Source organism: Dipteris shenzhenensis, chromosome 15, assembly GCF_047967505.1.
Source record: "Dipteris shenzhenensis isolate YYH24624 ecotype China chromosome 15, Dip_SZ_1.0, whole genome shotgun sequence".
Classification (NCBI taxonomy): Eukaryota; Viridiplantae; Streptophyta; class Polypodiopsida; order Gleicheniales; family Dipteridaceae; genus Dipteris; species Dipteris shenzhenensis.
The window spans coordinates 48964200-49036288 of record NC_141610.1 but is presented as its reverse complement, the minus strand read 5'-3'; positions in this window follow the sequence as shown (position 1 = coordinate 49036288).

Genomic DNA, 72089 nt, shown 5'->3' with positions numbered 1-72089 from the left:
TAATCTCTGTTCAGCCAATGACGGAGAAGATGACGACATCTTAAAGATTTCATCAACACCTCAAAAGATTTCAATAAGCCAAACCATGACACGTGGCATATCCTATCTCCATGCCACATTAGTAGCCTCGTTAGTCTGCCACATTAGCATCAAGCTGGTCATATGCCACGTCATCTTATCTGCAATGTGGCAGATAAGTCTCTCAATTCTTAGCACGTGGCACGAATGCCACATCATCTCAGTAGCCCACATCAGTAGTCCATGTCACCTCTGCCACATCACCACTAACACATCATCAGGGACACGTCACCGCTACCACATCATAAGGGACACATCGCTTGCCATGTCATCAGGGACATGTCACCTACCATGTCATCAGTGACACATCACCTATGCCATGTCATCAATGCCACATCACCAGTGCCATGTCACTAGTGCCACATCATCTACCACATCACCAGTGCCACATCATCATTGCCATGTCATCTGTTGACATCATCATCTGTGCCACTTGAGTAGTGCCACCTCAGCTATCCAATTAGCACTAATCTCTTTAGGCACACGCAATGCTCCATAGTCACTGCATGTGACCACTTTTGCCACCTCAACACATTGCTTCACTAGCACACCTCTTGCTAGGCACAATGCCACATCACACTACATGTGACCCACAGTGACACATCATCATTGAGCACCATTTGCACTCCTTTTGCCCCTCCACCTAGATCAAGTCGTATGTCTTGATCCAGGAAGAATTTGAGAGCGCTCCAAAAAGAAAAGTCGCTCTTTTTTTCATGCTGTATGCGCTTGTCACATCATGCACATATTTTGGCACAAGTCACACTCATATTTGAGCCTCGCCATCAAAACCATTTCCTTCATGCACATTTGCCTCTACATCGATGCATCTGACCCAACACTTAAAAAGAACAAAAGAAAAGGAATTATTTGATGTTCTTTCATCGATCGACAGTTGGTATAGATCTAGAGTAGAGTAGACTAGATCACCATAAAGGGGATGCTTTGAATTTCCCCAAGTTGCCAATCTAAGCCATGCCCGAAATTCCCGACTAGTACCTACTCGGAGTTAGTCCATACGCTCACATATGGTTTCACATCATTACATTACCCGAAACCTTACGTTTATCAGTTCAGTGAGTAGACTTCAAAGAGTAAAGAGGCATTGCAGATTGTTTCAGTGGGCAGATAGCACTTGATTTCACACACACATGCCACCATTGTAAAGCCTATTCGGCTATCTCACAGCATCGTGCACATCATTTTAGCCTTGTAAAGCTTCTTGGCTATTCCCTGCATCATTCCCACAAGCCTTGTGATACAGATCAGATTTTATAGATTGTAGTTCTATCTTCACCAATGGTTCAGAGATTTCACTTGGCATAGTCAGTGTATTTGTAGTTGATTCATATAGAGATTTTCACGACACTTTTGAGTACATTTCTTGCACCATGTTGACTAGCAACCTCAATCTAGAGGCATCTGCTAAGTTAGACAACTCCAATTATGGTACATGGAAATATGGAATGGAGACCATTCTTGTACTTCAGGACAAATGGGAGTATTTCGATGGGTCTACACCAAGACCATTAGACAATCCAGCCACCAGTAGCTCTACTCCATCTATTGCCACATCACTAGCAACGGGATCTACAATGGCATCTATAGCTACACAAACAATTTCCACACCAGTAGCAGATCTTGCCATTGCCCGAGCTCAGGCAGAATGGGATATGAAAGACAAGTACGCCTATCATTTGATCAAGCAAAATGTGCAAGAGGTCATGCTAGGACAGCTCAACACAGTCAAGACATCGAAAGAAGCATGGGATATGTTCGCAACTCTCTACGATTCTAAGAACACATCCAGGATTCTCACCCTGAGAAACCAAATCGTAAGCCACTCTGTGCTCTCGAGCATTGGCGCATCATCTGATAAGCTTCCACTCGTCTCTTCCATCTGCACACTAACATGAGTTGCAAGGAAATCCATTAAGATCCAAAAAATAGCCACCCATCTCTACTTAGAATAAGTGTCCTGAACTGTCGCTATAGAGCGATGCTTTTAGGATATAACCGCTGCTATATAGCGACTGACCAATGTCGCTATAGAGCGATGCTGAGGGTTCAAACCCAAAAGTCTGTGCAACAACGTCTTTCACATCTCTATTGTAAAAAAAGAAAAAATTTCTCCTCCCACCTTATATTCGATGGCGTCACCTTCCTCCTCTCTATTCCCTACACTCCTCACCCCTACCCAGCCCCTCTCCTAACACTTGTGCTCCCTCTCCACCCTTCTCCCTCTTTGCTTGTGTGAAAGGAAGTTTTTCAAGAAGGTGTGTCTGTTTAAGCAATGTAGGTTCATTTTTTGTGAGATTTCGTTCTGTGAGTGTTAAAGCATGTTTCTCTTTGTATTGCTAAGCCTATGTGCTGATTTTCATGCTTGATTTTTAGAGGTTAAGATAAAAACCGAAATTTAGTGAAAGAAAGAAGACTAACCTCTTCTCTTTTTGGTATTTCTTTTCCTTCTCTTTCTCCTTGTTTGTAGGCTTATGCTTGTCTCCTCAATCCAATTCCTTTGAAAAGTTGCTTCTCCAAACTCCTCCTTCCTCTAACTAGTTATCTGAAAAAATGGTTTGTTTCCTCTCTTTTATAGGGCTAGTCCACAAAACACCGTGGGACTTTTTCACGTAAGAAAGTGCTTCCTCTTTTTTCCTTTTGTTATTTCTGTTATTTGCATTGGCCTGTAGTTATTCTTATGCATGAGCATATGAGCATGCATATGCATGCTCATATGCTCATGCATAAGCATAAGCATAGGCTTTCTCTCTTTTTCTTTTATGCATATGCTTTTCCTTCTCTGATGCTTATGCTCTTTTCCCCTCTTTCAATCTCTTTTCCGCTCTTCCTTCTCTTCTTTTCTCCTCTCTTTTTTCCTCTCTTTTTTTGTTCTTTTTATAAGCATATGCATTTGCCTATGCCTATGCTTATGCATGAGCATATGCTCATATGCTCATGCATAAGCATAAGCATATGCTTTCTCTCTTTTTCTCTTATGCATATGCTTTTGCTTCTCTTATGCTTATGCTCTTTTGCCCTCTTCTTTTTCGCCTCTTTCAATCTCTTTTCCCCTCTTCCTTCTCTTCTTTTTCCCTCTCTTTTTTCCCCTCTTTTCTTATTTTCATATCTCTTTTTTCCTTCTCTTCTCCCCTCTTTTTCCCCCTTTCTTTTTCTCTTCTTTTCATAAGCATATGCATTTGCCTATGCTTATGCTTATGCTTAAATGCATGAGCATATGCTCATATGCTCATGTATAAGCATATGCATATGCTTTCTCTCTTTTTCTCTTATGAATATGCTTTTCCTTCTTTTATGCTTATGCTCTTTTCCCCTCTTCTTTTTCCCCCCTTTCAATCTCTTTTCCCCTCTTCCTTATCTTATTTTTCCCTCTCTTTTCTTTATTTTCATATCTCTTTTTTCCTTCTCTTTTCCCCTCTCTCTTTTTCTTTTTTCCTATGCTCATGCATAAGCATAAGCATATGCTTTCTCTCGACTTTCCCTCATATGCATTTGCCTATGCTTATGCTTATTTCCTTCTCCTTAGTTGTATTCGTTCTCTTTTCACATGCTCCTTAGTCGTATTTGGTTCTTTTTTTTTTCAAACAGATTCTAAATGGAACAACCATGCCCTCACCCAGAGTGTCCTCCCTAAACCCCAACCCGGTTCCCCATGTCGCAGGGATTATAGACATAGCTTCTATGCTAGCTCATGTAAAACAAAAGATTGCGTAAGAGAGAGATTGCGGTGAAGTACAACATGGGGGTGCGTGTGCTTGAGCGGGGTCCAAGATGAAGGTTAGTGGAGCAGGGGCAACTGAGGAATGCACAACACAACCTACAAGATCTCCATAGGTTATGGAGAGACCACCATGACCGGTGGAGCCTCAAATATGATTGTGTAAAGGACATAATAGATTGTGTGGAGGCCTTCGTGGATTGCGAGTACATAATCACTGAAGAGCATGACCACATACTAGAAGAAGTGGAGGATGAGGTCCCCAGTCACCCGCCTAGCAGCGCAGAGGAGGAAAGTACCTCGGACAGTAATGCAGGGTAGTAGACCTCCTCCACCATTTTGGCATTTTTAGAGAATGCCTCTTTTGGAGATAAATTTTGCTTAAGCATACTTTTGGAGACATATATTTTTTATATACATATGTTTGGAGACATACTTTTGGCAATATTTTTTAATATATGAAAAACTTCTTGGATTCCACTTGTCTTTCATCATTTCAAAACTGGCTTTTCATAATTGTCTTAAGTAAATCATTGTCTTTTCATATTTATCCCTTATGCATTGACATGAGTTCATAATTTTTACAAGTGATTAATTGCCTTTTCATAATTTCTTGAGTTTGAATTTCATAATTGTCTTAAGTAATTAATTGTCTATCTGCTTCTTACCCGCTCTTATTTTTTGTTTTTTGTTTTTTGTCTTCATGTTTGTGTCTACGTTTGTCCAATCCCCCCAAATTAGACATGGGATCATGTCGCATGTCCGATGAGTACGAAAAACCTCGTCGAAGGAGACATCATGATCTCTACTCTCCAGATGACTTTGATTCCACTCAAGTGACACCTCAGGGGCCTACCCCTATGACTACCCCTGGCCTGACTCCTCTCAGACCTAGCACTGTGACTACCCCTCGAGAAACTCCTTTGCTAGCATCCCATGGCGAGTCCCGACGAGTTTGTCGCATAGATGACCAATGCGGAGGCAGCAGGATTCTTCTCTCTACTATCCTAGAGGACCTCAACAAATCCCTCTCCTACACCGATGGCTAGACCTATTGTCCAGCCATCCCCTCTAGCCCTCCCCTCCAGCCCCTTCAACTAAGGGGTCATCACCTGGGTGTACCCATCATAAGGGAAGGAAGAGTAGGAAGGGTGGCTTATGCTGTGCTAACTTGGGACATATAGGAGATGTTTTTTTTTTGTAATTACAAAATAATGTTTACAAGCACACAGGCAAGATAAAACTCTCAAACCTTGTTTGTTACAAAATTTTTCTTGTGAAAGGGGTGATACAACATCACTCAAATGAGCCGAGAGATAGAAGCATATACATGCCCAAGTATATACAACCTTGTTTGTTACAAAATTTCCCTTTCGAAAAGAGTGATACAAAATCGCTCAAAAGCATATACATGGCAAAGTATATACAAACTACTACTAATACTACTACTACTACTATTGCTGCTCATCCGAATCGTCATCGTGGTCATCATTCTCGTGGTTACCCTCGCCTGATCCCTGGCCCTCATGAGCTACATCTGATCCTTGGCCCTCGTCAAAGCCACCGCTCACCTCTGCTGATGGGACATTTGATCCTGTACCCTAAGAGTGAAACCATATTAATTGGAAATTAGATTGGAACTTAAGGAATAAAACAATTTAAAAAGTGAAATTACAAGTAGGAGTAGGCTTATACCATGCGAGTAGCCACCTTAGCCCAATCGAGTATTGCTCCAATGCCTCCATCTCAATAAAAGACAGCTTTGATCCTATGCAAAATGTGTGTCTCGCCTCTTTGTCTATGGGAAGGCGACCCATTTCAGCTTGTTGTGGGCCCAATTTACGAGAGTTAGATGAAGTACATGCAATATGTAATAAAACAAATAGAACAATAAATTAAATGAGAAGAAGTAGACTTACCACCCATGCCTCGAATGCTAAACATCCACCAGTACCAAAGTGCAAAGCACCTACATCGGTGTCCTCACAGCCCTCCTCTAACTATCAAACTTTTGGGGATGCTCCCTATACTCCTTCTTCAAAAACTTCTAGTTAGCTTTGTCTGCCCAGCTGGGTTTAGCCTTCCCCTTTGTGATGGAAGTTCGCAAGGTTGACCTACGATGCTTCAAGGCAGCACGCATGTGCTCTCGCATGTAATCCTCATTGAACTCCCAATTTGGGGGGCTAGGGTATTGTCTTTTCGATTCCTCGATGACTGCCTTCTTCTTTTCATCATCTTGGTACCGCCAGTCAGTAGCTATGCCACTCTTAAAGTGGTGGCTCATCAATCGCCTCATGGTGGCTAGCACCTCTGAGCCCTTTTTAGTTTCTATTATCTCTCCACCCCTACAAATTTCATAGTACAAGTCCTGGTGTAGAAAAGGAGGAGTCACAGGAGTGGCAGAGCTAGAGTGAGGGGTGGTACTATGAGTGCTTACGGAGCGAGTAGCTGAGCGAGTAGGAGAGGGCAAGGGACCTGACTCATACTGGATCTCATGACCAAGTGGAGCCCTATAGGGGTGTGAGTGTGATGACTCGTCTACATCTCCTGAATCACCACACAGCAACCTCAAACCTTCCTACTCTTCCTTCCCTTACAATGGGTACACCCAAGTGATGACCCCTCGGTCGAAGGGGCTAGAGGGGACAGCTGTCGCATAGGTCCAGCCGTCGGTGTAGGAGAGGGAATAGTTGAGGTCCTTTGGGATAGCTGAGAGAAGAATATCATTGCCTCTGCATTGCTCATCTGTGCGACAAACTCATCAGGACTCTCATGGATTGCTAGCAAAGGAGTTCCCAGAGGGGTAGTCGAAGTACTAGGCCCAAGAGGAGTCGGGCAACGGGTAGTCACAAGGGTAGGCCCCTAAGGAGTCAACTAAGTGGAATCAAAGTGCTATGGAGAGTATAAATCATGATGTCTCCTATGAGGGTTTGAGTAGTCATTGGACACACGATGTGATCCCATGTCTAATTTGGGAAGATTGGACAAATGGAGACACAAACACGAAAATAAAAACAAACACAAGAGCAGGTAAGAAGCGAAAAGACAATTATTTACTTAAGACAATTATGAAATTCAAACTCAAGAAATTATGAAAAGACAATGAATTACCTAAGAAAATTATGAAAGGACATGAATGCAGAAAGGACAAGTATTTACTTTAAGACAATTATGAAAATCCAGTTTTGAAAGGAAAAATATTTATGGAAGAAAAGTGGAATCCGAGAAGGTTTTCATATATATAAAATATCGCAAAAAATACTATTGTTAAACAAGACTTGTCATATATAAAAAGAGAGCGCAAAATCTATCTCCAAAAGAGACATTCTCCAAAAATGCCAAAATATGCTTATGCATGAGCATATGAGCATATGCTCATGCATAAGCATAAGCAGAAGCATCTACTTTAGCATATGCTTATGAAAAGAGAGAAAAGAGGATGAAAGAGAGGGGAAGAAGAGAAGAAAGAAGAAGACAATGAAGAAGAAGAGAAGGAAGAGGGGAAAAGAAGAGGAAAAGAGCCAGGGGAAAAGAGAGAAAGCATATGCTTATGCTAATGCATGAGCATACAAGCATATGCTCATGCAGAAGCATAAGCATATGGGCATATTCTCATGCATAAGCATAAGCATATGAAAATTTATATGCTTATGAAAAGAGAGAAAAGAGGATAGAAGAGAGGGAAAAAGAAGAGAAGGAAGCGATTGAAAGAGAGAAGAGAGAAGAAAAAAGAGAGGGGAAAAGAAGAGAAGGAAGAGGAGGAAAGAGAGGAAGAGAGAGGAAAAAAGAGAGAAGAGAGGATGAAAGACTAGAAGGAAAAGAGAGGAAGAGAGAAAGCATATGCTTATGCTTATGCATGAGCATATGAGCATATGCTCATGCATAAGCATAAGCATATGAGCATATGATCATGCATAAGCATAAGCACATGAGCATATGCTTATGAGCTCATGCATAAGCATAAGCATATGCTTATGGTCGGGGGGTTCATCTCCCAAAATATTAGTATACCATGTGCATTCAAAAGGAGGGGTATTTTAATTCCACTTTTGGAAAAATTTTAACAAGTTTACAATAACAGGAGGGGGTTTTTTATTCAATTTTAGAAAAACAACCGTTAATTTGTAAGTAAAGAGGGGTTGTTTATTTGGGGAAGAAAATGTAGTTGAGGGGTTTTTTTAATACCCCTTCAATGCACGTGATACCTAGGATTTCTTAGTGGTGCACCCTTCGAGTGCTTATGAACTCATGCATAAGCATACACAAAAGAGAGAAAAAGAGAGGGGAGGAAGAAGAGGAAATAATAGAGGGATGGAAAGAGGGGGGAAAGAGGGAGGAAAAGAGAGAAAGAGGGGAAGAAGAGGGAATAAGTACAAATCAGTTCAACTTTAATATAATGTTTGTGCTATATTTGATGACTAAATCCTATTTCTCCCAGGGCCTGCCGATCGGAACTCTCTTTTTGATCTTGATTGGAGTCTTTTTCTTCTTTATTGGCTTGATGTCGACTGTCTGTTTATCAATGCTTGCCTCTGTTGCTTGTCTGGGAGGGGTATCCTTTTCTTCAGCTGTCTCCACCTGTTCCTCTTCTTGGACTGTGTGGCCTGATGCAATCATGGGTGGCTCTCGAAACCTTATGAGCTTGTGTTTTCCATAGCCCTCCAGACATTTGGGCTCCTTAACACCACATGCTAATGCATAAGAAGTGTAAGACGAAAAGTAAGCGGCCCTAGAGGCCTGCTTATTCACATAATCTCCAAATATATCTATGGCAGACAACCTCTCTATCAAAATGATCTTTTCCTTTTGCCATGAAAGAACATGTCCACCTAAAGCCCTAGACAAACATTTTAAGAAGTAAACAATGGCTTCTCCATTGTTGCTCAACTGCCTATGGTAAATCAAGATCTTGGCACTGCCTAGATCATGAATATAATGAGCTAGGCCTGACATTTTGCGAAACCCAACCGGCCTACTTCCACTTGATCTCTGGAGGAATGTGTCATCCTCAATTTGTAGCTGCCACATATCAAAAGATTGGAGTGAGACAATACACAACCTACAAAAACAAAGTTAAGCAGAAGACAAAGTATTTGATTTGAAGTACCTTCTCATTTTCATCAGCAACAAGCAGTTCATCTTTCCAAAGATTTATCCCTCTCCCCTCTTGTCCAGCCTCTTCTTTAGGCTTTTCTGTGTATAGTGCTGAGAGATTCATAGCTTCCTGTGTGAGCTGGAAGGCAGCTTCATCTGGCTCTTGGAACTTTTCAGCCTCTTTGAAACAAAATGTAAGGGCCTCTACAGGATCAAAAATTGTTTCCAAAGCCAGTAGTGAATGGTCATCCTCTATGCCAACCTCCTTGTCAAGCCTTGAAGCCTGGGCAATAAGGGAAATGGCATAGTCCTCCCTCAAATTGAACATACACTCTATATCATGGAGGAAAACATAATATTTTCCAGCAATCAAGACACCTGGAAGCATGGGCACTGCATAGTTGCTGCTCTGAACATCAAAATCTTCAACTGGCTCTGCTCCCCTCAGAGTTTTTGTCCTCAGTTGAACAAGTTCTTCTTCTTGCTCTACCATTTCTATGACCAAAGAAACATCCTCCTTTTCCTCTGCTTCAGATGTGTCTTCTTCTTCAATCTCCTGCCCTTGTTGATCCAAAGACTCTGGACTGAAGACAATGTACATAAGGAATGCCATGGTTTCCTCAAGCACTCTGCACTTTCTGGTGTCCAAGTTACAGTTGAATTTATATTGATCAGGCAGGCTGTCAAATCTTCTGTTCACATGGTACCTCAGCCTATCAATGGAGACAATATGATTTATATGCACAAAAACCTTTTCTCCTTCCACAATTCTTCCTGCCTTTGTCAGTTCTTTGAAGGTATCCCAATAGTCTGAAAGAAAATCTTTGTGATGCTCCAGTACAGAGCTCATTGTGAACTCCATGTTGAAAATACTGTGGTATATATGGAAGTTACTCTAAGCCTTGCATTTGTGAAGAAACTCAAATAGGAGAAAATCTGGAGACTTGTCCTCTTCTGGTTCCATTTGTTTTGTGATGGAAGAATCAACACTCTGCTCCAGTCTCTTCTTTTTGCGCCTGTTCAAAAACTTATATACTATGAATTCTATATCTGACATATGCAATCAGCGAATGCATTGGATATCACCAGATAATTCCTTCATGAGCTCTCATGACTCACCTGGTGATTGCTGTGGTCTAATAATAGCAGCAGAAAAGTCCAACTTCCTCTTGAAAGGTGGGGCTTGGGAGCCAGTTGTTCCAAAGCAAAAACATTTCTCATCATCAAGGAAGAATTCCACAGGGCTAAAGATAGCAAAACAATGAGATAGAAGTGAGAACCAAATCAGACACAGGAATTTGCAACAAATGCGATGGGGGACCATTTGGAAAATATAAAGCACTCTCCTCGCATTTTGTTGCAAATTCTCCAGTTCTGTTCATATGCATGTCAAATCAAACACTAGGTTCATCTCATTGATTCCTAGACAGTATGATCTCATATGCAAGAGAAATGCTAGAGCTGAGTGAAGCTTTTCATGAGGAATGCGTCAACAACAGGAATTTGCAGAAAAATGCGATATGGGCTATTTAGAGATTTATAAACCACTCTCCTCGCATTTTGTTGCAAATTTCTAGTTTCTATTCATATCCATCTCCAATCAAATTCCTGGGTGATTTACCACATTCTTGGACAGTATCAATTGAAAATGTAATAAGAAGGGTGGAGCTGAGTGAAGACATTTGGACATCAAAATCCAATGGATGGAAGAAATATATGTAAAAAAGCATTGAAAACAATCTAGAATTCTAACCTTTTTTTTCCTTTTCCATGCTGTTGGAGTTGCACTGGTAAATCTTCTGCTCTTTCACTAGCTTGAACTCTGCACTCTAGATAACCTGGAGATCTGGTAGTGGTAGTAGTCTTCAGGTAGGTTGCAGTCTGGATGGAGTGTGCTGGGTAGGAAAGGATCAGAGAGAAGGAAATGGAAGATGCGAGGGTCGTGGCAGGGATGAAAGATTGGGAGGCAGGGGAGGGAAGAGTGGTTGTGGAATTGATTATGAAATCATGAATGGCAGAAGTTCCAAGGCATAAAGTGTACCTTTCACAAGTGCCAAATTTCAAACTCTAAGAGATCTGGGTCCCATTCACACGTGTGAAAAACGACTACATTCCACACGTGTGGGATCACACGTGTGGGATTTAGAAGATGCCTTATTTGTATTTGCACTTATTTGTGGTATCCTATTTCAGACCTCTTGCCCTCCAGTCTCTGCTCTCTTGCGTCCCTACCTCCATACTCTGCAACATCAGCATCCTGTCTAGCAGCACAGGTTCATCCTCAGCACAGGTTACTCATCAGCAGCACAGCACATCCACAGATAGATTTCAGGTCAGTAACAATGGGTTCTCCCCTTAGTCTCTGCAATCTTCTTGCCTACCATAGAAACAATCCATCCTGCATGGAAATGCATAGACTCAATCCATATTTTATTTAGTTGTCAAGACAGAGAAATCACTGTAGGAATGCAGATCTTCAAGTGTGATATTTGCATGTGAGGGTAAAACTGTACTTATGGGTTCTTCCTTCAGTCTGTGCACACTTCTTGCCTTCCATAGACTCATCCATCCTGCATGGTTATGCAAACACCTTCAAATGACTGAAGGCATATTCCAGCATGCTGCCTCATGAATTTGCAGGAAAACATGAGGAGAAGGCCTTAGGAATTTCAAATAGCTGAAATCGCGTTTTGTTGCAAATATTGAAATGCTGCTTCATCCACCCCTGTCATTCTGGTTTTGTGACTTCCATAGCTATCCATGGCTGTACTCTTCTTGCATAAACTCCATTCATACTGTATTTAGTTGTAGAGACAGAGAAATCACTATAGGAATGCACCAGCATGTCATTTCAGGAATTTGCAGGAAAACGCAATTTGGACCTGTTAGGAATTTCAAACTCCTCGTATCACGTTTTATTGCAAATTTTTCTATGTTGCTTCATCCACCCCTGTGATTGCCTTTTTTTTGTCAAAACATGTTCTCCATGTTTGTAATCTCTTTCCAATCCTTTGTATGCAGTTTTTCAGAGTGATGGCAAGAACCAAGTCAACTGCAAGGAAAGTTGGCAAAGGGCCAGGGCTTGCAGCAACAGCAGCTGGGGCATGTACCAAGAAATTTAGTGTGCCTCCAAAGGGAAGAGATGCACATGGCAGGAAGGGTAAGCCAATGAGCCTGCTCAAGCAAAAGGCCAAGAGATTGAATCATGGTGCAGGTGTGCTAAGGGAGATCAGGACACTGTTGATTGTGCAGCTGCTCTAAGGCATCCAAAAGTGAGGCTAGTCGATGTGGCGATGGTTGGAGAAAGAATCCAATAGGTTGTGACATACGAGGGTCTCAACAACCCAATAGAACTAATAGCAATGTATAAGGTATACTACAATAGATCTATGTTGAATAATGTGGGGTTGAAGAACTCTACCGCATAGTGGGTGTGGACAGAGTGATCCAGTAGCTGAAATTCTGGGACCGAAAGTGCATGTATGATACACTGCTCTGCTAAAGAAGAGGCTCGTACAAATGACAAGGTATGGCAACCTGTCAAACTTGTATGCTCAACTGTCGTGAGCTAAAGGGCATCCGTTGTGAGCATGGCTAAACATCCATCGGCATGGGATGTAGCATCTTTTGTAGGCTCGAGGTGGAACTAACAGTGTAAAGGCCTAGAAGCCTGAAATATAACTGAGAATGCATAAGATATCCCTGAAGCATATGCGGTGCCGAATGCTGATGTAGGGACTAATTTGTAGTCGTGGATCCAACCATTGATCTACATCAAGTATGGACTGTGTATGACAGCCATAAGTGCATGATGAAACACTGAGGTTTCCTAGGTTGTGCTATGGCTGAACCTAATGATGTCCACTACACTGGGATAGGTTCAGTCACCGAACTGATGCGTAGGTATCCTTGGGCTAAGGAATGATCTGCTGATCAAAAGAGTTGGTGATCATTGGATCCAAGGGTGCAATGAGGCATGAGTGAGCCGATGCTGGAATGTCCTGTAGATTGATCTGCTAATTTGAACTGAAGGTGGAAATTGTGTCCATGATATGCTCTATCCCAGAGTTGAAAGCATCAGAGATGGATGCTGGAATGGAATCACTTGAGGTGTTGAATAGGAGCTAAATGCACCGTGGCATGTATCTCTACACAGGACAAAAGATGTGACCGCCTCGTATTGAAGAATTACCTGCTGCTGAATATCTGGATGATCAAATGGTGAATCCTACTGAGTATCTGTATCTATGGCAAAATATGAAGTCGATCCATGCATGAATGATGAATGTGATGGCTGTACATCAATAGAATCAAACTGTGCTAATGTAGATGAGACATCCTCATGCTGAGGACTTATTGTCAAATATGCCTCGTGCTGAGGGCTTACTGCTGAATGTGCCTCATGCTGAGGGATTACTGAGGAATGTGGATGATCATAAACTACGGGCTATCCATGCTAACATCTGAAGCATATGCATTTGATCTATCAAGGACAATGAGGCTTGAGTCAGCATCATACATTAGTGCATCGTATGCACTCCAATTTCGATCACATGCACCCGATGATGCACAAACAGAGAGCACATGTGTTGCAACATGTTGCAACTCCAATGTCTCTCCACCATATTCCTTCCACCAAGTAGGTGCAGTGATCGTCCTAATAGCATCAAGATTCTAGGGATCTCCAAAAGAACCTTCACGGTTCATATACCTCACTCGTTGTTGGTAGGCCAATTTACCTTGATCTCTCGAAAGCAAGTTCATACAAGCCTCTCAAAAGTTACTTATGACTTCTGGATTTTGCGATTGAGGATATCCTGTGGCAATAAATGATCGAAGAAGGTTCTCTTTTCACTCACGGATCTTGTCCAAAGTCATAACTGGTATATCATCAATTGTGTGATGAGAATAGCTCCATGATGGAGGCGGCCTGGTGCTCTATGCACTTGAGACTTACCCGTGTACTAGTGAGAGTGTCTACCCATGAAAAAACTATAAAAGAGCTTCTACTAGGGGGCTTACGCTAAACAGTCAACAAAACCAAGTCATGTGAGAATAACTGTGTGCCAAGGATCAAGCTTGTAACATAAAGATGACAACTCTATGTCGAGAGTAGTGAAGAGGCTTTACAAGGCTGATGTATGTGTGGGGAACCAATGCCAAAAAATAGTCAACAAATGTGACTGTACATGGGTGGCACATGTGGGTTCAAGAAGAATGCAACAATCCTGAATCCGAGAGAGGAGAACTCTGCCAAGTGTCTCACTGGTGTGGTGAATTGCCGAATTCCAAGAGTATTGAATGGGTGTCAGATATGTGAATGTGTATACCAATGATAGGTCCGATGGGAACTAATTGGATAATGCAACAATGGTTGACTTCGCTTGGTGGAGTTGGATCTCCTCTATGGCTAAGCTAGTCTATAGCTAGACTATGTGTCAAATCAAAAAATGTAGCAAATGAATTTTATTTGGATTCATTTTAAGTGCTGGATACGCTACAAAGGATCAGGTGGTGGTTCTGATGATGAGGTTTTGCTGATGCTAGCCACTAGAAAAGCAAGATTGGCAGATCTCAGGTGCTCAACACGTAGAGCGTGAGCTGGCGATTATTTTTCTTTTTACAGCTTTGCAAAATTCCTCCTAGATCAAAAGACACAGCTCTAGGAAGGATTGGACAAATTTAAAAACATCAAATGTAGCAACTGAATTTTATCTTGATTCATTTTAACTGCTGGGTGTACTGCAAAGGATTAGGAGGTGGTTCCAATGATGAGGATTCAATGATGGTGTCCTGTGGAAATGTTAGATGATAGATATGAGGTGCTCAATGCATAGAGCATGAGTTGGTGAGCAATCTTATTTTTTGGCATGCTATAAAATTGCCTCTGGATTGAAAGACGCGGCCCTCGAAAGGATAGGTAGATTTTGATCACAAGAGAGGATGGTGGCCTGTGGTGATGACATGGCACTGTGTGTCACATGCAGAAATGTAAAAGTGTGCCTCTGTGGAGAAGTGTGCGTAGGAGGCACTCCACTAACATGGATGCTGAGTGGGTAGAATGCTGATGTGGTAAGTGATTGGGCTCCTGATTGGGCACTAATAACATGGCACATGTGACCCTTGATGATGATGTGGCACAACCCGAGGTTAGATGATGCAGCTAGTCCATGGTTAACCAAACCTGAGCGATGTGGCAAGATAGACTAGCTGATGTGACAGGGTGTTCCAGTCTATTGACGTGGCAGGGTAGAAGCTCATGATAAGCCTATGTGGCTGTATGACACGTGTCATATTTGGTGTGTGGTAACCCTCGAGGGGGAGATAAGGTACGATAGCGGAACAAGGGGTGAGGCATCTTCTTCATTGCAATAACTCTTCTTGTAGATTCCTTTCTCCTCTTCGATTTGGTTCGAAAAGCTCGTCATTCCGAACTATGGAGAGTGAGATATGGTCATTTTCGTGAGAGGTTCATTCCATGAGTTTTTGAGCTCGAGAATTATCTGTAAGGTTTAGTGAGCAAGTTCTTGGTCTCGAACTTTTCTCTGCAATGTCTTTTATCTCAGTGTTTTTGAGTTTAGCCACTAGTGAGAGGACTTTGTCGTTTCATGTCTTGAGAGTGGTGAGGCTCCTTCAGAGGTTCATTCTTGAATTTTTCCTATAGTTTTCGGTGGACATTGGCCGCTTTGAGCAGCCCTCCATCTTAGCCACAAGGCTACCTGCATGACTGAAAGGCACAACAACACCTTGGCTGCAAGCAAATGACTACGCTGCAACAAAGGCTTCCTAAAGCATCTCAAGAACATCTCCTATAGTAGCTCGACGGCGAACAGACAGAGGCGCGACAACAAGCAAAGGCTGCCAAATCGTCTCCAACTGTGCTCACGACTCTGCAAACGAAGCTTCTCCAACTGCCTCAACCGAAGCTCCATGTAGCGCCTATCCAACATCCACGTACTGTGCAAGACACCTGGGCAGCTCCAACTAACACGGCCTCCATACGCCAATGCCAACTGCAGCAGCAACAATGGCGAACCTACAACCATGAGCAACAGCAACGGGAGATTCAACGTCTGAGATGACCCAAACGATTGCTGCCCTTTCTCAATGGCACAGCGACAAAGGACTCGACTCCTTAGGGCCCTCTATGGACCCGTCGTCTCCATGCCCCTTCGTCAAAACCATAGATCCCAAGTGGTTGCTGCACCTCCAACGATACTCCAGCTAGGGCCCTTTCTTAACGCTCCTCAACACGGCCGAATAGCCTCACACGGCCAACCTGCCAGCGCTCTAGGCTACTAGACCAGAACAACGATGCCACATGTAAGCAAGCTCCATCGATGGGCAGCCTCACCCAACAGACCACGTGGGATACCTAAAGCAATGCACAAGGCCTTCATCAACATCGGACTCCAAAGTGCGGCTCAAACGCCTCATGGGCGACCCACGGGACAAACAGACGGACGATGAGGGAAATCCGCATGCAAAACAAAATCTTCTTAGATTCCATCGAAATCTAGAAGATTCCGATGTGTGGCTATCTGCCATGACACGTGGTGTGGCTATCTTCCATGACACATGTTGAGGACCCACCCCAAGGGATAGGGTTACCGACTGCTCAAGCTACAACATCATCAAGGTGGCCCTAGTGCCACATCACCACAAGCACGTGTGCCATGTCATCACTACTGACATCAGATCTGGCCTTATCATCAAAGCTGCCACCTCACTTACAGCCCAGTCATTAGTGCACAGTCACACGTGCCATGCCACTGGCCACCTTAGCCTGCCACCTCAGCACACAGTGCTTCACATGCACACTTTGTATTCTACATGTGACACTTGTGTCTAGTCTCATCATGCCAAAGCATAGTGCTACATAGGCACATTGCATGTGACCACCTCAACCACCATCATCATTTTTCCCCTTCTTGGGATCAAAATTTGGCCAATCCTTCTGGGAGGCGTATCTTTTGATCCAGGAGAAATTTCACATAGCTGTAAAAAGAAAAAATGATCGCTAGCTTGTGCTCTATGCCTAAGCACCTCAGATTTTCCATCTAACTTTTCCACAAGCCAAAATCATCAAACCTCATCATCAGAACCACCTCCGGATCCACCTCCGGATCCTTTGTAGCATACCCACAACACTTAAAATGAATCCAGATAAAATTCATTTGCTGCATTTTTTTATTGGACGCGTAGTCTAGCTATAGACTAGCTTAGCCATAGAGGAGATCCAACTCCACCAAGCCAAGTCAACCATTGCCACATTACCCGATTGGTTCCCTCTGCCGTGAGTCCCATTGGATTTATCATCGGTGTACACCTTCACATATCTGGCACCTGTTCAGTACTCTTGGCATTCGGCAGCTCACCACACCAGCATGATACTTGGTAGAGTTCTCCTCTATTAGATTCACGATTGTTGCATTCTTCTTGCACGCACGTATGCCACCCATGTACAGTCACATTTGTTGACTCTTTTTTGGCATTTGTTCCACACAGATACTCAGCCTTGTAAAGCCTCTTGGCTATTCCCAACACACGGTTGTCATCTTTATGTTGCAAGCTTCATCCTTGGCACACACATGTTCTCACATGACTTGGTTTTGACCGTTTAGCATAAGCCCCCCAGTGGTAGCTCTTTTACACTGTTCTCATGGGTAGACACTCTTGCCGGTACACAGGTAAGCCTCTCTTACACAGAGCACCAGACCGCCTCCATCATGGATCTATTCTCATCACACAGTTGATTATATACCAATCATGATTTCAGACGAGATTCGTGAGTGGAAAGAGAATCTTCTTTGACCATTTATTGCCATAGAATATGTACCAGTGTATGATGCCAACTCGAGCCTCATTGGCCTTGATAGATCAGATGCATATGCTTCAAATGTTAGCATGGATCAGCTTGCAGTTTATGATCATGCACATTCCTCGATAAGCCCTCGACATGAGGCACATTCAATAGCACGAGGCATATTTGATGATAAGTCCTCAGCACGAGGCAGCAGAGTCTGATTCTAGGGATGTACAACCATCACATTCATGCATGGATTGGACTCCATCTTTTGCCATAGGTACAAATACAGACACTCACCAAGAGTTCACCATTGATCATGCAGTTATTTAGCACAGGTAGCATAATTCACCATGTTTGCAAAATAGACTTTAAATCTTACTTGAGTAATGCATTCAAACTTGCATTGCGCCATCCATAGATGGTTTGCAAGTTTAGTAACTCAAGGGAGGCACGTAGAACAGAGAATGTGCACCCCTCAAACAGTGGAGTCGATGCTGCAGTAAAAAGATCATCCTGCTCCATGCTATCATCCCTCCCTTGATGGACATATAAATCCTACACCATATCATCAAACACCTCCTCCTCCATGGCTTCATGAGGTAATGGTGGAGGGCTACTATCAGCACACAGCCATACCTGAAGACCTTCATGCAATCATCTTTCGATCGACTAGTCTATGATCCAGGTGGACTTGACTTTTTGCATATTTCCTTCCTCTTCCCTTTGGCCTATCTTTTGGGTTTTATTCCCAAAGGTGAAGGATGACCCATAACTTAAGAGAGGGAAATCGACATCTTGTACAGGATCACATAAGTTGTACTCATTGTACATGCTCACATACGCACATACTACTCTGATTTCTTTTCAGCTTTGGATGCTATCATACGCACCAAATGAAATCCACAAAAAGGTCTTGTATAGGTACCCTCTACTTACCCAATGCAATTTAAGAGGGGGTGTTAAAGATAATGTAAATTGCACTATCCACATAGGGCATAGGGGCAACCCTAGCCCTAACTCTAAGGGGTTCACATGTTAAAGATAGGGTTAATTACACTATCCACATAGGGCATAGGGGCAAACCCTAACCCTAACCCTAAGGGGTTCACATGTATATCTTCATGTTCATTGTCAATATACTTAGTGTACAGGTAGCTATATCATGTGCACTCCTCTCTCTCTTCCTCTCCCAATTCCGCTATCATGGTATCAGAGCACTAGGTGCTCCCACTCCCTTGATGAGTGTCAATCCCTCCTTCCATGAGGCATCTTCCAATTTCCATCAGAGAGAGTGAAAGCCATTGCTCCATCGAGATGCAAGCCCTTACTCCATCAAGGCACAAGCCCCCTCCGTGAGGCGCCTTGATCGTCTTCTCTAGCTCTCATCATAGATCTCATTCTCATCTTCAATTTGACACAAAAATATTCCAATTCCGCTTCATGGAGCTTCAGTTATGCTCATTTTAGGTGTGAGGGAGAGGTGTAAGATTATGTGAGGTTCATTTTCTGAGTTTTGTAAGGGAGTGGAGGAGAGATTTCAGATTGCTAGACTCCTCGGATAGGATAGTTTGCCTCAACTCCAAGATAAGCCATCTACAAGCCCTTCCATGGGCTTCTACAACCTCAACAACATGTTCTCCACAATGAGCTTCAAGCTACAACCAAAACTCCCAGCCTCATATACTACATAGTGCTGCAATCAAGGTACAACCCTGGCATGCAAAGCAAGCCTAGCAGTGAGCTCCTATGACTATTCAATGACTTTTGACTAGTGGCTTTCTACATAGCAGAGCTAGTGCCATAGGTAGCCAACATGGAGATTTTCTACAAAGCTTTGTGCTAGCTAGGTGCACCATTGAATAGTAGCAACGAGCACCAGGCTGCAATGACCTCGCCTCTACAACATCAACTTGCATGCACAATAGCTAGCTAGTAGCTTCCTAGCTCCCACATCGATGACAGTCGGAGAAACCTTATTCAACTCCTCCACCACTCCATAAGACACACCATCATTAGCAACCAGCGGCCCCCTCAGCCACCTCCTGCGAGCATGTGACAAATGCCAAACGAGCTCCACTAGTGGGCTTAGACCAGAAGAGCCCAGTTCCATCAGCAAGGCAAGTAGACACAACTCTAGTGCTTTCAACTGCTTAGCCAGTAGTGCAAAGCAACTCTTGCATGTCTCCATTGCCATAGAACGAAGGCTCGAGCATTGATGCTATCTCGCACGGCTTCACTGACAACACGTTCCATAGAGACGAAATCTTACAGAGATTCTGTCATAATCTCTATAGACTTTGGTGACCCTTTCTTGGTTCAAAAATGACCACATGGCAATCTATCTACCACATCATCACATTCCATAACCTGCCATGTCAGCTAGCAAGGCCTTGCCTCCACATCAGCAGAGCCTCGTGAGGCCATGTCATCAATGCCCAGTGCCACATCAGCAGACTGTTCCCTCTACCACATCAACATATTGACCCCATTGCCACATCAGTGCCTGGGTAGCCACATCATCATCTGATTGGCCCTATTGCCACATCACCCAAGTTAATGTAACCATGGTTAGGTTTGAATAGGGTTAAATTTGCTGCCACATCAGCAAGTCCAATCACCTACCAACTCACCTCCATTGCCTAGTCAGCATGCTTAGTCATCTACCATGTGGTACAGTGCTGCTAGCCAGATATAGTTTCCTCTTCATAGGCACACTTTGCTTTTAGCATGTGACCTCTCACTGCCACCTCACCTAAATATGCCACATCATCATGTGTCACCATCACCCTCTCTTGTGATCAAAATCTACCTATCCTTCCGAGGGCCATATCTTTTGATCCAAAGGGAATTTTGTAATGCTCCAAGAAGCAAAATTTCTCGCCATCTCATGCTCTATGCACTTGTCGCATCACATTTTACATCTGATTTTTCCATAGGCCAGAATCATTAAATCCTCATCATCAGAACCACCTCTTGATCCTTTGCAACATACTAAGCACTTAAAATGAATCAAGATAAAATTCATTTGCTGCATTTTGTGATTCAACGTGTAGCCTAGATGTAGACTAGCATTGCCATAAAGGAGATCCAACTCCACCAAGCCAAGTCATCCATTGCCATATTACCCGATTAGTTTCCATCGACATCAGTCCCTTTGGATCTATCATCGGATACACATTCACACATCTGTACCCTTGGCATTCAATAGTTCATCACTTAGTGTGATACTTGGTAGTGATCTTCATCTCAGATTCAGGAATGTTGCATTCTTCTTGCATGCACACATGCCACCCATGTACATGACTACATTTGTTGACTATTTTTGGCATGTTGGTTCCTACACAAATACATCAGCCTTGTATAGCCTCCTGGCTACGCTTGACATGTATTTGTCATCATTACATTACATGCTTGATCCTTGGCACACATACGTTCTCACATGACTTGGTTTTTACCGTTTAGCATAAGCCCCCTAGTGGCAGCTCGTTTATAGTGTTCTCATGGGTAGACACTCTCATCGGTACATGGGTAATCCTCTTGCATAGAGCACCAGTCAGCCTCTAGCATGGAGTTATCAACATCACACCATTGATGATACACCAGTCTCATGACTCTGGATGATATCCATGAGTGGAAAGAGAACATTCTTCAACCATTTATTGCCACAAGGTATGTTCCAATGTATGATGCAGAATCGAGCCTCATTAGCCTTGATAGATCAGATGCAAATGCTTCACATGTTAGCATGGATCCACTTGTTTCTAATCATGCACATGCCTTGGTATGCCCTCAGCATAAGGCACATTCGACAGTAAGTCCTCAGTACGAGGCAGTCTCATCTACATCAGCATATTTTGATTCTAGTGATGTACAGCCATCACATTCATGCATGGATCCGACTCCATTTACTGTCACATCAAATGCGGATACTCAGCAGGAGTTCAGTTATGATCATGTAATTATTTAGCAGGTAAGTCCTCAGTACAAGGCACTCACATCTCCAGATACATGTGGAGATTTATACCATAGTGTATCCAGCTCTTTAATTGATTCTATTTTGGCATCCATCACTGATGCAGACATCATCAGGTTCAGCCATAGTGTAACCTAGGGAGACTCGTTGTTTCATCATGCACTTATGGCTATCATGCACATCAATGGTTGGATCCAGAATTACAAATTAGTCCCTACATCAACATTTGGCACCTCATACTCCTCAGGGAAATCTTAACATTTTTTAGTTGTATTTTAGGCTTCTAGGCCTTTATACTATTAGGTCTTTCTTGATGAGACTATGACAGATGCTACATCCCATGCCAATGGATGCTTAGCCATGCACACATCAGACGACCTCTAGCTCATGACAGATGAGCATAGATGTGCATATATGGTCGATCCTCTTGTTTCTAATGTACTTAGCAATAAGCAAAATACCATAGATGATGTATGTCTTTACACTTTGAAATTTGGGTAACACATGAAAAGGCTACATTGATTTGCAGGGAGATGGGTTTTCATATTTTAGTGTTTTTTTTGTTTTACCCCTCTTTATCCAAAAGACCCCCCCCCTTGGGCCTCACATATTATGACAAATATGTACAAATCTTAAAATTTTGCATATTTTTCAAGGTATATAGCTTATATTTTGTGGGAGGGGGGACATGAAAATTTCAAAATTTCCCCTTGCATATTTGAATTTTTTAAAGGAAATCCATGCATATTATATATGGACCTTGTCCCCCCATACCTTGGATTTTGGATGAGGGTGGTAACATATTACACATTGAGTTGGTGCCCCAAGTGTGAGATCCACCACTAAGTTCTTAAACGACCAAGTCATCACGTAGTTTGGATGTCAATTAGAGCTAGTTAGTGACTGGGAAACTCATTTCCTCAATGAAACTATAGCAATCCTGACTAGAGTGAATTCATGATTATACATAGGAAATCAACACCATACTATCCCAAGGAAAATGGCCTGGTTGAGAGCTCGAATAAAACTTGTTGCAAGATTATAACTTGCACGGTGGAGGCCAGTCTTGTGAATGGGAACATAAGCTCATCGCAGCTTTGTGGGCCTATCGAACATCTTATAAAGTAGCCACAAACTACAACCCCTTCAGCCTAGCCTTTGGAGTGGAGGTAGTTATGCCAATGGAGTATGTAGTACCTAGCCTCCGCATTACAATCAAGGAAAGGCTCATTGAGAATGCCTTGGTGAAACACTTGATTAACCTTGAAAAGATAGATGAGATGAGGCTGTGTGCAACCTACTACCTCCGGCAAAGGCATGGTGCAAAAACTAGTTCGACCACAACCTCAAGAAGAAGGATCTTGAGGAGGGTGATCTCGCACTCCTCTATAGTGTCCACAACACCAAAACTAAGCTCAAGTACTGAGGCATGGGTCCCTACCACGTGGTGGAGATAACTCCACAAGGCACATGCTAGATAGCCACCCTAGAGGGAGTAGAAATGGAAGTCTACCTCAACGGGAGCAAATTGAAAATATATTATGGCCCACTCACGCTGCCTACCCTTCAAGCCATCCATATAGAAAAAGAGCTCAAGGCCGAGGTAACCTAGATGAAATGCCAAGTCATCGAAAAAGCCAGGGCACGTAATGCCAAAATCAGGCAATGCAAGCAAATGATCTTGCTTAAGGCAACACTCAGACACCCAGGTCTAACTAATGAGCTAACGGTAGAACCAGTCAGGTTGAATGTCCATTTGCAAAGTCCGGTCTTCTAAGCACTCATGGATTTGGGAGCGAGCCACAACTTCATCTCCTGTGATGTATGGGAGAAGCTAGAGGTACCCCTAAACCTCATTGTTGCTTCAATATGTGCTATCAATGGTCAGCTCTTAAGTACATTAGGATATGTGGACTTGAGTCTAACGGTTGTTTGCTAGGCAGTAGAGATCCTCTTTTATGTTCTCCCTATAGAAGTGACTAATGAACATACAATATTGGGAAGGGCCTAATGTTACACCATGAACTGCCAAATCAACTAGAGGCTAGAACATCATCCCTCACAAATGGGGGGAGGAGTATGGTAATTCCAATTTTTGAACCGTGTCCTGTGCCCCCTACTGGATCACTGGCCCCGAGCAAGGAAGTTCTAAGTGAAGGAAAACCTAAAGCCCCAGCCACCTCTAACACTCAGGATCCCAATTATCCTAAGAAAGTCCAACCTCAGAAGGAACATGGAACCAACTACAGTGGCTGGCCAAGTACAATCGCAAATTACTCCTCCACTATTGTCGCCCACTCAAGAATGCCATGAACATCAGGTACAATAAACTATTATGTTTGCACTCAATGCTACTTCAACAGCAACCGACGGCCCAAAAAGGTCCAAGCAGAGTATGGATCCCTAATCACTCTTGGGACAACTCCAATGTGGGCAACCCCACCTAAGAGGAGGACACAAAAATCGGCTCCCAGGCCCTAATCCACCTCTCCAATCATAGCATCCCCACAAGCGCTGGGTTGCCACCAAGCTCTTGGAAAACTAGGGTAGTTACAAAGGCAAGCAGGTCATTTGGGCACAGAAGTTCAAATCCCAACATACAGTGGTTCAAAAGGTAGTAACACAAGAACAGGTGTCAACCATGGATGCAGTACCACAAGAACCTACCATCAAACCTGCTGCAACAAACAGACCCCCTAGTCCTAGATGCTCTCTTAGTCTTGTAACTGTGCTATCTTGCTGACCGTTGCCATACTACTATCCCACCGACCATCGCATTCCACTCAACCCCACATCTCATTGCCTTAGTTAGGATTTTATCTTATAGATGCATGAAAAGGTTATTGGATGTCTTGGATCAATGTCCTCCAAATGTGGACCTACTAGATAGTGTTCAAATTGTTGACTTAAGGGTAAGGACATTTCTGCATATTAAATGATGTTTTTGGCCTCCTGAATTATGAACCATATCTTAAGGTTGTTAAGACTGTGCATGCGCCACAATAGGATGATGCCCGTTCATGTGCGTGGAAGACAATGATCCATGCCAAGTATTTGTTAGATACTTACTTTGCAGATCGGCAAACAACTATGTAGGGTAAGTATTTATTAGATATTTACTTTGTATATCTGCAACTAGACAATGATCCATGCCAAGTATTTGTTAGATACTTACTTTGCAGATCGGCAAACAACTATGTAGGGTAAGTATTTATTAGATATTTACTTTGTATATCTGCAACTAGACAATGATCCATGCCAAGTATTTGTTAGATACTTACTTTGCAGATCTGCAACAAGACAAGGTAAGTATATAAATCTGTATATTCCTAATGAATCTTGTACAAATGCCATTGTGAAATCTAATCTTTCTTACTATTGTTCTTGATTGCAGGTTACAGAGAATAACTTTACATCAATTTATGTGGGTTGATATAGATCTGTGGTCATAGAAAAGCTCCTAAGTTATGCTCATAAATTATCCCAAGGGAGATGCAGAGAGAGATCTAGAGGTAATGATTTCAGAACCAAGGAGCCCACTATCATGGAGGCTACTAATATCATGGAGACTATTGTTGAAGGGAAGGATCCTACCACCACAAGTGGCATGTAGACATTAGGAAAAACCAAAGCTCACTTTGGGGCCTTTTAGTCCATCAGGAAAATAGCCCTCCACCAATAAAAGGAGGGCCAATATAACGTTGAAAAAAAAAGAAAAAGGACAAAAAAAGAAATACTGTCGAGTTTGCATTCAATGAGGATACTTGAGCTACTTTATTATATCTGACATACGGTGCAAATTTTGATATTTTTGACATCACCAATGCATTTGTAGTGGGTCAAAAGCCCCTGAAGGACTTTTGAAATGCCCAAAACAAGCACCCAAATGCTTGGAAAATGAAAAAAAGGCTCGAAAAACCACTTGTGCAATTGGATGCGATTTGACTGGTTGGCAAGTTGCCAACCAGTCAAATCGCATTCAATTGCACAAGTGGTTTTTCGGGCCTATTTGGCCTTTTGTGGGCCTTCAAATGCCCGTATTTGGCATTTTAAAAGTCCTTGTGGGGATTTTGTCCCACTCTGAACGTGCTGGGGATGTCAAAATTATCAAATTCTACACCGTATGTCAGTGCAATTATGTCATATATTACTGTTTTAGAGGAGAGAAAAATGAAAATCGTGAATTGCTCTCAGGGCCCCAAAATGAGCTCCCTTTTTTCTTAATGAGCAGGAAACCATTATAGCTGAGGGCGGTCCCAAAAAGGAGAAGAAGCTTTCCTGTGAGGAACATCATCAACATATGGAGGATCCACAACAGCTTGATAAGCAGCCTCATCCCAATGATCAGAAGCCTCATGAGCATCCTTCACAGTAGCCTCCAACTTCATCTGCATAGGAGTAGATACTGTCATCATAGTTGGACCTTAGATTTTGATTATGACACTTGTTGTATTGATACAATATCTAGTATAATATGAGTTTTTATTTATCTCAATAATCCCATGTCTTTGCTTACATATCACTGATTTTTGTATTGATACAATTGACATGTAATATGAGCTTTAATTTCTCTCAACGATTAATCCCATTTGGGATGTCTTTACATAGAATTATTCTTTCTCTTATTTGTAGTACGTATAACATGTAGCATTACTCAATGGTAGAAATATTGAATTCAAATTAAGACTCAAGGGTATTTTCTTACAAGGCTTTAAGCATATGGGAAATCAGTATAATCAACAAAGTTAGAGACCTTATCACTTGTAAAAACCATAAGCTTTCCATTATGAATAATTCATGTTCAAAAGTATCAGATAGGATTAAAATAATTCAGTTTGCATTATTGTTTGTTACAACTAAAGGAGTATAATTCAAGGTATGTATATAGCTTTAGAGCTAGGCTAGTAACATACCTTCTCTAGCAATGGTTGAGAGTACAGAGCTAGACTAGTAGTAGAGGTTCTCTAGTCTACTTCTCCAATAGTTCAAATTACAGAAGCAGAAAGCTCAAGAAGAGATGACGATCAAGTGTTGGAGCAGACGTTAGAGGAGAAAATGGTACAGGAGGAGCTAATGCATGAGAAGAAGATATAGGATCGTGCAGGTGCATCACATGCTCCAAGTAAATCAGAGTCTTCCTCAGGAGTGTCCAGGTATATGGTAGAAGTTGAAAGTCTCCACCACATCCAACAATAGAAATTGCATTTAGAACAAGATCCAAAAAAGCAACAACTTGTGAACTCCTCTATGAGTAAGACCATAGTAATATCTACACATGTACACAATTACTAAGATCAGTGTGGTTGTTGGTCACTAAATCATTGAGAAGTACTATACATGTACAAAAATCATGAGAAATCCTATACATTGTTATTGAGAGATAATGTAAACAGTCTCTCTAGTGATGCTTTTGCATTGAATTGTGCTCTCCCTCATATACAATAGCTATTGTAATGTTTTGTTAGTAACAAATGATGACAATGAATGAATCATGTAAATATAACAAATGAAGATAATAAAGAACCGAATTTTAATCATTTTATGCACTTTTTTGCTGTTGGTAATGAATGAGAATTCTTTCAAAACACTATCCTTTGTCTCCACAAGGCATATCTCCATTAAGTACAACCCTACACAGACTTGCTCTTGGAAGTGTATCAACCGAGAGAGTGAAGCCGGTCCTCTCATAAAGGCAATGATATCACCCTCGTATCTCATAGTAATCCAAGCAGCTACATAGGAAGTGCTCCTCAGTCTCAACGGTATCCATGTTGCATAGTGTGCAAATCCTATGTTCTCTAGGTAGACTTGTAGCCCGGCCTGCCTCAATCCTAAGCTGATGGGAGGAATCTCGTATCTAGCCAATGGCAATCCAAAATGCATGTGAGACTACTCTGTCCTCTAGATAAGGAGGTCGAATAATGAAACCATCATTAGAGACTCTGAGGAAGTGATCACAATAGAAATGCATCTTGGTGGGGAGCGGCTGGTTCCTCAACCAAATCTGGGATGTGGTGAGATGGAGGAGGTCTAACTGTATGATACAGTTAATCTCATCGCACAGAACTCACTCAGGAGGGGCATCCATGCTATACTAAAATGGGGGTAGTCTGTCCATTTGAATGCCATGGCTAGTCCACTATGTGTCTATGCGTGCATACCAGATGGCTACTCCCTCACCTGCTAGGCATCGAGATGATTCCAAAGCTACCCTTGGTAGTCTCCAATGAGGCAGAGCCCCTACCCTGTGAATGAAAGTCACTGTCTAGAAGATAGCATCGACATATAGTGGCATCATGGTAAACTCTGCCTATATGATCTCATTGGATCTCATCGTACCTCTATGCTAGTTCACCAAGCTTTCATCATCTCTACACCAAGTTCAATCTATAACAACCCAAGTAGAACAAAAATGGTGAAAATCTTTCAATCAACTTTTGAGGAAGCTCTTCCAAATGAGCATCGAATACCTCCTCCATCAACTAAGTGACACATTAACTCCTCCTATCAAAGGAGGTATAGGGAGAAAAGTTCCCAAGTCGCTGGTCCATCACTAAAAGTACCTCCCAAAATACACTCTACCTACTTCCATTCTTCATATGATGATGGATATAGATTTGAAATCCAAAACACATTTTAGTTTACATAGAAAATAGCAATGTTTAAAACTACCATTCTAAAACTAAAATGGCTAAAAACTCATAATTGGGCCTGTGCCATGGAAGATAATCTAGATAATGATGTAGCACAAGATATTGTATATATACATGCTTGAATAGTATTTCGTTAATACCTTTCTTACCATCTATTATTCTGTAATCTTTGACCTTGCCTTCTCAAGATGCTAGAAATATATTATTTGACCGTGGGTTTTTCCTCCTCATTAGCTGCATTGGCACCCAGCTTTCTTTTGACACAACCATATTTTTCCAGCGACCATCTGCATTCACCCTATTGGTAAACTTTATACATGATATGCATGTGGTAGGTCACTGAGATACAACTCTCACCTCTATGGCTTGGTCTTCTACATTCTGAGTTACACACGCTTTGCATTGAGATGCCCTGGGTTTCCTGTTGACATGGATGATTCATGAAAGAGAACCAAACTTACAAATGGGTGAAATGCAAGCAAGAGGACTAGGAGGAAAAGTAGGAATGCAAGAAACAAACCCTGTTTAGGCAAGAAAGATGCCCTGGAGTGCCTATTACCATGGATGGAAAGTGAAAGCATGAGAATTGGGGTGAAAAATAGGCCCAACCCTAGACTCAAGAAAGCACATTTGAATCTTTGATTCGTACAAGTAGGAAAACTAGTTTAGGAGGGAAATCATATTTGAGTCTGTGACCTTTTTTGAAAATGACTCCTAATCAGATTTATACAGTTGTACATCCGTAAAGTTTTGTTTCTTTCTCTTATTATGTTAAATTAATTTGTATTTTCTCTATTTTCCCAACATTACATTGGCCCTCTTATGATTGGTGGAGAGGGATTTTTCATTACATTGGCCTTCCTGTGATTGGTAGAGAGGGATTTTTCATGTTCAAGGCCAAAAGGCCCCAAAATGAGTTCCTTTTTTCCTAATGAAATGAAAATTTTCCCAAATTTAAAGAAACCTTTCCCAAGTTTAATGAAACCCACCCAATTTTGAAATTTCCAAAATGCAACTTTTGTCCCACTTTATTTAATACGGTGTTAAATCCTAGGATTTGGCTACACATTGTAAAATTTTCCCTTCAAGCATTGATAGAAGCAACGTTTTTTTGGCATAAATTCAGCTGTATGTCCCTTGTCCTTTAGTGCTTGTTGCCTATGACACGTGATCCATAACTCACTTGTCTATATGAGGATTTCAAAAAGAGTTGAGATATTTTTCATCATGCATGGTGTTAAATTGGTTTATATGCACTGTGTTCTCATGACTCTCTTGCTATCCCAAAATGCATGCACCTCCTCACATAAAATTTCACTTATAAAAGAAAAGGTGCATGCTTGTGATACAACACTCATGATATCGCTAGATGAAAGCACAAAATATCAAACCAAAGGTGATAGTATCAATCAAAATTTAAAGATCACTTATATTATCACATGATATGCTGCAAAATAAAAAAAGACTAAAGAAATTCCCGATTATGTAGGAGCCATGTATGACCAAAGACTTCATTGCCATGTAGGAAAAGGGTAGGAAACCAACATAAATTGACATTTATCTTGCATGTGGTCCAACAATAATTGCTAACCAATCATGTTGCATGGAACAATCATAGTAAGCCAACTAGTGATTCTCCACACATAGCCACCAACCACATTAAGAAATTTACATCTCCTGCACCTTAGAGAAAGTCCTCCACATTAAGGATTACCAAGTCTTATAACCCCAACTTGTATCCCCCTACAATGGAATGGGGAGCTAACAAAACACATTAGGGAAATTTGGAGCTCATTTTGGGGCCCTCTAAAGACTTGCCTTGAGAATATTCTCTCAAAAAAGGGGGGCATGGATAATATTTTGAAGATTAGCTCAAAACTTGTCGGACTTGGCATTTTGAGAACCTAATCTTTGAGATCTTTCCAATGATATATACCATGATAGGGTTTGTACATGGGAATGGAAAGATACATAAAACATTCCTTTCTTATAGGAGAATATTCACGTAAAGGAATCCCCAAGAATCTTCCCTATATCTTTCCATTCCCATGTCCAAACCCCATCATGGTATATATCATTGGAAAGCCCTGAAAGAGTAGGCTCTAGAAATGCCAATTTCGACAAGTTTTGAGCTAATCTACAAAAAATTTTCCATGCCCCTCTTTTTTGAGAGAATATTCTCAAGGGAAGTCCTTAGAGGGCCCCAAAATGAGCTTCAAATTTTCCTAATGCAACCCAATACTAAGAATATTTGAGCACACACATCGCAAACATTTGAAACCTAAAAAACCTAGAAATGGATCATGATCATTGAATATAATTGCTTACACAACAATTCTAGAACATGACCTTGATATAAAAGGGCCAATCTTTGTCAAAAGAATCCTTGAAGACATGTTTGGACACCTCACTACTCGATTGGGATTTATTAATAAGACATGATTGGCCCCATGATTTTTGTATCTCTCATCCTTCTACTTCTCAAACCCATAAGTGTGTCTTCCCTTGCATCTTTTGTAGCCTTCCTCTCCTCCTTCACAAAATAATCATTTTCACCTTGAACTAGTTGGAGATGTAGAAAGATAGGATCAGAATGCTCAAGGGAGAGAAAAGATGGTGGAAGTTCACTATGCAAGAGGACTCTCAAGGAAACGAGGAGAGACAAGAAAAGAGAGAGAGAGAGAGAGAGATAGAGAGAAAGAGAGAGAACTTATCAAACTCATAAGTTTAGATTTCATTCCACACCACACTTCAATTGTGCATGTTCTTATACAAGAGATAAGGATTAGGGTCCTCATCCCCAATCCACAAGCTTGTATCCCATTGGCTATCTAACACCCACTCACCCATGCACTCTTGTTTTCATTAGGAAGGGATTTCCAACATCCCCTCTCCATGCCAACATGTGAAATGTACATGTTGAGCATTACACTTCACTTGTTTGTGCTCTTATACAAGAGATAAATTATAAGGGTCCTCATCCCCAATCCACAAGCTTGCGTCCCATTGGCTTTCTAACACCCACTCACCCATGTACTCTTGCTGTCACTAGGAAGGGATTTCCAACATCCCCTCTACATGCCAACATGTGAAACTTAAGATGTTGAGCATTGCATATAAGATTACATAGCATGCAGAAGGAAAATGCTAATGTAAAAGATACATATTCCCCTTTCACCCAAAGGATTCCATTAGGAGTGTCATTTGACGAGCTTACAAAGTTGCCCGCTTCATGTGGCTTCTTGCATTCTTTTGCAAGATGACCTATTTCACCACAATGATGACACTTTACTCGTGAATGGTCTTTCAGAAAAGAATGGTCCTCATCATGACCCTTTTTCTTACAAAAATTACATTTGAACCCAAAAAACTTTTACTTGTTACTAGTGACCCATGGATATGACTTGTCATGGAGTTGATGTAGATGTGCCCTCTCCTTTCTTTGCCTCAATGTTTCGTTCTTCCTCAATCAAAGTACTAATAATGCTTTCCAAATTAGGGTCAAGGAGATTCTTTAAGGTTGTGAGTGCTGACGTTTTCATATATTGTTAAGGACAAGATAATGCAAATTGGGTTTACCTACCTATGGGGGAAAATTCTCTTGATAGTCATAGAGTCCTTTGCATTGTAAAAATCCTTTTGCCTAGCACCCAGACATGAAGATTATCCAATGAGCCATTGGATTTGTACATGGCTTTGTAAACCCACTTGGTGTCGATCACCTTGTGCTTTGGTGTATGATCCACAATGTTCCTAGTGTTGTTCTTAATGATGGAATTGTACTCTTATTGCATAGCTTCCATCCAATTTGGGACTTATGCTTCTATGCAAGACACGTGGGATTATCACCTTCATCACTTCAATCATCAATAAGTGCATAGTTGACTAATTGACCTTGGGCCCTTTATTTCTCTCCATCCTCAATGATTGGGGGGTTCTCGCCATGTACATGCAACTTTACCTACTTAGGTAATAGCATTTTCCTTCGTGGTTTTGTAGGCTTGTCATCTTTATCGTTTTCTTCTTTATCTTCATTTGGCCTCCCGTGATTGTCTATTGGATAAAGATTTCTTGCTCTAGAGAGGCACCTCCTCCTCTAATCAATGAGGCTACTCTATGAGCATGGCATATCAACTCATCATGACCTAGCATTTTATAGGATCAAGGAGGCAGTAACCCTTTGCCTCCTGATGGTGTCCTAAGAAGACACACTTTTGGCTCTTTGGATCCCACTTGGTCCTTGATGCATCACAGTCACTTCCAAAAGTTTTGAAATGCGCAAGTGAAGGTTTCTTACAAGAGTAAGAGCCTTATTGAGGGGTCATCACTGTAGCTTTATTTGAAGAAGAACATTGCTGTGTTTCATGCTTCACAACCCAAAAAGTATTTTGTAGATCCTTTTCTTTAATTTTACTCCTCACTATTTATAAGAAAAGATGTGGCAAATATTGTTGCTGAATGTCAAAAGATCAAGAATAATATCTTGGATTGCTAACACCATTTCCTATTCCTATGCAATCTTGGAACAAATATCTATGGACATCATAAAAGGATTCCCTACTATAGCAAATCAAAATGATATGATATGGACTATAATAGATCGCTTTAGTATAAGCAAGCCTATTTTACCCCATGCAAAAAGACTTTAAATGCCCAGCAAGCTGCACATATATTTATCAAGCACATATATGTTCATCACATCTTGCCAAAAATCATAGTGTCTGATCAAGATTCAAAGTTTGTAGTAATTTTTGGATTGCATTATTTCATAATCTAGGCATGAAGTTAGATTTAGCCTCATCTTGTCATCCAGAATCCAATGGACAAATTGAAGTCATAATTAGGACTATTTTGGATATGTTAAAAGCTTATGTGGATAGTCAACCAAAACTTGGGACAATTATATTCCTCTTATAGTTTTCCTACAATAATAGACCTCATTTCGTAACTGGAAGAGCACATTTTGAGATAATCTATGGGAAAGCTCTACCTATACCTATCGCTAGATTGACCCATAGAGTTGAAGTAGCTAATGCATTTACTCATGCTTATTAGAATATTGCCAAAGAGATTAAAGAAGCCATTGCTATTGCTCAAGGGAAGTACACTAGACATGACAATAAGAAATGAAAACATATAATGTTTAAAGAAGGTGATTATGTTCTTTTGGGAATTGAGAAAAGTGTAAGAAAATAATACGTCTATGCTCAACAGATAACAGGATCTCATACACAAGAGAGAAACCCACATAGTATGGAGAATCAAAATTTTGATTACTGTAGAACTGATACAATAGATGGCACTGCCTCCCAACCATGTGCTCCTGTGAAAGAAGCTTCGATGATGGCAAGCTGGAAATAGTAGAGGAAGGAGGCTAGATGCTAAGGAATCAGGGTTGCTGTAGCCAATGATGAAATGGGCTTCACGGGCTTGCTCTTATATAGCCACTAGTTGTAGTCGGTTAGGCTCAATTGGGTGATCGAGTCCACCCAAAACAGTGTAAAGGTACATGACACAACAACATTTATGAACTCTCAGCTTTCAGTGCTCAAACAGATATGTGAAGAACACTAAGCTAAGGCATGAGAGGTTTGGTCATCTAAACCTTAGTTCTTTGAAGGAGATGCATAAAAGTGGAATGATTGCAGACCTACCAGAAATTTCAGATCTGCCCGATGTATGTGAAGCTTGCATGATGGGCAAGCAGCATCGGCATCCCTTTCCTAAAGAGGCCAGCAGAGCAAAGGCTCCTCTAGAGCTAGTTCACATGGACCTCTGCAGAAAGATGGAGACGGAAGGTTTGGCTGGTTCCTACTATTTCATGATGCTGATCGATGACTACAGTAGAAGGATATGGATATACTTCTTGAAGACCAAAGACGAGGCTTTTAATAGGTTCAAGGAATAAATGCAAAGAGAGAAGCCAATGGATTAAGGTTCCCAGAGTGCCGAATTCCTCCTCCTGCGAGCTTCCCCTCCTCCCCCGCCGTACCTCTACCTCCCCCTAGCCTCTCCTTGCCTCGCCTCTCCCACCCCTACCCCTCCGCCCTCACCTCCCCCCTCACCCCCACCTCGCTCCGTCCCCCTCGCCACGCTCCACCCCCCCGTCCGCTACCCCCCTCCGCTCCCCCCCGCCCCGCTACCCCCTCCGCTCCACTCCGCTACCCCCTCACTCCACACCCCCCCGCCCTGCTACCCCCTCCGCTCACCCCCGCCCCGCTACCCCCCTCCGCCCCAGCCCGCTACCCCCGCCCCGCTACCCCCGCCCTGCTACCGCCCTAGCCCGCTACCGCCCCAACCCGCCCCACTACCCCCGCCCTACTACCGCCCTAGCCCGCTACCCCCTTGCTCCACTCCGCTCACCCTCGCCGCCAGCCCGTCCCCTCACCCCTCGCCTCCCGCCCCGCCCCCTCCCGCCTCTCCGCCCTCCCGTTTCACCTCCGCCTTCCCCTCCCGCCCTCACCCCCGCCCCCCCCGTTCATTCGCCCCACCCCGCCCCCTCCGCCCCTCCATTCCCCCCTGCCCCCCGTCCGCCATCTCGTCCCCGCTCCGCCTCTCCCCCGCCCCCGCTTCCGCTCCCGCCGCCACTTCACCAGTCTCCCGCCTCCACGCCTTCACCTCGCGCCACCTCCGTTCCCGCCACACCCAGGCTCCACCCTCCCGCTTCTACCCCCCCCCGTTTTTGGGTGACAGCCTCTTCCTCATCGGAAGCCTCGCAGTTTGTCTTGGCGGTATGGCGGCTCCCTGCCCGGAACCGGAGGCCCAGACGGTCCCTCCCTCTTCAGATGCCTACCGCGTCATCCTGACTGAGCAGCAATCATATCGGGTTCAGGAGGTTGCCAATGGCTTTGCTCTTACATCAGTCTACGGCAGAGTCATTGGACATTCCCCCTCCAGATCAGCCATCAGGGACTGGCTCCAGTCCACTCTCTTGTTAGAGGAGGACGGCCATATTGAGGAGGTGGCCCTTATGGGAAGGGGCATCTTCTGGCTTAAACTCTCCAGTGCGAAAGCTGCGAGGAACCTGATTGCTGGCTCCCCCACGTCAGTGGACGGAAAGATTATCATGATAGTCCCGTGGTACCGTGGATTCAGCGCAGCAGATTTTGATGCCCAGTTCCGTATACCTCGCCATCTAGTGACGCTAGTTTTTCCTGGTCTTGCTGCTGAGCTGTGGCCGATTGTTAGGGACCTGGGCTCTCACTTCGGCTGGGTTATGCACGATACTTTTGCCGATGCGGTGACTACGGCAGGAGCCCCCCAAGTCCATGTGGTTGTGGCGGATCCTGCGACTCTCCCGGCAATGATCGAGATCGTGACAGGTGCCGGCAGCATCACCCAGAGCATGGTAGTCACCGGACAGCCAGGACAGTGTCTGAGGTGTCACGGCTTTGGACACCTGGCGGCTACCTGCCCACGTTTCGCCAGCTCTTCTCGGCCCCCCCCACCTCCCCCCTCTCCGCCCCCTCCTCCCCCCTCCGGACAGCCACGCCAGGATGAGCAGAGGCAGCCAGAGATAGTTGGCGGCTGGACTGAGGTTAGAAGAAAAAAGGGAAAGAACAAGAAGATTTTTGATAAAGGCAAGGAGGCAGAGGTTACCCCGCCTAGGTTACCCCGCCTGTAGCTGCACCTCAGAGACCCGATAGGCAGCCGCCCCAGGGACTTGGGAGAGCATCTTCTTCGACGGTAGCCCGCCCTCCATAGCCTCAGGTCCCCCTCTCTTCCTCTCCCCAGCCTCTCCCCATCCAGCCCCAGCCCTTCCCCCAACGGCAACCCTTGTCTCCCGACCCGCAGCTTCAGCCCCCTCGTCCTCCTCAGAGTCTTCTTCCCCTCCTTTTCAGCCCCAGTTCCAGTTGCAGCCCCATCCCTCCCCCCCCCCGCCTCTTTCAGTTCTCCCGCAGAGCTAGCTGCTCCGTCGATTCCTCAGCTGAGGGTAGTTCCCGCTCCCCCTCCTCCTTCTCCTCCGCCAGCCGCCCCTGAGGAGTCTGAGCTGCCTATTCCCCAGCCTCCTCCCCCTCCCCCTCCCCCTCCGCTGGTAGGACACCCGGAGTCTACACCACCACCGGAGCAGGCTTCTCCGTCCGCTAGCCCCTCAGTGGTAGACTCTGATGGGCCTCAGCCTCAGGAGAAAGAGCTCCCCCGTGACTTTTACAGATCTGGCCCCTGGGACTACCTGGATGTGGCCGCGACCTCGGGACCTTCCCTGCTTGCCTCGACATCAGTATCTTCCTACTCCGCAAAGGGGCGGATGGGAAGATAGCCGCCTTGGCCCCTAGGGATGGCCCTAGCTTTGCTTTCACGTTCCTCAGTGACGGCACCGAGACCTGGACAGACGACTCGGTCTGGGAGGCTCTCAGGGAGCAGACGCATGTGCAGGCCCGTCCGGTGGGCAGCTTCTCGAGACTCAGTGGTCCGAGGGTGACGTGTGCCTGTGGTGGCGCTGCGCCACCAAACGATTCAGACTGATTGTGATCCTCAGGCCCCCCTGTCTTGGCCCCTCCCCCAAGATGTCGCCTCAGAAACTCCGTGCCTTCTACGGGATGTCCACCTCAGAGATCTCGAGCTGGCTCGAGAAAGCCTTCGTTCATGGTACCAAAGGCCTCTCGCCTTTGCTGAAGGTGTTGAAGGACGGGCAAGACGACCCCGCCTCCCCCTCCAAACCTTCCCATAAGCGCCAGCGCCTCTACTCCGAAATGTCAGCTTCTTCTTCGACCTCGACCGCGAGCAGACACCGCGAGCAGACAGTTGTTCGCTGCCTCCCAGTCCTCACCATGAGCCTACACCTCATATCCTGGAATGTGAACGGGTTTCACTCTTCTGGCACCCGTGGTCCCAGGAAGCTCATTTTGAGACAGGAACTTCAGCCAGCAGTGATAGGACGTTTGGATGTACTTCTGCTCTAGGAACATAAGCTTTCGGCGGCTCACTCCCGTAGATGTGGGAAGATCCTCACTGGTCGCTCTCACACTTATTGGGAGCCCTCGATCGGCGCACTGGGGAGGAGTGGTGGTGTCTGTACTTCCGTGGGAGAGCAGCTAGCCCAGGGAGTTTTCGGTCATGGCATTTTTTTTTGCTGGGACAGTTCACCCCCCGTGGCATCCCACTGGTGGTCGCAGGACGTATGGTCGACTCCTCTATTTCTTTCTTCACGGTTATGGGGGATGGACGACTCAGGAGAGAGGATGCACTCATCGACCCCCTACTCCCATGGCAGAGGGTTCGGATCGTAGGCCTTTTGGGGAAGGTCTGGCGTACCGACCCTAGCATTGAGCAGGATCAGTTGCAGCTTTGGCGACTCTGGCTCTAGGAGGGGCAGGCCTTGTCAGAGCTTGAGTGGGACCCAGGAGAGTGGAGCTGGCCAAAGGTTGTGACAGGACAGGGGCCGACCTCCTTCTTCGCCTACAGCACGACTTTGGGCAGGCAAGTTCTTGGGAGGATGCAGAGCCGCCCCCCCACCCAGCGTCCCAGCTGGTATGCACAGGGTATTTCCAGATTCTTTTTGCAGGCCTTCTAGAAGGCCTTGTGGGAGAGCTGGCGGCCGCGGAAGATCTCCTACTTCCTGTGGCTTCTCGCCCACAAAGGTCTTCCGGTGGGGAGCTGGTTGAGACAGATAGGCCAGGACGGACGCTGTCAGATTTGCCATGAGGTTGAGGAGTCACCAAAGCACTGCCTGGGGAGCTGCACTCATGCCCAGGAAGTGTGGAGGTGGACTTTCGGGATTCTCACTCGCACAGCACCAGAGCTAGGCTTGATCACGTGGGGCGCGTTCTGTTGGTGCAGCACCGCACCTGGTCTACATCACTTATTCGAGGCATGCCAGCAGGACCCCACTTTCCTTATCATGCAGGGTACATGGGGGCTGCTCGAGGGTATCCCGCAGCACCTAGCAGAGGCAGATACAGGAGTTCAGGAGAGACAGCCAGTCTGGGAGATTATCAGTAGCATAGCAGGGTGGCACATTTGGACCTCGCGCTGCGCGCAGATCCTCGGTGGCACCTCCTTATCGACTGCCCAGATCATGACTGATATTTGGTGTGAGATTATTCATACCCTCAGAGGCCAGTGGGACCAGATTCAGGGAGATTCCCGGTCCGATCAAGAGAAGTGGAGACGCTTCCTTCGGACTTGGAACACTCAGGGCCTCTTCTTCGAGCAGACCTCGCAGGGCCTTCGGTGGTGCTACTCACCAACCCGATGGCTGTTCATTCACACTCGCCTTATCTCGACGTGAGAGAGTGATTTATTGTGTTACCTTTTAGGGTTGTGTCCGATCTGTGAACGCAGCCCGTCAGCTACAAGCTGACCTTTTGTATCTTGTTCTCGAAGTAATATAATTAGCACTGTTTTTTCGGCAAAAAAAAAAAAAAAGGTTCAAGGAATGGCATGTAATGGTTGAGAAAGAATCGGGGAGTAAGGTGAAGAAATTGAGATCAGCTAGAGGTGGAGAGTTCATATCAACTGAATTCGAAAGTTACTACAAAAGTCACGGGATCAAGAGGCAGAAACCCCCGCCACATACATCACAACAAAATGGAGTAGCAAAGCGCAAGATGCGCATCATTTGCGAAATGGGCCGGAGTATGATGAAAGGGAAAGATTTGCCAAAGACTTTCTGGGCTGAAGCATGTAACACTACAATTTACATTCTGAATCGTAGCTACACGAAGGCTGTGAATGGGATGACTCCACTGCAAGCCTTTTCTGGTAAGAAACCTTCAGCCACACATTTCAGAGTTTTTGGATGTGACTGTTTTGTGCATGTCCCTGATGCTACCAGGACCACATGGGAACCGAAGAGCCGGAAGTGTATTTTCTTGGGCTATAGTGAAGAGGCGAAGGGTTACCGTCTCTATAACCCTATTACCAAGAAGGTAATTGTAAGTCGCGATGTGGTCTTCTTAGAACAGTTGCATCAATTGGAGGAGGATGCTTCCTTCCCAGACAACCAGGACTAGGATATCCATCCAGTATTGCCACCAACAGCAGACCGAACTCCCCCAATGGTGCTTGGGAGGATTCAAGACAAAGAAGATGAAGAAGAGCCTATAGAACCACAACGGCAACGGCCATTCCCGAAGTGGGTAAAGTAGCTTTTGGATAGTAGAGAACCTCTAGCCATTGAGGAGGAACCATCCGAACACCGCCGGTCCAAGAGATTAGAGGAGCAAAGAAGGGCACATGAACACTTGGTCAACTATGCTTTGATGACAGAATTGATCCGTGCTGATGAACCCAAGTGTCTTGAAGAGGCACAGGGTGATGACAGGTGGATGGAGGCTATGCAGTTAGAGTATGGCTCCATAATGAAGAGCAACACTTAAGACCTTGTGGATCATGCACCAAAATGCAAGGTAATCAGTAGCAAGTGGGTGTACAAGACCAAGTACAAGTCCGACGGCACGTTGGATAAGTACAAGGCTCGGCTCGTGGCAAAAGGATTCGCACAGGTACATGGTTTTGATTATCAGGATACTTTTGCTTCCACAGCTCGACTAACCACAATTCGCAGTATTTTGGCATTAGCTGCCCAGGGAAGTTGGCCCGTCGTTCAGATGGATGTAAAATCCGCCTTTTTGAATGGAGATCTCAAGGAGGAGGTATACGTGGAACAACCACCAGGTTTTGAGATCCCCGATTCAGAAGGTAAAGTCTACAAACTGAAGAAGGCACTTTACGGCTGGAACAGGCCCCACGAGCGTGGTACTAGTGAATTGATTCCTACTTTCTACAAAAAGGGTTCAAGAGGAGCCCATCTGATGCAAATTTGTATATCTTCAGAGAAGGAGGCAAGTGTATGATCGTGGTCCTTTATGTGGATATCCGTGTCATAACAGGGAACCATGAAGAGACGATCTCACAGACGAAGCATTTGCTAGGAAGAGAGTTTCAAATGAAAGACCTCGGATTGATGCATTTTTGGTTGGGGATTGAAGTTTGGCATGAGTTGATCTTCATTTCATAGCTGAAGTATGCTGGAGAGATACTGAAGGCATTTGGCATGGCTGAGTGCAAGACAATTGGTACCCCTATGGAGGTTGACGTGAAGCTCTCAAACGAGGATTCATCACCACTGGTGGACGAAGCGAAGTATAGAAGACTTGTGGGTAGCTTGATTTACTTGTGCAACACGCAGCCGGACATCAGTTTTGTGACTGGTGTACTAAGCAAGTTTTCCAATAAGCCCCGGGGGAACCATTGGAGGGCAAGGATGCAGGTGCTGAAATACATCAAAGTCACACTTGATTATGGCATCACCTATACCAAGGGCAACATCTTGACTAGATTTTGTGACTCGGATTGGGCAAGAGACATGGACAGCAGGAGATCAGTGACAGGTTATTATTTCTCACTTGGATTTGGAGCTGTGTCATGGGATGAGCAATGTTGCACATTCTTTTGACAATCCTCTTGCCCACTTCAGGTTTTGGAACAAGAAGGGCCGAGCCTGCAACCAAGAAGCTCAAATCAAGGAAAGAGGAAGCGACATGAAGGGAAGGGCCAGGTCCCTGTAGGAAGGAACCAACCCCATTTTGGAAAGGAGCAAGGAGGGCCGAGCCTACAATCAAGGACCTCAACAAGGAGTCCTTGAGATGTAATCTGAAGTAAAAGAATCTTTGAGATTGTAATCTATGTAATCTATGTGTAATCTATTGAATTGTTAATCTTCTCTAGAATTCACTTGGGTAATGTTTTCTCAGCTAAGTGACTAGATAGTGTCCTTTGATCCACGCTACCGCGGTGATAGTAATGTGAGATGAAAGATTTTGAATAGATCACTAATGTGAGACTGAAAGATTTTGATTAGTGAACTAATGTGAGATGAAAGATTTTGATTAGAAAACTAATGTGAGATGAAATATTTAGATTAGACAACTAACATGAGACTGAAGAATGAGAAGGTTGGGCTCAATGAATTGTCTCCCTATTTAAGTGCAATGCACACACAAATAAGAGCCCATTATGAAATCTAGCCCCAAAACTCTGTACACCAATCCAAACTTTATACACTGGTCCACCTATTGTGAATCTATGGCATACCCAAAAGACTTTGGAATGCTTTTGTTCTATCTGAAAATGATGTTGGATGGCATCCTCATAGAAACAGACCCGGAGAATGAGAAAAATAGCTGCAACGAGTGCATGCTTTGGTGGTGGGTTTATTACTTGGAGTCGGCACAGACGGTGAATATTAATTTCCCTGGCTATTGTTTTTCGTGCTCCTTTAAGGTACTTGTCAAGCTCATGATGTAGGTTTCTTTTGGTAGTACATGATAGAGGTGCGAAGATGTATAGAGTACAAAGACTAGGATGAATAGGATCCCCAACGAAAGAAGGAGTTACTATGGGCATATAAGTTAGTAGAGTCAAGCAAGTAGTGTGTAATCCGAGTGTTTGAAGAGGTCTAGGCCATTGTGTAGTAGACTGGCCTGAAGAGCTGGGAGATGCTTGCTATAGAGAGGTTGATAAGATTGTTGGGAGTCTAAAATTTCCTTGAAAAAGAAAAATGTCATTCTCTTTTGAAATAATAAAAGTCTTGCAGACATTTCTTAAACTTGTGGATATTCTCATGGTGCTCTCGTAATACTTGATTTTGTATCGACCTGCTTCCATGTTAGTACTTAAATGTTTTAAGTAGCCTGATGGTTGCAATTTGACAGTTAACTATAACCAGTTTAAAGGGCACTAGCACTCTGCAACAAATTTTAGGATAGCACAACAATAGTGTAGGGATAGCATGGTAGTAGTGAAGGATTAGTGCAGGATAAGTTATCACTAGCTTGGTGGTTTGTTGCATTAGAATATGAATAGCCGCTAGCATGGTGGTTTGCTTCTGTTATTACAAGATGAATGGATTCATTATGGGAAACCAGCGTGGTGGTTGTTGGGATATACTAAAAGAAAGCATGGGATGAAATCTGACGGTTAACAAAATGATAAATAGTCTAAAGGGCACTATTTTAGTATAGCACTGTGCAACAAATTTTAGGATAGCATAGAAGTAGTGCAAGGATAGCACACTAGTAGTGCAGGATAAGTTATCATCAGTGTAGTGGTTGGTTTACACTAGGATATGAACAACCAACTAGCGTGGTGGTTTGCTTCTATTATTACAAGATTGAATAAATTTGTAGGATATGTGGATTCATTCTGGGAAACCAGGACGGTGGTTGTTGGGATATACTACAAAAAAGCATGGGTTTTATCATTTGGGATTTACAAGTGACAATTCAATAAAACCAGCATGGTGGTTGTTTGGGATATACTAAAAAGAAGTAGTCTCAATACAAATTTCATTTTGTAGGACGTGGATATATTGTTTCCCTGCAATCAGACTACATACATTTTCTTAGTACTATCTCAGTCGTCCTTGTCCACCGCTCCAAGACACCCCAAGATGTGCTCATGCATGTCTAAATCCAATTTGAAGACACTCTTGTCATTCTTTCATTGTGGCACAAGTTGCATTTGGAACTTAATAGTTCTTACTAGATGAGAGTACACACATGTTTGTGGACTCTTATGTAGCAGTTCGTAATTATGGCCTCTCTTAGATGTCTTTTGGTACCAAAAAGCTCCGACTACTACATCCCACTTCTAATAGGTTGTTACCCAATTATCCTTAAATGTTTCCTCAACCTTGTACTTAGGTTTTGTACACTATAACAAAAAGTATGGGTCATCTTCCTCATTCTCCCTAGAATCTATGACAACTGCAACATTATCACCCTATTCTAGATAATTAGTGAGGTCATTGAAACTCTCCCCAAATTGTGGCAAGTCATTTGTCTCTCCAATGTTTGTCACTCCATCTGAATGTAGAGGGAAAACTTGAACTCACTCCCATGTCTTTGCAGTTGCAATGTTCTCACAATCGTCATGATTCCCTATGATGCACGCACTACAAAAACAAGAAAGTTTTCTTGTTTTAATCAGTTGGCTGTTTGAAAAGCCCCATATGCTATGCAGACCACGAACTCCTTTAATTTTCTTACAATCGTGCTAGTTTCTCCTTTGCACTTCTTCCACTTTCACTTCATGGAACACTCTGCGTACTACAGTATTATTAAGGCTTTGTTTACTATATGCTGAATGAGCACTTGTGGAGAGGTTGGCTATAAGCCATGTCACAGCATCTTGGGCATCATTGAGTTTTTCTTGAGGGCATGCTATTTGGTGTTTAAAAAGAGCTTTCTTAATAACAACACCACGTCCATCATGTTCACCATTGCCATGGCTAGACCTAAAGAAATTCCACATGATGTCTAGGTCAAGGATTTGAACCTTGAGACAAAGTAGAATCCATGTGCTAATTTAAATTGATAGGCAGCACCATCTGACCACTGTTATGGATAAAATTATCTAAGGAAAAAGGCATTAATATGTGTGTGTGTTTGTATATGTGGCAATAGTATAATAAAATATGGTGTGCATAGGGCCCAGGGTTGAGGTGGCAGGGCATGACCATGTGCTACCCTTCCACGTAAGAGGATCCATAAGGTGTGTTGTACATAATCCATGGTAGTAATATTATAAAATGTAAGGTGGCATGGCTCCTCCATGTGCCACCCCTCCACCTAGGCTGCATTTAGTGAGTTATGGCTCAAAGTCCATGGGAGAAGTAATATAAAATAGGTGGAGATGGATATTATATTGGGTTATTCCCTCCATATAGGATAGGCCCATGTGGGGGAGGTATAGAAGGTCCAAGAGAGCAAGTTAAATAATGGGGAAAGTAGGATGAGGTGGCAAGATTCCTTGTGCCAACCCTCCACTTGTCCTCCTAGAGGTTTGAACATATTATAAAATTGGGAAGAGACCAAGGGAGTATCATAGACTTGAGATATGGGGCTTGATTTATGTGGAAAATTGAGGCAAAGGGTTGTCGCACACAATTAAGAGTGCATAACTGCCTAGCCCACATGGGAGACTTTTCCACACACACCATGCATGTGGGAGGATGCATTAATTAGGAGAGACCCCCTCTTTTGGCTATAAAAGGAGGGGGCTATTCCTTGATGAGACACGCTCATTCTTGTAAAGCCACCTAGCTAGTACTTTGATATTTCCCTCTCATCCTTTCTTTCAAATAAAGTATGGTCCTCTTCCCTTGATGTCTCTACCTTTACATTCCTCCTCCTATCATGTACATGCTTCTCTTCCCCCTCTCCCTTTCCCCTTGTGTCATAGTCTCCCTCTTCATTCCCTCCCCTTCTAATTCCTTTTCCCCTCCCATGATAACCTTTCGCCCTCACGATCTCCTCTCCTCTATGGCCCTCGAGTGTCGCCATGCTTAGCCTCTAGCCTCTGGTCTTGATTTCTTTTCCGGCTAATAGAATTGTTGTGGCTGCTGGGATTGAAATCTCCATGGCTAGTGGCAAATCTTCTGCTCGTACCGATCACATCTGCAAAACTGTACCATTTGTGCTCCTTCTAAGCTATTGCGCGTGCATTCGATTTGCGCGTCTACTGTGTTCACCCACGCGACAGTTTTCTAGGCTCCTGCATCTTCTGGTCGTGGACAGTTTTCTTGCTTCGCGCGTCTACGCGCGTCTACTGTGTTCACCCACGTGACAGTTTTCTGGGCTGCTACATCTTCTAGTCACGGATAGTTTTCTCGCTTTGCATGTCTACTATGTTCACCTGCACGACAGTTTTCTAGGCTGCTACATCTTCTGGTCCCGGACAGTTCTTCTGAGTTTCTGCAAAACTATAACAGCAGATCTCGCACCCCCCTCTCTCTTCTCTTTCTCTTGTCCTTCTCCTCTCCTCTCCTTTCTTTTTATTAAAGAGTAGGATTTGAACCCAAGACCTCCCCCTTCACAAAAGGGAGACTTATCATTGGGCCAACAAGTTGGAAGTGATGAAAATGTAATGATTTTTGTTTATATATTGAAATATCGGGAACTGTAACTCTCTAACCGTGGGGAGTTTGCTCTTGCTGTAAAAAGCAAAAGTACTTCATTTCATGTGCTCTATTCATATCTCCTACTAGATCACCAATTCAAAACTTCTCCAAGTTCACTTCATGGACGCACACCACACGAGGAGGGTGGATATTTATGTCACTTCTCGATGCATTTAAGGATTTGGTGCCTGGTCCTCCGTGCCTTACAGCTACCAATGCATGAGATCTCTTCCTTGATCTTTATGTCTACCTTCAACGGCTGATTGTCCAGTGCATTGTTCAAGGAGATGATGGGTGGAATGATACACCATGGATGATTCCTAGTGAAGAATTACTGATACACTGGGAGAACTTTGATTTTACTTCTACTTATTGTGCGGTGATCGAACTACTTGCTACTTCAGAGGTAATTAAAACGGTGTCCTTCATCGAAGGGTGGGATGCTCCCCAAGCTTGGGGGGAGATTTGGTGCATCTGCTTGTTAATTCCTATGGATAAGCTCGTCCTGAATGGTTTATTCTCAATCTCACTACAAAGGTTTCTAGGCCTCGGCTATGGTTGGTAATGTTTCAACCAAGGAATCCATTTGTACCTAATCAACCTTTTGTGCCTCATTTCGAGCTTCAAGTTGTAATTCTTTTTGGTCTAAATATAAACTATCAACAAAGGATTGCAAGTTTATTTGGTGCTAAATGTTTGGCTCAAGTGTTGAACTCTCCCCACCCTCTCCTCCTACCTATCTTGGACTACCAAGAAACTTGGGATGTCCGAATTTTAGTCTTGGTGTGATGACATCTTGGATCCTTCAATTTGATGGAGCTTACAAACCTTCGACCAAGGCCGCTGGCGTGGGTGTGAAGCTTACTTCACCGGGTGGTGAGAAGTATTGTTACAGCAAGTCTGCACCTACAAGTACTTGCAATCAAGCTGAGTACTCGACGCTCATTTTTGGGCTACAAAAGGCACAAGAGCATCATGCCAAGCAACTTGAACTGCAAGGAGATTCTCAACTAGTGTGTGAATAAGTTAGTGGAAGGTGGAAGGTGCGGAGCAAAGGCTTGGTTCCACAACACCAACAAGCATTGGAACTTTGCAAACAATTTGAAGAGGTAAAAATTCAGCATATCCCTCGAGCTCAAAATCTAGTTGCTGATTTCTTGGCACGTGAAGCTTGTACTTCAATCACGCATGACATGAGTGGAAGCACCACCCCAACAAAGCCACAAGCCACCAAGGAGGGTGATCATTTATAAGGAATGCAAAGGTTGTGGTCATCATGAAACTAAGTGTTGTGCATACTTGATACGAGTTCACCGACTTCAGAAGATCATCAGGAAGGTCCTCAAGGACACTGCTTAAAAGAAGGATGCCAGACCACACACCCCTTGAAGAAATAGCACGGCGACTACAAGAACTGGAAGAAGCTAAAGGTGATGTGCAAGCTCTCCAACTGTTGACATTTGTCATGGCATTCTTGTTTGCCTTGATGAACAACCTCATGCAGTGCCACATCTCTAACCCTCGCTTGTAAAGATGGATGTGATATCATGAGGGTTGGTCCTTTTAAGATTGTCTATGTGCTATTCTATGCTGAAGATTCTTCCCGTCTAGTATTTCACAATACACCAGTCACACCCTACCCTGCCTATGTGTGCTTTGTGGATGTATCTTCACCCGATTTTTAGTTCAAGCTTCCTCTTTCTATTGTTTGTCCATAGATAAGCCTCGTCTTGCCACTCTCTTTTCCATCTTCCAAGCATGGTTGACATTCCCATGTTTTGTGGATGAGTGGAAGAAAATCCAAATGAGTATCTTGTGGCCTTCAAGTGCCGTTGTGTTTCTCTCAACTTTCTTAATGAAGACAGATGGTTGTTGGTTCTTCCCACATTTCTAGAGGGTTTGGCTCAAGTGTGGTATGAGAAGCAGGCCGAAGATGTTCGCCAAAGCTGGCCAAGGTTGACAGCAGTGATGATTGAGTATTTTGGCAAAGAAGAGGAGCCGGAGAATGTGTACCTGCAGGTGGCAAACTTGAAGCAGTCAGAAGGTGAGACGGCACGTCGATATGTGGATCAAGCAGCCATGCTCCTGGATCGTTTAATTGCCACACAGGAGGACAATGCCGGATTTCGAGCTGGAATGACTCAGCATGTGCTAGGCTACCTTGTAGCAGGAGCAAGTGATGAATTCTGCCTCAAGCTTAAATGGGAGAATCCAGAAACTATGGTGCTAGCACATGAGATTGCTCAAAAGTTTGATAAAATTCAGTCTGACCGTGCTTCAAAGAAGATGATTGTCCCTCCACAACCCCCTCAATTTCTGCAACAACAACCTAGGGGGTCTGACTCAGGGGCATATTCCCACCCCTCATCATGGATGTATCCACTGCCTCCACCTCAAATGTATGGTCCTCCCTTAGATGTTTACCCTCAACAAGGTGTATACTCCCTGCAACAAAACCTGGAGTCAATGACCTAGCCAAGGCCCTGAATGATCTTTGGCTTGAGATGGCGGGCATCAAAAATCAAGCCAACCGCCCTCCAAGAGACCGTGCTAATGTTGTATGCTATGAGTGCCACCAAAAGGGTCATTATCGCACAGAATGCCCCAATATTCCAAGGGTGAATCTTCTAAGTGAGTTTGGCACTAAGAATTCTGATGTAGAGATTCTTGAGCTCGGGAAAAGAAGTTGTTACCACCTCAGACCCCTCTCCAAACCATGGACCGGGCCACCCTAGGAAGAAGGTGTCCTTCTCAGAGCCCTCAGATGCTGAAATGGTAGACCCACCAACAGAGAACACTAAAAGATCCCATAGGAGTAAGTGGTCGCCCTCGGATTTTCCCATCGGCTCGGGGCAAGAAGACTATTCGGTCATTCAGGACCTTGCTCATCATTCTTTGAGCATCATCAACTAATAGCATTAAGCCCTAAGGTGAGACATGAGCTATAGCAAGGGCTCTCAACAAGGAGGAACAAGAAAAAGGGAAAGGTATCTTCTATCTCTGAAGAAATTGATCGGCACCCACACACAGTGGATGTCATCATAGATAATTGCCGTGTCAAAAATGTGTGTTGATGGGGGAGCTGCATGTAATATCATGTTGCCCCGAATCATGAAGAAATTGAATTTGAAATGTACAAGGCGTTCCTCCACTCGAATCAAGGTAGCAGATGGTCGACGACTCGCCACCCTGGGAGTCATTGAGGATTTACCCATCACTGTCAATGGGTTGACCACCACTGTCAATTTCTATGTAGTGGACATTGAAGATATAGGCAGGAGTTACCCAGCCATACTCGGGAGACCATGGTTGAGAAAGAGTGATGCAGTCAGCTATTGGAAGACAGGACACATGTCTTTCGGTGCTTCTAAGGAGAAGATCCCGGTGCAACCCGGTGCCACAGAATCAAAAGAAGAAGAGGAGCAAGACAATGATACTCTCTCATCCTCGGTGTCTGAATCAATGGAGGAGGAAGTTTACATGATGGGGGTGTCTCCGACCCCGCCATCTGTAGAAAAGGTAACAGCTAGTCCTCAACAGCTTGAGTCTATGCTATCCCCAGACCTCACCCCAAGTGAGAAAGACGAGTACCTAGAAATGTTCAAAGATTTCCCTGACCTCTTTACAACTAGCCACCACCACCTTTGCCATGTGACTACCATAGAGCACAAAAGAGAGCTGAAGCCTGATGCGAAGCCTGTGGCTTAATAGTATCGGAGATTAGGGCCCCTGCAGACGGATGCTTTGCGCTCAAAGTTGCAAAAGCTTCTAGAGGCTGGGTGTATTGTTCTGGTTTACAATACTGAATGGGTTTCACCAGTGGTAGTCACCCCAAAGAAAAACAAGTGGTGGGTCTGCATCGACTATAAGAAACTCGATGCAGCCGCTAAGAGGGATCATCATCCTTTGCCCTTTCAAGACCTCATTCTTGAGAAGGTAAGTGGTCATGAGATGTATACTTTCTGTGATGGTTACTCTGGGTTTTATCAAATCAGAATTGCCGAAGAAGATGTGCTTAAAACCACATTTGCCACACCCTGGGGGACATTTGCATTCAAAGTAATTCCATTTGGCCTCACCAATGCTCCTGCTACCTTTTAAAGATTTATATAGATGGTGTTTGCTCCTTATTTGGGGGATTTCTTGGAGGTGTTTTTAGATAATTTCTGTATATTCTCGTCATGTAAGGAGCATGTCATGAAGGTTAGATTGGCCTTCCAAAGGGTCAATGATGCAAACGGCAGTCTCAACCCTGAGAAATGCACCATTGGAGCCACTCAAGGGAGGTTATTGGGACATATTGTCTCATCCGAGGGCATCAAGGCTGACCTCGAGAAGGTAGAAGCTATCCTCAAGCTCTCCCTGCTAATAACCAAACGTCAGGTATGCTCATTTGTAAATCATCGCCGCTTCATTGATCAATATGCTGCTTTGACACAACCCATGACTATGCTATTAAAAGATGGGGTTGATTTCTCTTGGGATGAGGATTGTGATCATGGGTTTGCACAAATCAAGAATACTCTGGCTTCAGAACCCATTCTATGCAATCCAGATTGGTCAAAGACTTTCTATATCAATCCTGGGTTTGGTGAGCACACTCTGGCAGGTATTCTTCTCCAGCAAGGGGATGATCGGTTCATGTATCCCGTTCAATTTGCTTCTCGACAATTTCTAGACACTGAGCGATGCGGCTGACAAGCATGCCTTGTCTTTGGTGTTTTGCATTGAGAAATTTAAGCATTATGTGGCTGGAAAGTCCTTCATTATACTCAGTAGCACTGGTCTTGCAAAGCAGGTCCTTTAATCACTAAATCCCATGGGCCGGTTGGCCAAATGGCTAGCAGTTCTACAAGAATATGATTTTTCTTTCAAAATTGTAAAAGGGGGTTGTTCCAACTTGAAGAATGCTTTGATTGATTTAGAGGAGTGCCTTGATGTAACCCTTCTAGCGGCCATAGAAGTTGGGGATCCATGGTATGGTGGTATCTACAGGTTTCTGACTGCTTTCTCCTTTCCTCCAGAAAGTACTAGCTATGAGAGAAAGAAGATCCGCAGAGATAGTAGGTGCTACACCCTCCTTGATGGGGTGTTGTACCGTCAAGGCATGGATGGGGTACTAAGACGGGCCATTGATGCAGATGAAGTGCCTTAGGTATTGAAGCATTATCGTGATGGATTTTGTGGAGGCCACTATGCCAGTGACTATATAGCTAAGAAGATTTTACATGCTGGATACTATTGACCGACCTTGTTCAAGGATGTCACTTTGTATTGCAAAACCTGTGAACCATGCCAATTCTTTGGTAGGAAGGATTTGCGTCCTGGGCAACATCACCCAGTGATGTCCATCCATCCGTTTCAGAAGTGGGAAATAGATTTTGTTAGGCCCTTGCCCATGACTGCCCGCAAAAAGAAGTATCTTTTGGTAGCCACTCAATATGTCACTAAGTGGGCTGAAGCTATCGCCCTCCCCATTGCAAATGGTAAGGTAGTTTCAAATTTCATATTTGAACGTATATGCACAAGGTTTGGGACACCCATGGAGATTGTCTCTGACCATGGGAGTCCATAAATGAAGCAGTGGAGTTACTCATGGATCGCATGGGTATTGATCATCGCACTTCTAGTATCTATTATCCAGCATCCATGGGTGAAACAGAGTGGACCAATGGCCTCCTTTGTAAAACCATGGGAAAAATGGCCACAGGGAACAGGAGCCAATGGGATCAAAAGGTCACTGAAGCTGTGTGGGCTTACAACATCACTCATAAAACATCTACAGGTCACACTCCTTTTGAGTTGGTGTATGGTACTGAGGCCATTTTACCACTAGAGATAGAGACCACCAAATGGATAAGAAGTTTCTACCACTGTGGGCTGGTCCATACAAAGTCATCAAGGAACGTAGCAATGGGTCTGTACAAGTTCAGGATTTGCATGAACCATATGGCAAGAAGGTGATCAATAAGCATTACCTCAAGCCTTTCTTTGTGCGTGATGGACCCAGGCATGGAAATGCTGTGCATTCCTTGCCTGGGGGGGGGAAACTATTATGGATAAAATTGTCTGAGGAAAAAGGCATTAATATGTGTGTGTGTTTGTATATGTGGCAATAGTATAATAAAATATGGTGTGCATAGGGCCCAGGGTTGAGGTGGCAGGGCATGACCATGTGCCACCCTTCCACGTAAGAGGACCCATAAGGTGTGTTGTACATAATCCATGGTAGTAATATTATAAAGTGTAAGGTGGCATGGCTCCTCCATGTGCCACCCCTCCACCTAGGCTGCATTTAGTGAGTTATGGCTCAAAGTCCATTGGAGAAGTAATATAAAATAGGTGGAGATGGATATTATATTGGGTTATTCCCTCCATATAGGATAGGCCCATGTGGGGGACGTATAGAAGGTCCAAGAGAGCAAGTTAAATAATGGGAAAAGTAGGATGAGGCGGCAAGATTCCTTGTGCCAACCCTCCACTTGTCCTCCTAGAGGTTTGAACATATTATAAAATTGGGAAGAGACTAAGGGAGTATCATTGACTTGAGATATGGGGCTTGATTTATGTGGAAAATTGAGGCAAAGTGTTGTCGAACACAATTGAGAGTGCGTAACCGCCTAGCCCACATGGGAGACTTTTCCACACACACCATGCATGTGGTAGGATGCATTAATTGGGAGAGACCCCCTCTTTTGGCTATAAAAGGAGGGGGCTATTCCTTGATGAGACACCCTCATTCTTGTAAAGGGACCTAGCTAGTACTTTGATATTTCCCTCTCATCCTTTCTTTCGAATAAAGTATGGTTCTCTTCCCTTGATGTCTCCACCTTTACATTCCTCCTCCTATCATGTACATGCTTCTCTTCCCCCTCTCCCTTTCCCCTTGTGTCATAGTCTCCCTCTTCATTCCCTCCCCTTCTAATTCCTTTTCCCCTCCCATGATAACGTTTTGCCCTCACGATCTCCTCTTATGGCCCTCGAGCGTCGCCATGCTTAGCCTCTAGCCTCTGGTCTTGATTTCTTTTCTAGCTAATACCACACTCAATGTTGTTTTATATTCTCTACATGGGGATTTTCCTTTTTCAGCCATATCCCATGCAGTAGAAAAGCATGCTGCACAAATAGGATGTAATGTTCCCTATCATCTGAAATCTAGAAATGGTAAGTTTGTTGCACTAACTTGGACTCTTGTGAGTCAGCAACCAGATTGGCATGAGGCATGGAAGAATCAAGCAAATGATTGTATGCAATATGCACAAAATTATGTGCTTGTTGTACTAGTGAGCACTTTGTATCTCATATTGTTCTTGAAAAGAATATTTTTTTGCAAAATCTATGACAGATACAATAGTGTGATGGGGAAAATTGGCAAGGCACGTCTTGAACTACTTATCTTGCCAGCTGGTTGTGAAATTGTGAAGCACATATTTTGGGATGGATTGAACCACATGACCTACAAGCTCCCTTGACTGGGTGCTCTTATATGACAGTAGCCATCTCTTTTCATCGGATCCTTCAACATAGACATTTTCAAATCTCCTCCATTTTAGAGAAACATGGTTGTCTTCCCTCATTTCATTTGGACAAAAATTGAATGTCTTCTTCTTCAGCTTCAAACTACAATGCTTGCATGTGCTATGAATGCATTCAATCTTGTGCCACTCATGGTCTAGTGGCACCTCCCTTTGGACAAACCACTAGCTCTCACAGAGTCCTCAGGCTACAAAACCTACCTTCCCTTGCAACACATGATGAGGATCCAGGTGGCCTACAGACTGCACATTCATTGGGGAGGCATGGGCATCGATCCCCATGGAGTAATGCTCCAATACGACTTGATCTCAAAACATTCATAGCTTGCCGGGCTAGGTCAAAGTCTATGTGTGTTTTGCAACAACAAACATTCTTGTCTTTGAGTTTCTTGATGTACCAGGGCTTACAATGCTCAAAGCTCCTCTGTCTAATTAAAATGTTTACATTCTGATCTACAAACTTGTACAACTCCGTCTGCTAACCCAACATGCGAGAACAACAGGAACAATGAGCCCCCTTTTTGCTACTACTAAAAGAATACAAAACATAGTCTAATTAAAGTATATAATGAAGCAAAACAATTTTCAACCACCGCGCTGGTTTAGGACAGTCACAATTTCAATCACCCAGCTGGTTTAGGACAATCAACCATTGGGCTAGTTTAGGACACATTTAGGACAGTCACAATTTCAACCACCGGGATGGTTTAGGCTGACGGTCTCAACTTCACATATTAGAAAATAACAAGTATATTGCTTTTAATTTGTAAATTTTGCCATTAGAAAATAACAATATATTACTTTTCATTTTTGAATTCCACAATTTAACAGTGGTATGTGACCCGAATAGCAGGAAATTAAATTTAACGAATTTAAGTACTAAGAAACACAATAATTTCAACCATCGGGTTGGCCAATAACTAATGTCTATTCAACCACGCTAGTTCAAGACAATCACATAAAAAGTGGGTCCATTGTTCATCCATGATCAGTATGATGTTGAGATATCGAGCTCCACTCGCGATATAGCTGGATGACAACTATCCTTATCTACTCTAGTTCGTGGCTTAGTTAGTATGCCACCTTAGGTAGTTGAGTTTGGTTTAAGACCCACATATTGGGTTCTTCTATTTTCTTTGTACTTGAGTTCTTTTGGCTTTCACAACTAAGAAGAGGAAACTGTTTTCAGCCTCCACTTGTGTGTGTATTCCCCCATTGTGTATGTGAGAAAGCCACAAGTGAGACTCCTTCCCTCATTCCCACTATCTTCACATGGTATCAGAGCCTTGTTCGTGGTAAGGAGCTCAAGAAAGCAAACCAAGTTCGTGGTGTCTTGGTAAGAGGACCAATGTTGCTTTCCTATTTCGAGTTTGGGAGCAAATCTTTGCAGGTAGCACAGCTAGAAGTGCAAGAGTGCACTGTCTCAGATTGAGACACCCTTCGTGCTGTGGCGAGAGGTCAGTATATGCTACGGAGACGGGCAAAGCCCAGGGTGACTTTATTTTTCTGATTCAAGGCCATTTCGGGGCCCATTTTGAAGGCGGAAGTTCTTCGCAGGCACTCAAAAAAAGGCCCTATTTTTGCTGTGCGACCACTGCTCTATTGGTCGGTGAAAAGTTGCCATAGAAATTGCATCATATGCCTATGTGCAGAGATATTGGGAGTTGCAGAATCATGCTTGTTGCCTGTTGATGCAAAATCGTCACTAGGAAGTGACTGTGTGGTCAAATACCACTTTCGTCAGTTTTGTAGATCTACCTGTGTGAGGCAAAAGCTGTGTTTTTTTGCTGTGACAAAATATTTTGCAGTGTTCTATAATGGCGTGTGATTCTCTTTCACAGATTATCACTGAAAAGCTTGACAAGAATAACTTCCAGGCATGGAAGTTTAGAATGACAAATTTTCTTATGGGAAAAGGTTATTGGGAGTTCATTACAGGAAATGAAGAAGAACCAGTTCTTCCTAATGTTCCCAATCAACAGGAAATGCAAGCACTTAAAGGATGGCATGAGAGAGCCAAAAAAGTTATGTACTGGCTGTCTATCAGTATTTCGGACTCTATGATTGTGCATTTTCAGGATGCAAGTACACCAAAGGAGGAATGGGATACTTTGGCAAAAATGTACAGCACAAATACGCAAGCCAGGAAAATGCAGCTCAAACAGGAGTTGCATAATGTGCAGAGAGAAAATTTGAGCATCAATGACTACCACATGAAGGTGAAGAAAATTGCAGATGCACTTGCTTCCATTGGGTCACCAGTGGAAGATGATGATCTAGTTTTTGTGACCTTGAATGGTCTAGGAAAGGATTATGCACAGTTCCGGACATCCATTGCCGTCTGTGAAAAATTTCCTAATTTTGAAGAGTTGTTTGCTCTTCTAATTTCTGAAGAGCAGAGAAATGGGGGTGCATCTTCTTCAGGAGGAACTTCAAAATAAACTGTCTTCTACTCAAATGCTAGAAGAGGTAGAGGCAGAGGTAGAAGAGGCCGATCTGCAGGCCGTGGTAGAAATCAGAATATGAAGCAAACTCAAGAAAACCAGTCCTATGGAGGAGGACATGGTAACTCTAGAGGCAAGGGGAGCCAAAGAGGCCGTGGTGGATGGCAGAGAGGCCAAAATGCAAACAACAATGTTAAATGCTACTATTGTGGTAAATGGGTCATATGGCTAAGGACTGCTACAAAAAGTAGAATGACATTATGAATGGAAAATTGCAGCAAGGCAATTATGCATCTTCTAATAGACAGAGTGATGACAGAAATGAGCATCTATTTATGGTGCAGCACATGACCAATTCTGTGACAAGTGCAGAAGAATGAAATGATGTGTGGTATGTTGACTCAGGTGCGTCAAACCACATGACAGGTCATGCAAAGTGGATGCAAGATGCAAGGAAAATGGAAAAACCAGGATTTGTGGAGACTGGTGATGATACTACACATCTTATTGTGCAGATTGGTAAAATTCCTTTGTCTATGCAGGATGGGAAAAAGAAATACCTGTCTGATGTATTTCATGTCCCGAACACCACCAAGAACCTAGTTTCTGTTGGTCAAATGGTTGAGCAGGGCTTGCAGGTCAGATTTAATCCTCATGGATGCTTTGTTGAGGATATGAAAAATAATGGTCACTTGATAGCAAAAGGAAAGAAGAAAGGCAGGATGTTTACGTTGGATGCGGACATGCCTAAATTGAGTGCAGCAATGTTTGCACATGGGACCAGTGTAGTTGCAGATATTGATATCTGGCATAAATGCATTGGTCATGTTAATATACAGTGACTTAAATCAATGCAAGCCCAAAATATTGTTGCAGGATTGCCTAAATTCAAGGTTGCAGAAATGCATAAGGTTTGTGAAGCCTGTCAATTTGGAAAACAAGCAAGGAAACCATTTCCTAGGCATGTTTAAGAGAGTAAAAAGCCATTGGAATTAATCCACTCTGATGTGTGGACTACTAAAGCTACATCTATTGGAGGCTGTCACTATTTTGTCACTTTTATTGATGACTTCAGCAGAAAAGTTTGGGTGTATTTTTTCAAAAAGAAAAGTGAAGTGTTTGGGCACTTCAAAGCTTTAAAGCTATGGTTGAAAAAGAAATAGGCCTGCAAATAAAATGCCTAAGGTCAGATGGAGGGGGAGAGTACCTCTCAAATGAGTTTGCAAGGTTCCTGCAAGAGCATGGCATAAAGCAGCAATATTCATGCAGTCATACCCCACAGCAAAATGGACTTGTAGAAAGGAAAAATAGGCATATTGGAGAGGTATCTCGGGCTATGCTAAATGAAAAAGATCTACCAGATTATTATTGGGCTGAAGCAATTGCTACAGCAGTTTACATAATGAACAGGACTCCCACTACAACAATACATGGCATGACACCAGAGGAGATGTATACTAGTAGGAAACCAAACATTTCTCATTTGAAAATTTTTGGTTGCATTGCCTATGTTCATGTGCCAGATGAGTTGAGATCCAAGTTGGATCTAAAAGCTGAGAAGTGCATCTTTATTGGTTATTCTCTACAGTAGAAAGGGTATAGATGCTATAACCCTTCTACTCGTAAGTTTATAGTGAGCAGAGATGTTGTTTTTGATGAGATGAGCAGTTGATATAAACTAGTAAATGTGATGATTGATGTAAATGCACAAAATGGTAATGCTGCATAGAACTCACAGCAGCAATCACAAAATATCAATGGACCTGCAGTATCCCCTAGCAGTGGTTCACATACTTCGCCATGGACAGGCAGATTGAGATCAGGAGAATCTCCTCAAAGCAATGTAGATAGTGGTACGCAGGTATCACGAAAAGGAAAAGAGAAGGTAGATCAGCCCATGTTTGATGTGAATGCAGGTCACTCTTATGTGGATGGTGAATCCAGTGGCTCAGAACAGAGCATTGATGATGAGTTGGGTATTCCTTCTATTGTTACACCTGGAGTAAGGAAGACCAGGGATGTTTTGAGAGCACCTGGAAGTGAGCCTATTTTGTGCAGGTCTACTACCAGAGCTAGGTATCCTGTGGATAGGCTGAAGTATGATGGATTTACAACCATTCACTATGCCTATATGGTCAAAGTGATACAGGAACCAGAACCTACTTCTTTTGAGCAAGCCATGGGAAATGAAAAATGGGAGAAAGCCATGGATGAAGAAATGGATGCCTTGGAAGCAAATGCTAAATGGGAATTGGTGCCTTTGCCTAAAGACAAGAATGCAATTGGCTGTAAGTGGGTTTATAAGATCAAGCACAATGCAGATGGTTCTACGAATAGATACAAGGCAAGATTAGTTGTCAAGGGGTATGCACAAACATACGGCATTGATTATGAAGAAACATTCAGTCCAGTTGCAAGGATGGCAACTGTAAGAGCAGTCATTGCTATGGCTGCATCAAAGGGATGGTCTTTACATTAGATGGATGTAAAGAATGCCTTCTTGCATGGTGATTTACAAGAAGAGGTCTTTATGGAGCAGCCACCAGGTTATGTTCATGCTATTCATCCTGAGTTTGTTTGCAGGTTGAAGAAAGCCTTGTATGGCTTGAAGCAAGCACCTAGAGCATGGTCTGACGAGATAGGATAGTATCTTGTCACTATTGGCTTTCAAATTTCCAAGGCAGATTTCTCACTCTATGTGAGAAAAACAGAGAAAGGTATTATGCTGCTTGTCATTTATGTTGATGATTTGATCATCACAGGTGATTGTGATGAAGATATCCTTCATGTGAAAATTCTATTGAAGCAGAAGTTTGAGATGAAGGATTTGGGAGAGCTGCATTATTTCTTGGGCATTGAGGTGATTAGATCACCAAGTGGGATATAGCTCTTGTAGAGACAGTATGGATTGGACATGTTGTCCAAATATGGGATGATAGGCTGTAAGCCTATTTCAGTTCCTTTGGAGCAGAATGTGAAGCTGAGCAAGGATGCAGGTGAGCTTCAGAAGACCCTACTATGTACAGACGCATAGTAGGAAGTTTGATTTATATGACTATTACCAGGCCAGATTTAAGCTATGCTGTTGGATTGGCAAGTCAGTTTATGCAGGCTCCAAGGAAACCACATTTGGATGCGGCTAGATGCATACTCAGGTATGTGAAGTCCACATTGCAGTATGGACTATTTTATGAGGCTAGGGTTCAAATACAGTTGCATGGATACACTGATGCTGATTGGGCTGGTAGTATTTCAGATAGACAATCTACCAGTGGATATGTGTTCTCTTTTGGGAGTGCTGCAATCACCTGGAGCAGCAAGAAACAGCCTATAGTTGCCTTGTCGAGCACAGAGGCTGAGTACAGGGGTGCAGCAATGGCTGCATGTGAGGTAGCTTGGTTGCATAAGCTACTTTATGATATGCATCATCTACAGATGGGCTAGTTGTCATTAATTGTGACAACATGAGCAGTATACACTTGGCAAATAACCCAGTCTATCATGCTAGAACAAAGCACATTGAGGTGCATTATCACTATGTGTGGGAGAAGGTTTTACTAGGTCCTATTGATCTAGTTTATGTTAGCACAGAGGATCAGGTAGCTGACATATTCACGAAAGCATTGGGCACAGAGAAGCTGCGCAAGTTCAGAGACCTACTTGGTGTGCAGGAATTGGGATTGAGCTCAAGGGGGAGTGTTGAGATATCGAGCTCCACTCGCGATATTACAGGGTGACCATTGTGCATTTATGTCACCGACTTGTTAGCTACAGATGCGGTTGGTACACTGCCCATGAATAATAGCTGGATGATAGCTATCCTTATCTACTCTAGTTCGTGGCTTAGTTAGTATGCCACCTTAGTTGAGTTTGGTTTGAGACCCACATATAGGATTCTTCTATTTTTCTTTGTACTTGAGTTCTTTTGGCTTTCACAACTGTTAGGGGCAAAAGCAGCCACAGTAAAGAGGAGCTAGGGGGGGAGTCCTTAGATCATTAGTCCTTAGATTATTATTAATACGTTGTATCTAGTTTATTAATGAGATATGAAAAGACGGAAGTTCTAGGGGCAGGCGGAGAACTGAATAGGCACGGCAACCGTGAAGGAGTTATGTGTGCCGGTTAGATAAGAGAGAAGAAAGCGATCATTCAGAGAGATCAATTGAGGCTCATTGATGAGAATCGGAGCAAGGATCAGTGCTATGTATCAGAGAGTACGGTGTTGTACTGCTCGGAGAAATGTTATACAGAGATTCTATTGCATCTGCCTTATTGTTTTATCATGAATGATTCTGTCGATCACTGTTCTACTCTATGAATTTTCATACGCAGTTCTGAAGTACGATTACGCATGTAAATCTGTCGCAATAGTGCGTTTCGAGTTAGTCTTCAGAGTAGAGAGGGCTAACACTTTGGCGACCACGGAAGATTTCCATGTTCGTCGCGGTGGATTCCCCCGGAGAGGTTGGATGCTCCCCATCTGTAACACTCTGATTCCTCGGTGCGAGGCCTAGCGCATGAATGACGCTGGGAGTGAGCCAGGGGGAACATCGCGCTCTCCGGAACGGCCTCGGGAGCCTGCAACTCCAGTATCGGCACGTACAACCCGCGAGGCACGGCATGACCGATATGTGGCTCAACGTGATCTTCTCTTCGGCTTCTTCACGGATAGTGAGAGTAGTAGCCGCTCTGACACACCTCCGCTGATCCCAGGAGAGGAAGGTCCAGTCGTTTCCGGTGTTCAGGAGGAAGGCGAATCCTCCGGACGCAGTAGCCCGTTCGATTTAACAGGTACTCCTTCGGAAGACGCAGCGTCACCGTTGCAGAATTCCCCACCACCGAGTCCCAGGAGACGGGAGGGTGGTGTGCCTGCAGGAAGCGGAGCCCCAGGTCCGTCACCAGATCCCGGTAGGGGAGGTGGAGGCGGTGGCGGCGGAGGCGGGGGTGGAGTTCCGGCGGTAAGCAGCGCGGCTATTCCACCACTGGTATCCAGGATGACGGTGAAGTACCCCAAGTTTTCGGGCCGGGATAAGGAGGATGCGGATGCACATATACTGTCATTTGAGATGGCATGGATGGTGAATACGGCTCCACCAGTGCAGGCGACAGATCTTATGAAGATGGCGACTTTCATCCCGACACTGCAGAAGCAGGCGGCAGTATGGATCGCGCAATATGGAGCTACCCATTTTGCCACGTTTGATCTACTGCGGGATGCCTTTTTGCTCCGGTTTCGGGAGGACAAGACCCGTGTTCATGTCCTGGCCAAACTGGGGAAACTGGAACAGAAGAACCAAGAAGTGGAGGCGTATGCGGCCAGGTTTCGGTCGTTGATCCGCCGCCTCGATGCAGCAACTACTCCAGCAGTCCCCATCCAAAATGCTTACTTCATGGAGGGGCTGAATAAAGGATTGAAAAGGTCCCTGGCATCGTTGGATCTGGAAGCTCTTTCATTGGAAGAAGTCGTCCAAGCAGCGGTGAGGGCGGAACAAGTCCTGTTTACTTCCAAGGGAAGGAAAGGAAAAGTGAAGTATGAGGAGGCTGAGGGAGACTCCGATACTGATACTGAGGAGGAGTCGGATCAGTCGGATGAGGAGGAGGACAAACGTTCCATGAGGCGGAAGGCTGGAAAAGCGGCAGGGAAGTTATTTCCGGAAGGATCTGCTGCCGGAGCCAAAAGCCGGGATAGTGGAATAGGGTCCTCTTCAAAAGTTCGCAAGGATACTTGGTGTAATCGGTGCCGAAATGCAGGACACTTAGCAGAGGAATGCGGTTTGAATGAGCGGTGGTGTGCGATTTGCCAAACAGCGACGCATACCACGGAGATCTGCCGCTATAACGCACGAATAGCCCCGACACCAGCGGTGGCGGCGGTAGTTGCGGCACCAGCCGCGGTACCAGCCGCACCGGCGAAAAGACCTTGGCGGCCGAGAACGGCTGGAACAGGTGCAGACGAACCAGCAGGGGAACGGACGTTCCTATGTTTTTATTGCAATCAACCCGGACATCGAAAGGTAGATTGCGAATTATTCAAGCGCCACAAGGCGGAAAGGGAAGCAACCCGGGGATCCGGAGAAGGCAAGTCCGCACCAGCAGTGAACGCGGTTCTGATTATCGAATGCGATGATGACAGTCCGCAACAGGATAGCAAGGAGCCTAGTCCGCAGTCCGAAGAAGTACCGGAAGTCCCGGCGGGTGTCCCTGTTGAAGACAACGTGGGAGGAAGGGCGAGCGGAGATGTGCTCGTGGTCACACGATCCCAGGAAAAGGTGCGGGACTACAAGGCCCCGCAAGAGAAGGGGCGACCCCCGGCGTTGGATTGGCAGGCACAACAAAAGGTGCGGTCGACGGTCGGTGAATGGGTCCAGAAAACCCCAATGGTGTTACCTAGGCCTAGTGCGGAAAAGGCAGTCTCGGTGATGGAGAATGGTGCGACGGTGGCAAGGCGCCTGCAAGGAGACCAGCCAGAAGCGACTTGTCTACCTACCAGTCAGAAGGACAGCCTGATGACCGGCAAGGAGGGTGTTGAACCATATGATTTATGGCAAGATTTGCGGAAACAGCAAATACACATGACAATGGAGCAATTGTTAGCATTGGTACCCAACTTCCGGAATTCTCTCATCAAACAATTGACGGAACCAGTCAGGGCGATGGAGTCGGAGATGGAAGCGGTAACACTGGAAGTGTCGCCTGACGGATCTGCAAAGCCTGAAGTGGAAGAACAGCCTCCTGTTTTTGATGAAGCGGTCCCGGTAATTTCCGTAACGCTGGAGAACAGCCGTGTGGGAGGGGTGTTGCTGGACGGAGGGTCTGGGGTCAACATCCTGTCCGAACAAATGCTGGTGCCGTTGGGTATCACAAAATGGGAATCCGCACCCTTCGCCGTTCGGATGGCGGACCAACGGAGAGTGCAGCCGTTAGGATTGCTCCGTGGATTGAAAATGGAGGTTTGCGGCGTAAAGTTCGAAATCGCTGCGGTGATTCTCCGGATGGAGGATATTAGCGGGTCATACCCATTATTGCTCGGAAGACCGTGGTTGCGGCAGGCCCGTGTGAAACAAGACTGGCAATCCGACCGCATCACCATTCGGAAAGGAAAAAAGAAGCTGAAGCTCTCGGTACATACCAAACAAGGGCTGAGGATGCCATTCCGACCGACGATGGCGGAAGGTATCCATATGATGGACGGAATGGGGGTCGAAGAGGAGGATGACTACTTCAGTAGGAATACGGAGCTGGTAAGCTTGTTCGAGGTAGATGTGGTTGCCGTTTTAAAGCAATATCAGCATCAGCTTCCCTCGGCTACGCAGGAGTCATCCAGTTCCACGGAAGCACCAGTCGAAGGGAGTCTACCGGAAGGCACAGGAGACATGCCGGACGAAGCGGGAGTGGCGGAGGCGAAAAGAATTTTCGAGCAGGAACTCCGTCGCTCGCGGAGGGTCAAAGAAGACGAGCTGCTGGATCTTAACCTCGGAACGGAGGGGGAGCCAAAGAACGTCCGTGTCAGTGCAAAGCTCGATAAAGGGTTTCGGGGAAAATTGGAGACATTGCTGAAATCCTTCAAAGACGTGTTCGCCTGGGACTACACAGATTTGCTCGGCATCGATCCCAAATTCTATCAGCACAGGATCAATCTGCAGAAGGATGCGATACCGGTTCGGCAACAACGGTATAGAATGAATCCGCACTATGCCCAGAGGGTGAAGGAGGAGCTGGACAGGTTGCTAAAGGTCGGGTTTATCTGTCCGGTTGACCGTGCAACGTGGCTTTCCCCAATCGTGATTGTTCCGAAAAAGAATTTGAAGTTGCGGGTCTGTGTTGACTACAGAAAGCTTAACGCGGCGACAATCACGGATCCGTTTCCATTGCCGTTTAATGATACTATGCTGGATACAGTGGCAGGTCACGAGATGTATTCTTTTCTGGATGGCTTCAGTGGGTATAACCAGGTGCAGATGGCACCAGAAGATCGAGAGAAAACAGCCTTCATCACGGAGTGGGGAGCATTTGTTTTCCTGGTGATGGCATTTGGGCTAAAGAATGCTCCGGCAACATTTCAACGCATGGTCCAAGAGATATTTCATGATTATTTACTAATCTTTATGCAGGTATTTCTGGACGATTTCAGTGTTTTTGGGAGTCGCGAGCAGCACCTTGAGCATCTGAAGAAATGCTTAACCCGGTGTAGGGAGGCATGGTTGTGTCTGAACCCTATGAAATGTGCATTCGCCGTGGGCAGCGGTATGCTGCTAGGTTGCATTGTCTCGGCGGAAGGCATTGCGGTGGATCCGGCGAAGGTCGAAGCGATTCGGCAGGCAAAGGTTCCTGGCAACGGTAAGCAGCTCGGGAGATTCCTAGGGCAGGTTAAATGGCAGAGCCGAATGCTGCGGTATCTGGCGGATGTGGCGACACCACTTTATGACCAACTCAACAAAGTACCGTTAGTCTGGTCTTCTGCTTGTGACTTAGCTTTTCGACGGCTTAAACTGATGTTGGCGACAGCACCGGTGGTTCAGCCGCCAGATTGGGCGAAGACGTTTCATGTCTTCGTGGATGCCTCGAACGTGGCTATTGGTAGTGTCCTCATGCAGGAAGCGACAAGCAAGTGGTTCCGACCGGTGTATTATGCAAGTCGCAGGTTGTCAAAAGCCGAACGGAATTACTCTACTACGGAGCGGGAAGCATTGGGGATGATTTATTCCGTAACCAAGTTTCGTCACTACCTGTTGGGGAATCGGTTCACGTTTCATGTGGATCATTCCGCCTTGTTGTATTTGGTACACAAGCCCGGGCTCACTGGAAAGTTGGCCCGGTGGATGCTGCTTTTACAGGAGTTCGACTTCACGGTGGTCCATCGACCAGGCAGTACACATGCCGTAGCGGATTACCTTTCACGGTTGGAATCTGGCGAAGACCCGATGGGTGTGGAAGACGATTTTCCGGATGCCCAGCTGTTCGAACTGGAGGCGGTGGTACCGGTAGCTCCAAAGACGTGGTACAACGACATGTTTCACTTTGTCGACACGGGCCAGATGTGCGACGGAATGTCGCGAGACCAGCGGAAACGGCTCGTGCTCAAGAGCAGAGACTTCCGGATCATTGCTGACCAATTGTATAAAAAGGGGCTGGATGGTGTGTTGCGCCGGTGTGTGTACCCACATGAGCAGGAGGTCATCCTGGAAGAGGCTCACCAAGGAATCAGCGGTGGACACTTCGCAGGAGAAGTCACCGGACGAAAGGTACTCCAAGGAGGTCTGTGGTGGCCAACATTAATGGGGGATGCGCATAGGTTCGTCAAAAGATGCGATGTGTGCCAGAGGTTGGGCCAGCCATCAGGTCGGGACCGGATGCCGCACAATCCCATACTGGCCCTCGAACTGTTCATGAAGTGGGGGCTGGACTTTGTAGGTCCGTTTTCGCCGCCGGCGCGGAGGACAGGTAACCGGTATATCCTGGTGGCGACGGATTACTGTACCAAATGGGTGGAGGCCAGAGCACTGAAGGATAATTCGGCAAAGGCTGTGGCCAGATTCCTTTATGAAGCCATTATGACACGGTACGGATGTCCGGTTGAGCTCGTCACGGATCAAGGTGGGCATTTTCTTAATGCGGTGTTACGGGAACTGGTTACCCGGCACCTAATCATTCATAAGAAGTCCACAGTGTATTACCCTCAGGCAAACGGACAGGCGGAGTCCTCGAATAAGGTGTTGCTAGTCATTCTGAAAAAGCTGGTCAATGAAAATCGGACAGATTGGGATGAAAAACTTTACTCCGCATTATGGGCGTTCCGGACTTCCTATAAGGTTGCGACGGGGTTCACGCCATTCAAGTTGGTTTACGGAGTTGAAGCAGTGGTCCCCATGGAATTCCTAGTACCGAGTCTGCGGATTGCAGCGGCAGAGAAATTGGGCTGGGACGAGTCCGTAGACCGGAGGATTGAACAGCTGGATCGGCTGGGTGAGGAGCGGTTCTACAGTGCGTATCTTGCACAGGTAGTCCAGGACAGACGGAAGGTCTGGGTGGACCGTCATTCAAAGAAGAAGACCTTCAAACGGAGAGATGCCGTGATATTGTTTAATACTCGGATGGGTCCGCATCCGGGTAAGCTGAAGTTACGGTGGGGAGGTCCGTATTGGGTGGTGGAGCGTTATGGTGACGGCACGTTCAGATTAGGAACACTATAGGGGGAGCTGTTGCAGAAGCCGGTAAATGGATTTCGTCTCCGACCATATACAGGGCCCATGCCACCTTACCCATTTCCGGAGAAACCACCTGTGAAGATTATTTCAAATGCATTTGTAGCCATTTCGGTGGAGAAACCGATGATGGGGGCTATTAATACGCACGTGTGGTCTCACTCACTTTATTCCGAGAAACGGTGGGAGCAAAGCTTCGTGTTGCGGGGCGCGGACGCCGCCATGCAATCTATTGAATCTTCGAAGTGGGGCTTTTATCAGAATGATGGGACACTTGATCGTTGCATGCAAACAAGGAGTTCACCAGGGCATCCAAAAGGCACTTTGGAAGCAAAAGGGGGCTTATTTCCAACTCTTTGTTTTCCAGAACTCTTCTCCCTCGCATCCCATCTTTTCGCCGCTATGGTGGTCTTCCATCTGATCAATCCGTTACCTGTTGGGGATGAGGCTGTGCAGTCTTGGCTGACACAAGCTCGTCTGGTGGAGTTCGCAGGTTTGCCATGGGCTACGACACCAGTTCATCCCTTGGCGCAAGATATCTTGGCGCAGCTTGCACGCGGGCGCAAGGTCGTGGTGTATGGCAAGACTTTCACCTTGTGCAAGGAGCTGGTAGCGGCCCGTTTGCACTTGCCGGTGGATGGCCCATGCAAAGTCACGAAGCTTACCAGCAGTGCCATGGAGGCAGCTCTCGGCGCAGGTTGCAAGGGGGAGTATAATATGAAGAAGCTGGATGCTTCGACGAAGATATGCTACAAGTTTATTGCAGAGGCACTCTGGCAGAAGGTGAAAGCAGAGTTACTGGGACAGACCCAGTTTACCTATTTCTAGAGGGCAGAGCAAGGGAAACCGGTTCCCTGGGCGAAGCTGCTGGCGGACAGAATTCTGGAGGTGGCCAAGAAGCTCTTGAAGCCCACGGCAACATCCCGGATGGGGCAAGTCTTATTCTTTTTGTTCGGACCAGATGCGGAACCGGTTATCCCAGGATCGTATGTGGAGGTGGAGGAGTCCACAGACGAGGGTTCGGACAAGGAGTCCAAGGAGGTGGAACCAGCGAGATCAACAACGGAGGGAGTTCTGACGCTGATGCCAAGGAACCAGGTGACTCCGGTAGTACCTACGGTGGAGGTTCCGGCGGTCGTACCTGCGGTGGTGGTTCCGGCCGAAGTTCCACAGGGCAGCCAGCGGAGTAGGCCAGCGGTTCCGGCAGAAGTTCCACAGGGTAGCCCGCGGAGTAGGCCAGCGGTCTCCGCAACATCGAGCCGCATGGCCAGTTTATTGAAAAGAAAGTTGGCTCTCGCGCCGGAAGGAGGCATGTTGAAGAAAACCCGCCCGGAAGCGGAGGCCTTGCAAGGGGAAAGCTCAGTCCACACTCGGGAGGACAGTTCGGGGAGACAGGCAGGTCAGGAGGAAGCCCGTGAAGTCCCAAGGGGGAGTGGTGAGCTGCAGCTATCTCCGCCGGTGGAGACCTATGATCTGGTCACGGCACGACGGTTGGCGGAGTGCTTGCTCCAATGTTTTCAGAAGGGGCAGCTGGAGGAGAATGAGGCGAGGTTGCGCCAGGAAAATGCCAGGCTGCCCGAACACAATCAGCAGCTGCAGGAGCAGTTGGTACGACTCCAACAGGTGGATGCACGGCGACAGCAGGATATGGAGGAAGCAAGGACGGTGATTGTCGCCCAAACTCAAGAACACCTGCGGCTGACGGAACAATTGACGGAGAAGGCTACAGCTGCGACCGCCAGGGTGCAGTTGTTGGAAGCAGAAGTGATGGCGTACCGGCAACCCTCTAGCTCTACACGCATGCTGGACGAGGCCCTTTTGTTGGATTTATCGGAAGCCTTCATCGCAGAAATGCAGGGTATTTTTCTTGATCATCAACATCAATTGCGCGTAGAGCTAGAGCGGGCTTGCAGGCCTCTCGACCGACGGTTGGCCCGGCGGGATGAGGATGATCCGGCAGGAGGGGGCGCAGGAACAGCCTTTTTACCACCAGTACCGGTGACGGCCACTGCGGCACAACCGGAGGGTGGAAGTTCTACATCGGCCAATACTCTCGGGAAGCAGACAGCGGCGGGACCGGTGGATTCTGCCGAAGGCTATGTCAAACGGATCGCCGAGCTGGAAGAAGCCCTCCGAAGAGCGAAGGCCAGAGGAAAGAGACCCAAGACCGCGATGATGCCACGACCCCGAGCAGATGCAGCGCCGCTTTTGTGGCAGCTTTTCCGGAGCCAGCGGACGGGGAATCCTTGGACGCCAGGCACTTTTTGCAGCTGAAAGAACACGTCGCGGTGGTGCAACAGCAGTGTGACGATGCAAGATCTCAGCTGTTGGCACTCAAGCTCGCCCGGAAAGAAGAGCACCAGCAACATGAAGTTGAGGTGAAGAGCCTCATGGCCGATTTGCTGCAGCTCCGAGCTACTACGCCAGACCCCTCAACAGGTGCCCAAACCAAGGAATTGGGGCGGGTGATGAAACGACTGGATAGTGTGGCGAAGAAAGCAGATCGCACTATGCGGGTAACCGATCTCGAACTCGCTTTATCTGAAAAGACCCGACTGCATGCAGAGGAGCTACAACAGCTGCGGAGAACGAGTCATGTTGAGAGAGCAGCTATGTTGGTCGACCTGCGGACGGCATGCCGCTATATTCATCGGATGGCGGCAGTAGCTCAGCAGGCGGGGGCGGCGGCACCACCTTTCTATGGACAGCTCCAAATTTTTGTGGATGCCCATGCTCTCAACCCGCAGCAGCTACCTTTACTTCGGCCGGCGCAAGCGGCTCCGGCAGTACCAGTACCGGCGCCGGCGGCTCCAGCAGTTCCAGCAGTTCCGGTGGCAGCAGCAGCAGCGGCGGCGGCGGACGATGACGGTGGCGACGTCGAGGATGAACCGTAGCGGAGAACCGGTGGGTTCGGATGCGGATCCAGAATCCGATTCCCCGGGAGTGCCAAGTGTTAGGGGCAAAAGCAGCCACAGTAAAGAGGAGCTAGGGGGGGAGTCCTTAGATCATTAGTCCTTAGATTATTATTAATACGTTGTATCTAGTTTATTAATGAGATATGAAAAGACGGAAGTTCTAGGGGCAGGCGGAGAACTGAATAGGCACGGCAACCGTGAAGGAGTTATGTGTGCCGGTTAGATAAGAGAGAAGAAAGCGATCATTCAGAGAGATCAATTGAGGCTCATTGATGAGAATCGGAGCAAGGATCAGTGCTATGTATCAGAGAGTACGGTGTTGTACTGCTCGGAGAAATGTTATACAGAGATTCTATTGCATCTGCCTTATTGTTTTATCATGAATGATTCTGTCGATCACTGTTCTACTCTATGAATTTTCATACGCAGTTCTGAAGTACGATTACGCATGTAAATCTGTCGCAGTAGTGCGTTTCGAGTTAGTCTTCAGAGTAGAGAGGGCTAACAACAACTAAGAAGAGGAAAATTGTTTTTAGCCTCCACCTGTGTGTGTATTCCCCCATTGTGTATGTGAGAAAGCCGCAAGTGAGACGCCTTCCCTCTCTCCCACTATCTTCACACATGAGTGGGACCAAATGCATCATCTCATGTTGGTTGGTACCTTGTTGGCACACATGTATCATGCCACCAAGGGAAGGAAAAAGGTACATCAACCTATTTTACTTGATGTTTTAATTAGTCATTTCTATGTGGATGGTGCATGTGGTGGGTCTGAGTAGATCCTTTCTAAGAAACTTGCTATGTCTTCTGCATTTACTTGTGGTGCAAGACTTCTTTGAAAATATCTATAGGTTGGCTTTATACATGATTCTTAGAAAGGAGCTTCAACCATAATCATTACTTAGACTTCAAATTACTCACTTATAGTAGCGATGTGGTCTATTGATGGTCCATGCTAGTCTGAACCTAATAATGGAAACAAACATATTGTCTCACCAAAGAATGATAACTACATATATGATATATGTTGTGGCCATTAAGTTAACCTTGTCTATACACTCCTCTTAATTTTTGTACTTGAAGCCACAGGATATGGCTTGGCTTCATGCTAAATATACTGTGACATGAAGTTGGGAGTAATAAACTTCACGCACCTTTTCACTTCCTATTGCTTTCAAACTAAGTGATAGAGATATTCATCACTGGAAAAGGGACATCAAAAAGAAGCTTTTATACCAAGAGACCCCACCATACTATCCTCCCTTATATGAGGATGAAGGTGGTAACATCCCAAGTGATGTTGCACTCAAGCATAGGGAGAAGGAAAGGATCAACGGAGGCCATAATCTCAGCAAGCCAGTCTGCATCAAAGAGAAGAGTGATACGTTGTTGAAAGAAGATCTTGCGGCTCAACATGACATGAAATAATATATAGCGAGGAGTTTAAAGGGGCTCATTGGGTCAGATGGGTAGGTTCCGAGGAAACATTGCACCTCCTTCATAGATACCTTTACAATTAGCTCAAAACACTCTACAAACTGTCATTAGACATAGAGGCCTATAACTTCAGTAGAGACATGACATCAAATATTCAAACCCATATTGAGATGCGCCTTGAAATGGGCTTTGATCTAATATAAGTTTTGTAAGAAAGAGAGAAGCGGTCGGAAAGATATGGGCAGTTTACTAGGCGGGGATAAAAACTATCTGAAAAAGAAACAGTCACACACAAAGAGTCATAGATTTTTTGTTTAATATCTAATACAATAACTAAAGACATAGGATGATGCTCATTGAAGAGAGCTTCACGTTGCTATAAGTTTTTTCAAATCAGAGCATCGAGCAAAAAGTTATGAGAAAAATATTGATAGGGGGTCAAACTGTCATGAAAAACACCTACTCCTTCTACTAGTGTCGACTTGGGAGAATACTACCTCCATGCTTAGAATTCATCAATGATCCAAGTCACATAGAGGTTGGCTAAGAGGGAAGGAAGAGCTCCCCTTGTGGCTTGGGAAATAGATAAACCATGTATGCACAATGAGTGGACGAATAGACAACACTTTTTTGGAGCACTTTGGAAGAGAAAGCAATGGAAAAAGGGAAGAGACACTCAAGAGAGAGAACATGAAGTGACCTTTATTACCAATAGAGTGAGACTCCACTCTAATGCAACTCAAAATACTATAAACACAAGGGAGAAGAAGAGGTTTCATACATACAAGAGGGAGTGGAAGCTCCAAGACTACTCATAGTGAGAGAATGAACTAGAGAGAGATGGACTCAAGAGTCTACATAAGAGAATATCTTCAAGAGGGTTAGAAGGCTCATGGAAGAGGCTTGAGGAGACTAGAGCTATAGCATGACCAAATCTCCTTCTGTAATATCTTTCTTCTTGCGTAATTTGGTGTCAAAATGGACCTTGCATCTTTTTTGAGAAGCTTCCAAGTTTTGCAAGGCCTGTAATCTGCATTCATCTAGGGTTCTAGCTGTACCAAGCGTTGAGCAGTGGCATCCTCCCATCCTTCTATTCTTGCAACATCAGTGCGAAGACTATGTATCTCCAATTCAATGGGCAAAATGGCTTCTATTCCATACACTATTTGGAATGGTGTAAACCCAATAGCTAGATTGTGTGTGGTTCTATAAGCCCATAAAACTTCTGCTATGTTCCTATCCCAATGCCTTTTTTTGGTGTCTACAAGCTTTCCCATTGTATTGCACAATAATCCATTTGTTTTCTCTGCCAAGCCATTGCATTAGGGATAGTATGGTGTGGACATGCTATGATTTATCTTTAGCTTATGCACCACATCTTCAATTAGTTCATTTTAAAAAGAGGTTCCTCCATCAGTGAGAATTTACAAAGGACAACCAAAGCGTGAACAAATTTGATCAAAGAGAAATTTTGCAACTGTGCTTGCCTTGCTATTGACTGTGGCCTTGGCCTCTGCCCACCGAGTCGCATAATCTGTGGCCACCAATAAATAATGCTTGCCCCAAGATGAGTGATGGAGTGGTCCCACAAAGTCCAACCCCCACCTCTCAAATGGTCCATATGCTGGAATAGGCCTCAAGGGCCCGGGAATCAACTGTTGTCTTCTAAACCTTTGGCTCGGGGGGGTCACTATGTATAAACCCTCTATACCACGTGCGTTCAAGGCATATTTCTAAAATCCCTTATCTGTGTAAATTTTTCATTAATAAAATGTACCCCTTTTCTATACAAATCTATAAATTTTTTCCAAAACTATTTTAAATAGTCCCTTATGTATATTTATTTCTATAAATTTTAGAAATAAAAAATATCTTTTTGTTGAACTCACGTGATAGGGTTACATATGATGAGTGACCCCCCCGAGACCTTTGGTATACTTTACAACTTCGACACCATTCATATACATCCTTATGGAGGCGTGGCCAAAAGTAACCTACATTAAGAATTCTCTTAGATGTGCTCGCTGAAGCAAATGACCGAAGCATTCATGGCACATTTCTAGGATTCTCCTAGTCTCCATGGGATGGACCACCCAATGGAGCACCTTGTCTTTTCCCAATAAAGAATGTCATCAACAATAGTATAGGTACAAGCCTTCCTTACCAATATCTACTTCTAGTGTGGAGTTAACCCTCGAGGAAACATGCCTTCTTCTACATATTGCTGAACATCTTGCAGTTTTGGCCATCCAGTCCCCGGTCTTGTACTAGAATGGCTTGAGTAGCTAACTCATCTACCCTTTGATT